Genomic DNA, 70670 nt, shown 5'->3' on the forward strand with positions numbered 1-70670 from the left:
GACATGAACACACTGATGCCAGCCACACCCACAAACAGGCATCCACATTGGAAAAAACAAGACTGCACACTTGCGAGTTTAAAACATACAGGCACTTGGAGTCAGCTGCACATTCCTGTATATATATCACAAAAACACACACACACACACACACACACACACACACACACACACACACAAAGGAGCTCATATGCGCTCAGCCTCAAGAAATTCACTGCACATCAACCGTAATGAACTAGTGCCACCTTGTGGTGAAAGACTAATTTTACTTGTACATTTCACTTTAATTCACAGCACTAATTTGTCATATGTTGAGTATGTATTAATATAATTATTTGTTATTTTATTAATTGATAATTTATTTCTACACATTCATTATTAACTTTAGTTTTCAGTTGCATAATGCAAATAATATAGATCTATATCTATCTATTCGTTCCATTTGTCCTACCCAAAATAAATATGAAGAGATGCTGACTTATGTTATGTGCTCAATGGTTCTGTGATGATTTTAATGATATTTTACTGCACACACCTGCAATTATTTAGGTTTGTTGCTATTGTGTACTGGTCGTTCCACTAAATTAGTCCCTTTTGCGTCCCTTTGATATTTTAAGTAGAAATTGTGCACCAATATTACATTTTAAAAGCCTGTTATATTAAACGAAGTATCATTTAATATAGAACACGTTTTTAATATCAACAAATACACTATGTACCAGAGGTGTGGACTCGAGTCACATGACTTGGACTCGAGTCAGACTCAAGTCACAAATATGATGACTTGCAACTCGACTTTGACACCAATGACTCGTGACTTAACTTGGACTTGAGCCTTATGACTCGACCTGACTTGATACCCTCCCCAAGCCCAAATATAAAAAATGATACTATTAAAAAAGTGCGCAGCGCATCAACTCTTCATTTAACGGATTCCAGTGTGAATCGGACAGCAGCCAATCAAATTGTGTGTGGCAGTGCAGAGGAACGCGAGCGGGTGAATTCAGATGGAGGCCTTGGAATGATGATACCCAAAATTATTATTTTCGGGTATAAAGACGACGCTGTATCAACAAAATACGGATTGCAATTTGCAAAACATGCGGGAAGAAAATTACAGACAGAGGTGCAACAATTTCCAACTTTGTTCGACATTTGTAGCTGCACAAAGAACGGTAAATCGTGGCTAATATATCCGACAGCTACCCATCACACGAGGTTGTGTGTTTTTTGCTGGCTTGTGATGTCTGGAGCCTGTATTGTTATGTGCGCTCATCACTACTTGCCTAGATTAGACTTGTTTATTGACTCGCAACCACGCTGTTTGGATCTGGAAAAGTTCAAATGAGCACATTTGTGGCAGAGTGCTTCCTAGAATGGTTGTGTACTCATCCTAACCTGCTGATTACGGCGAGTGCTTAAACTTGTGATTGTGTTAATGCTTCACACAAATCCCACCATCCCCCTCTCTGCTGTCCTCCGTAGTTTTGAGCTTTCTCCATTGATAATGAAGAACGGCGGCTTATTTCATCTGCGGCACCGCATTCAGATACGAATTTCTATCTGGAATAGTGTATTCTAAAATAGTTGAAATTGTTTTCCCCCCACATCAATCTACACACAATACCCTATTATGACAAAGCAAAAACAGGTGATTTTTTTTTGCTCATGGAAAAAAAAAAAAAAAACTGAAATATGACTTTTACATAAGTTTTCAGATCCTTTACTCGGTACTTTCTTGAAGCACCTTTGGCAGCGATTACAGTGTTGAGTCTTCTTGGCACACCTGTATTTGGGAAGTTCTCTGCAGATCCTCTCAAGCTCTGTCAGGTTGGATGGGGAGTGTCGCTCCAGGTCTCTTCAGAGATGTTCGATCGGGTTCAAGTCCGGGCTCTGGCTGGGTCACTCAAGGACATTCAGAGACTTGTCCCGAAGCCACTCTGCGTTGTCTTGGCTGTGTGCTTTGGGTGGTTGTCCTGTTGGGTTATCCTTCACCCCTGTCTGTAGTCCTGAGCACTATGGAGCAGGTTTTCATCAAGGATTTCTCTGTACTTTGCGCTGTTCATCTTTCCCTCAATCTTGACTAGTCTCCCAGTCCCTAGTGCTGAACAAAATCCCTACAGCATAATGCTACCACCACCATGCTTCACCGTAGGGAGGGTGCCAGGGTTCCTCCAAATGTGACACTTGGTGTTCAGGCCCAATAGTTATATCTTGGTTTCATCAGACCAGAGGATCTGGTTTCTCATCGTCTGAGTCTTTAGATGCCTTTTGGCAAACTCCAAGCAGGATCTCATGTGCCTTTTACTGAGGAGTGGCTTCCATCTGGCCACTCTACCACAAAGGCCTGATTGGTGGAATAATGCAGAGATGGTTGTCCTTCTGGAATTTTCTCCCATCTCCACAGAGGAACTCTAGAGCTCTGTCAGAGTGATCATCGGGTTCTTGGTCACCTCCCTGACCAAGGCCCTTCCCCCAATTGCTCAGTTTCCGGGCACCCAGCTCTAGAAAGAGTCTTGGTGGTTCCAAACTTCCATTTAAGAACAATGAAGGCCACTGTGTTCTTGGGGACCTTCAATGCTGCAGAAATGTTTTGGTACCATTCCCCAGATCTGTGCCTCGACACAATCCTGTCTCGGAGCTCTACGGACAATTCCTTTGACTTCATGGCTTGGTTTTTGCTCTGAGATGCACTGTCAACTGTGGGACCTTATATAGAGAGGTGTGTTCCTTTCCAAATCATGTCCAATCAATTGAATTTACCACAGGTGGACTCCAATCAAGTTGTAGAAACATCTCAATGATGACCAATGGATCAGCATGCACCTAAACTCAATTTTGAGTCTCATAGCAAATGGTCTGAATACTTATGTAAATCATGTTTTTTTTAAATTATTTTTTTTAATAAATTTGCAAAAATGTCTAAACCTGTTTTCGCTTTGTCATTGTGGGGTAGTGTGTGTAGATTGATTAGATTAAAAAAAAATATATATATATATATATATATATATATATATATATATGTTATATACATTTTAGAATAAGGCTGTAACATCAAAGGGTCTGAATACCTTCCGAATGCACTGTATTCAACTTCTCAGATGCATTCAGATTCAGTTTTCTAAATTCAGATTCAAAACCGGAGACATCATCCTGGGCCCTCAAACCAACAAGAGGCAAGGTACAACCAAGCCCACACACACACCAGAACAACAGTGGAGCGCACCATAGGCCTGCTGAAAGGACGTTAGCTGTGCTTGTCTGGGACAAGAGGCACACTGCAATACAAATACCAATTTCATATGCCTATGAAATGACATATCTTCAAATGACAATACAATTCCTTTTTAGGTTTTCTACATTGTCAAGGCTTGCAGTGTGCTCCACAACATTGCAATCAAAAATGTCATTCCACTGAATGACCAACTGAGACCTGTTGAGCCCATGCCTGACAGGGAGTGTTTCCCACCACCCATAGCCCTAGCACTGAGGACCAGAGTCAATATCATACACCGGGTTTAGGTATCTGTTCTTCCAAATATTGTAATCAAATCGACAAGGAAAACACATTTACATTGCGCCAGAATTTGTCTCACATGTTTGACACAATCAACAAGTTCTTTCAATGATTGATTTCTATATCAGGCCGTTGCATACATCCTCCAGCTGCTGTTTGAGTCCAATAATTGATGTGTTGATCTCTTCTTGTTTCAGGACTGCATCACAGGCTGACTACATTGCTCGTGTAGCAAAATAAATTTAGAAATCTATATTATTCAATTATTACACCCACACTGCTCGCGCGTGCCAATGAGTGTCTGCGTTGCCAAGGGCTAAAATAGAAGTCAGTTCTATTTGTGACGCAGATCGCGCTGCAAATCCTGCCTCTCCCATCTCCTCATTGGTTTATAGAAGCAGGTACCCCTGTGCCAACTCCTTATTGGTTATACCCACGTGGGGGACTGAAAGACGAACGAGGTCAGTGGCGATAATGCACCTAATTTATGAAAGTTGCCAATCACAATATAAAGTCAAGAGAAGAAAAAGGTTGGAAGGAGGAGATGACTAGAAACCGATGGCTGTTTTATGTGTGGATTAATTGTCGGAGTAGAGGACCTTGTGCATTTCAGGTAAAATAACAACTCAATGTTTATGTCCCAGGACAAATTAGCTAGCAATAGCAAGCTAGCTAAATAGGACAAATTAGCTAGCAACAGCAAGCTAGCTAAATAGCCATAAAGGTTTAATGCTTTTTGTAATGTAATTGGTTCAGAGTTTGTTTTGATATTTTAACATGCGTTTGGCGTGGGGTGAAAAAATACATTTATGCTTGATTGGCAACCGGTTTGGGTTCCATGTGAGACCTCTCCAATTATGCTGCCAATGTGCTGGTCCACAGCAGACAGTGAAGAGTCACTCTGCCCTCCTGTTTTTTTTCTTCTTTGATTTCTCCATGTTGGCGAACAGAAATTAGTGACATTTCTTGCAGCTTTAAAGGGAAGGTTTGTGACCATAAATGGTCATTTAGGGTGTTTCTTTATGTAAATGAGACTTTACGTGCACTAGCTCAGTGTTTTAGAACGTGTCTGATTTATCAAGGCAAAATACTTACAGGTGTGTAAATCAAGCATACGAGCAATTGCTAAATTTTGAAGCTTTTCTTCGCAACATCAATAAATGAGGGCCCTGGTACTTTAAGCGGTACTTGTTAACCAAGCAGGGTGCAGTCCTTTTGAACTTCCTGAATTTATCCATATAGAGTACCACAGTGTGAATCATAATACCCATTAAAAACCTAGTGGTCAAAATGGGAAAATGGTTCTTATCGTTTTCCACTGTTCATTTTCCCCATAGGGGATTTTAGAAACACTTAATGAAATAAGGTCTACGTTTTGTGTAGGCTTACCCTGTTGTGACGTTCTGATAACTGTAAATCACCATAGGACAAGGTGACTTTTATCAATACATTTGCCTGTATTTAATCCCCCAAAATGAAATACTAATGAACTACAAATGCCATGATGATCTGGATGAGACTGCATAATCGAGGCAAAGCTAAGAATCTCTAGATTAACTACCATGTAGTAATGAACAAATTGGCAAAATGTCTTTAAATGGACAATTCTGCAAACTGTCTTGTGCAAGTTTTAAATTGATGTAATACCTGTTAGCAAAGGTGTCAGATAGAGATGATGTGCAGGAGCTTGCAGGGAATTGTAGTCTTTCATGATGTCTACTTTGATGCAAATTTTTGTAATCTGAGAGTAAATGGAGACTAAAATGTTGATAAAAGTCACTTCTCCGAGAGAGATTTAAAGGGTTATCAAAACGTCACGCCAGGGTAAGCCTACACAAAACGTCACGCCATTGTAAGCCTACACAAAACGTCACGCCAGGGTAAGCCTACACAAAACGTCACGCCAGGGTAAGCCTACACAAAACGTCACGCCAGGGTAAGCCTACACAAAACGTCACGCCAGGGTAAGCCTACACAAAACGTCACACAAGGGTAAGCCTACACAAAACGTCACGCCAGGGTAAGCCTACACAAAACACAGCCCTTATTTTTAAGTGTTTCTAAAATCCCCTATGAAAAAAAATTCCCTGTTTGACTGCTAGGTTTTATGGGTATTATGACACTTCCAAATGTGGGTCTCTATAGGCTTTAGCTAAGTGTGCTAACACAGTCTTTAATCTGTCCTCCTCTACCTTTCCTGGCTGGCAAAGTAGCAGCGCTTGACTTGGGCAGGAGCGCACCAGAGCTGAGTACCAGCATTTCAAATGTTCTACTGCTTGAGCTCCTGTTACTTTAGAAAATATTAGCTCAGAAGTATTGTGGAGCTTCTGGACCTAAATATAAACAGTACCTGCACCCAAATTGAGTACTTGCACCTATTTCAGACCAAGTCGAGCACTGTAAAACACCAGGATGTTGTCTCCGGTTTTCAATCTGAATTTGAAATCTGAATGCATCTGAGAAGTTTAATATATGAATTTATATCAACTTTAAATTATAGTTTGCAAACCAGGTACACAGACAGTGAATGCAATATCTACAACATTGAAACTAAATATATAAATATTTAATTGTAATATTCAATTGAATTTTAAAACTGAATGCAATATTAATTAAATTCAGTTTGAAATCATTAAATAAGTTCAATTTATGAATAAAATTTGTGCGTTACAAAATAAAATAATATTCAATTTCAAGATACAAATAAAAAAATATGGAATTCAAATACAATTTCTGTTGCCACTGAAATGACCCATAAATAAACAAACCACTCCCCCGCGTGCGTTTGCCAAGTTGCCCCATGTCCACCAGATGCATATGCGTTTTGAAAATATTGAACGCATGGTACACAGAACACACCACCACCTAGTGCGGCATCCCTAACGTAGCGTGCGTACTGCTCCTTTGACATTGAATGACTTCAATGTCAAAGAGTTTGCGGCATCTCGTGGACATGAGGCGTTAGTTGTACAGCAGGTCATCATAAGAAATACATGTATAAAGCCAGCTATGTCTCTGATAAAAAAATATATATATATCAACCATTATCACTATCAATCCGATTGCATTTGTGTCGTTCCTTGATTTCCCTCGCTAAATCATGTACATTGTGGTGAACGAAGTTTTGTAGTATGCAAATCAATGGGGGTGTCAACAATTTAAAATATTCCATAGAGAGGTGAAAACATACTATGAAACAAACAGCCAATGCTAATGTATAATTTAATTGAACTATTAATGTAAAAGTTGTTCAAAACCTTAATCGATACATGTATTAATGAAATTTGATCCCATATTCTCCATGCGTTTCACCTATACATCAACGTAATGGTAAAGCCCAAAATGCCCGGGTTTCCGCGCGAAAAGACGGCCCCGCGCGCCTGAACTGCATATAGCTAGCCTAAATCAGATGCCACACACATTGTTTTTCAGAGAGCTCTGATTTTACCTCATAGTTTTAACGATTCTTTGTTGTCTTTCCTTGTTTTTATCTAAACGAGTTTTATATTTTAGTCTATCACGCTCACACTTGAAATGCCAGCCAATACCTCCTTGTTTCTGCCAGTGGATGTCAGGAAAAGGTAACGTTACAAGCTAGCTAGCGCAAATGTAATGTTGCAGTGCTGTCATGTTCGGCTAGCTAGCTTGCAGCACACTGCGTTCAGTTCACCCTTTGTCCTGTCAAATAAGCACACATGCATGGCATGGGGTATTCTAATTCTCACCGCATCACACGATCTACCATTCCATGCACAATACTGCGAATTAATGTTGCCACGCTGAAACGGCTCTACTAACTGGATGGATAGCTAACTAGCTAGCATCTTCCACGGTTGTCCTATGCCATGTCTAGCTATTTAACTGTACCAAAGATGCGTTGTGCTTGGGAATAGATTTGGCGCCAAATAATACATTTTGGCTCATGTCAGCTGTTGCCTCTCACTTCAATATTGAATACATGCATGTTTTTATTTCCTAGTTGGCTAACTAATGTTAACGTTCGCGTTAATTGTTAGCTTGCTAGCGATCATCGACTATTTGTGAAATGTTAGCTAGCCGTTTTGAGTTGCTATCTACATTGTTATCATGCTGTAAACAGACATTAACTAGCTGGCTTCTTGTTCGATGCTTGGTACAGTAGCTAGGATAGGAATTCAAAATCATGTCAGGTTCACAATCAAGTGTCCAGCTAGATGTCGTTAACATTTAGCGTTAGCGACCTGTCAACAAGTTGTGCCATGCTAATATACTGGATTTGACTATGTTCATGTTTAGATCATTGTAGCGAGTGGGTAACACTCTGTTTTTTTGTTTACAGGCTGGAGGTGTTGGAAAAAGATGAAGATGGGATCTCCGATGAGGTGAGTGACATGAACTACCAAGTTGGACATTTTGGTTTCGAATGCTAAAGACTTATTTACGTGTTCTGTTATTTCAAACGTTGACTAATGTCCAGAAAGCCGATCATGACTATCCCTTTGTGAAGTTGTATTAGTACGGTACTTGCAGGTTCCTTCTCGACAATAAGAAATAATATAAGCGAAAGTAAATGGCTCAGACTAAAATTAACTTTTTAACATAAGTATAATACAAGAATGCACAATCTGCAGTCTAATATTTACACCTGTTTTGGGGATTGGGGGGCAAGTGTTTACGTTGTGCATTATTTAATGTGTGGCATAAAATCGTGTGGATGAGTGCATATGTGTGGAGGGCTGCTTAGTGTTCAGCATTCTGATGGCTTGTAGCTACAAACTGTCTCGGAGCTTGTTGGTATAAGACCTCATGCTCGATTGTCTTCCTCACCGTAGGTGAGTGAACAGCTTGTGGCTAAGCACTTAAAATAACGTAGATGGGTAGCACCTTCCAAAGCATGTCTTAAACCAGTTTATTTAACTCATAGGACCGTGTCAAAGAAAAGGTCAAGTTGGTGCAGGACTTCCTGCATCCGGATGCCCAGGACCAGCTCAGCAGCCTGAAAGCCAAGATGAAGAGTTCAGAGATCTCAATGGTGAGTTGTGGCTGCATCCTGTCAATCTAATGAATCCACTCACTCTGGCCCATCTCTCACTCCATAAAAATAGTATCTTTGGGTTTGTCCAAAATGGCACCTTATTTCCTATATAGTGCTTTTGACCAGGGCCTACATGTTCCCCTCAGGATGGCTACCTCTCTAAGGTGAAGGCCCTTTTGGGACGTGAGCTGTGTGTGGAGAATGGCTCACACGGTGATGTTGTGGCGCAGAACTGCAAGAATGGCAAAACAAATGGCTCTGCAGCAAATGGTGACTCTCACAAGAAAGAGGATGAAGAAGTAATCATGGACACCAAAGAGGCTGATGCCATGAAGTCTCCTTCTGCCCCCAAAGGCAAGGGAGGACGGAAGAGCAAGTCAGACTCTGAGCCCAAGAGTGAGTAGGAGTGGCTGGGAACATCAATTTCTCCCTTGATTAATCTATACAGTATCCATTTTCTGTGATGTCTCATGCTCTGAAAGATTGGTTCTGATGTTCCATCTAATTGTTTTATCAAACAACTTGTAAAACCCAACACATCTTAGAGAACTTTACATTTTGGGAAATGACCAAGTGTTGAGGCACATGGATGCAATCGATTCCAAATCCTTAAATAATAAAACATTGTTTCTTTACTTTTGTCCAGAATCTCCTGGTTCCAGAGTCACAAGAAACTCTGTCTCCGGAAAACAACCCACCATCTTATCAATGTTCTCCAAAGTGTAAGTAGGAACTCATCTATGTTTCCCTTAACCTTTCAAGGTCTTATGCATTCTGCTCATGAATAAACTTTTCCCTTGCAGTCAGAAGCGCAAGTCTGACGAGGTGAACGGAGAGGTTACGAATGGAGAGGTTACAAATAGAGAAGTGGAAGAGAAGGAGAAAGTAGACCGGGACACAGAGGAGGTGAGGATCTCATTGTGTGGCACCTGTCACTCAGACATGTGATTTACTCTTATTAATCAATGCACCTCCTAATCAGTTCTTTCTGTTGTAGACACAAGAAGAGAAGCGTTTTAAAGTGGAGCCAGACAATAAGTAAGACCATTCACCTTTTAACCTCCCCCTTCAATTGGCCACACCCTTCCTCCAATTTGCATTGACTGTCTCCATCCTCTCTTCTCAGGCCAGTTGCAGAGGACGCCACTAGTGAGAAAATGAAGGCAGTGGCTGCAGCTAAGGTGAGGCTCATTCCTGTGCTCAAGCTGTTATATAATTTCGGAGCAGAGTTGCCATGTCAGTGTCACTGATGCTCATCTCCTGTTTCAGACTCCACCCCCTAAATGTCCAGACTGCAGGCAGTATCTGGATGACTCGGACCTCAAGTTATTTCAGGGAGATCCTGATAATGCGGTGAGAAACTCGAGGCTGTAATACTAAAGAAAATGGGATAAGGTGCCATTTTAACATGTCATTAGGGCCAACTGGATATTTGTTGAATGATGACTTGCACTAAATAGGATTTCATAGAGTAAAACAATATGGATTTATTCTAGGTATGGTTTCATTGATTGACTGGTTAAACAATGACTTTTCTTGATTATGTTTGTATACTTACAGCTGGATGAGCCAGAAATGTTAACAGACGAGCGCCTCTCTCTGTTTGACTCCAACGAAGACGGCTTTGAGAACTACGAGGAACTACCCCAGCACAAGATTACCAACTTCTGGTGAGTGGTTCCTCTATGCTGTCCCTTCAAAATTGTATACAGCATCAGCTTTTTAGTGCATGTTTTTTGCTGTCACCTTGGTGAAGGTGAACTGTTCTTTGTTGCAGTGTTTATGACAAGCGTGGCCACCTGTGTCCATTTGACTCTGGGCTCATTGAGAAGAACGTTGAGCTGTACTTCAGCTGTGCAGTCAAGCCTATCTATGATGACAACCCCTGCATGGATGGTATGGCCCTGACCTTTTTCACACTAACAATGTTTATATATATATATATATATTTGTTTTCCTCCAACCATAGTTGATTTACAATCTTTACTAAATAATTTTATGTAAGATATACTTGAGTGGTGTACCTATGGCTAACTACTGTACTGCTATTTTTCTAGGTGGGGTTCCTGCCAAAAAGCTTGGTCCCATCAACGCCTGGTGGATCACTGGTTTTGACGGAGGAGAGAAAGCCTTAATTGGATTCACTACAGGTAATCTAATCAAGAGCTTCCTTTAGGTTTATTTAAGTGGATTGAACGTTAAAACATTAGCCTAATGCCTATACTCATGGTGTGTATATAGTGACTCAGACCTCTAACCCATGACGTCTTCTCTATCTCCAGCCTTTGCTGACTACATCCTGATGGATCCCAGGGAGGAGTACGCCCCCATCTTCGCTGTGATGCAGGAGAAGATCTACATGAGCAAGATGGTGGTGGAGTTCCTGCAGAAGAACCCTGACGTCAGCTATGAGGACCTCCTCAACAAGATTGAGGTGAAATACTAAGATCGTTTGGTGTAGATGCTTGACTAGGGTCGTGTTTATTAGTGCAACATGTTCAGTGTTGCCACTACAGTTTATTATTGGATAAGTGCAGGTAGTTATTTTTCTGTTTGGTGTCTCATGAAAATGGCCCAAATCTTCACACATGGCAACATCAGCTTCAGCACTGACTTGACTCGCCAGCTCTCCTCTTTGCCCCTAAGACCACAGTGCCTCCTGCTGGGCTGAACTTCAACCGTTTCACAGAGGACACGCTGCTGCGCCACGCCCAGTTCGTGGTGGAGCAGGTGGAGAGCTACGACGAGGCCGGGGACTCTGACGAGCAGCCCATCATCGTCACCCCCTGCATGAGGGACCTGATCAAGCTGGCTGGGGTCACCCTAGGAAAGAGGTAATGATAGGACCTGGTATTGTCTGATGTTGCAACAGACTTGCCGTTTATAAGCACAACCCCCCTGTAGTGCTGTCTGCTTCTCACTAGGCTGTGTGGCTGGAAGAGAATCCAAACTCTCTTAGCATGAAGTTAAAATGTCAGACTGTCGGTCAATAGCTGGATTGAAGATGCACTTCAGTCTAATTGGCTGTGGTTTATTTTATGTTCAAACCGTAAAGTTAAAGGTCCAGCCACCAGAGCTGTGTATGTTCACATGCGGATTTGTGTTGGGGACAATAAGGGGGTTATGTTTGTCTCCCTGCTGTTTGTTCCCTCTGATCCCTGGTGTTTAACACTCCTCTTGACATTCCCTAATGCAGCATGCTGTTGTACTGGTAGGTATTCTACAGCCCTTCGGTCTGAAAATATCCTTGGCTTGTTTGGTGTGCATTGCAACAAATGTGTTGTCATAGAGCAATTTGGTGAACTGTATAGCTCATCTCAATTTGTGCTGTTTGCCATTAAAAAAATCTGCATGCCTATTAAAAGCATGGCTGCTTTGGCTGTCAAGAGCTTGAACACAGCATTACTACATTTTATACTAACATTATAATAATTGATTGCGTTGGGCCAACACCTGCTTCTTTGCCTTCATAGGAGAGCTGCTAGAAGACAGGCCATCCGCCATCCCACCAAGATTGAGAGGGACAGCAAAGGAGGGCCCACTAGAGCGACTACCACCAAGCTGGTCTACAAGATCTTTGACACTTTCTTCTCTGACCAGATTGATCAGAATGAGAAGGATGGCGGAATCAAACGCCAGCGCTGCGGTGTCTGTGAGGTAACTTACTAAGTGCCGATCTGAATGAGGTTGAGCCAAGACTTGGGGGAGCCTTATTTAATTGCACTTTGAATAAGTGCAAACCTTCTGCCAAGCAAACTAGTTAAACTCTTATGCAACTAATTGGTCTCCTGTTCATAATTGAAGCATTTATTTAACTAGGCAAGTCGGTTAAGAACAAATTATTATTTACAATGACGGCCTACTAAAAGGCCGCCTACGGGGGCTGGGATTAAAAATGAACAAAACACACATCACGACAGACAACACTACATAAAGAGACTTAAGACAACACAGCATGAAAGCAACATATGGTAGCAGCACAAAACATGGTACAAACATTGGGCACAGACAACAGCACAAAGGGCAAGAGGGTAGAGACAACAATACATCATGCAAAGCAGCCACAACTGTCAGTAAGTGTCCATATTGTCATTGAATGAAGAGATTGAGATAAATGTCCAGTTTGAGTGTTTGTTGCAGCTCGTTCCAGTCACTAGCTGCAGCGAACTGAAAAGAGGAGCGACCCAGGGATATGTGTGCTTTGGGGACCTTTAACAGAATGTGACTGGCAGAACGGGTGTTGTATGTGGAGGATGAGGGCTGCAGTAGATATCTCAGATAGGGCGGAGTGAGGCTTTAGAGGGTTTTATAAATAAATATCAACCAGTGGGTCTTGCAACAGGTATACAGAGATGAGGAGTATAGAGTGCAGTGATGTGTCCTGTAAGGAGCATTGGCGGCAAATCTGATGGCCGAATGGTAACATCTAGCCGCTCAAGAGCACCCGTACCTGCCGAGCTGTAAGTTACAACTCTGTATTCTAGCATGGGTAGGATGGTCATCTGAATCAGGGTTAGTTTGGAAGCTGGGGGTGAAAGAGGAGTGGCTATGATGTAGCTTTGGTATGCCCTAGTTTAAAACACTCATGTTCTCATTCCTCTGTCTACAGGTTTGCCTCGTTCCAGACTGTGGCAAGTGTTCAGCCTGCAAGGACATGATCAAGTTTGGCGGTAGTGGTCGCAGCAAGCAGGCTTGCCAGAAGAGGAGGTAAGTTGGCTGATCTTTAGTGCCCCTTAGTTGCGTAGATAAATGGTTCCTGCCATGGCTGTTTCTGAACACTCATAACATTTTGTTCCAGAACACTGTTCCTTCCCATGAACTCATTCTGGAAAACACTAAACAGTTCTGAGACTGTTAAAAACTGCCACTAAGTGTGAACTGAGCCATGGGGTGGAACTGGGGATGGGGCTACACTAGCCAGCTAATGAACCTCTTCAGAGCCCTTTATTTCAAATTGGGAGCTTATGTTGTAGGTATGGTGGCTTGAACTCATTGGCTAATGTGATCTGCTCTCTTATCAATGTAATTGCCCCACCAGATGCCCCAACCTGGCAGTAAAGGAAGCTGAGGATGATGAGAACATAGAGGAGGAAGAGTTATTGCCTGTAAAGGCCCCTTCAAAGAAGGTGTCCAAGGCCAAGACTAAGAAGCAGAGTAATGGCAAGCTGACCTGGGTTGGAGACTCTATCAAAGTATGTACTCTTCGTGTTGTAGGAAGTTCTTAACCTCAAACTGGTCAAAATATCCCTTAGTACACTAGACTTGTAATATCAAAAATGTGTATGTAATTTGACTGACTTGGGATAAAGGTTCTTTCCCTCCTATGTTCAGACTGAGGGGAAGAAGCAGTACTACATGAAGGCGCGTATGGACAATGAGGTGCTAGAGGTGGGAGACTGTGTTTCTGTCAGCTCTGATGACCCATCAATCCTGCTCTACCTGGCCAGGTAGGTTCTATAGCAGTTTAAGAATCTTGACTTGGCCTTTTCTATTGGTTTCTGAATGGCTCAGGGGTTGACTGTCTTGTCTTGGGTCTCCAGAATCACATCTCTGTGGGAGGATAACAATGGGAAGTGGTTCCATGCCCACTGGTTTTGCCGTGGTACAGATACTGTACTGGGGGAGTCCTCTGACCCTCTGGAGCTGTTCCTGGTTGAGGACTGTGAAGACATGCAGCTGAGCTACGTAGAGGGCAAGGTCAACGTCATGTACAAGGCCCCCTCAGACAACTGGTTCATGGAGGTAAGAATTCATTGGCTTTATCGCTCTTTAAGCGGGGTTGCCAGCCTGGTCCCAGATCTGTGCACGCTGTCTTTCCAACTACTACGGTCCTTGTCATGCCAATTGTCTATACAGCTACTACTCCATGCACCTCATCACTGATGTATTTCGTACCACTGTGTTTCCAGGGTGGCATGGTAGAGGACATCAAGGTGATTGACGATGACAATGGGAAGAATTTCTTCTACCAGCTGTGGTATGAAGGAGACTGTGCCCGCTTTGAGACCCCGCCCACCTTCACACCCCAAGAGGACTGCAAGTTCAAGTGAGTCATAATTGACATTTAAAGTGCTGATAGGGCTGTCAAGTACTTACATTTGGAGCTCTGAAAATCTAGTACTGGAATACCTTAAAGCTGACATTTCCTCCGTGTGGTTCTTGAAAAGTAATTTTGAAATTAGGTTTTTAAATAAGCTCTTCTGCTCCAATGATTTAATTTCTGAGTAGTTTGATGTGGACTTTCATTTCTTTCCTGCAGTTTCAATTAACTGGTGTTTTAAAACCATATACGGTTATTATGACATCAAATGTTGTCTTGAACTTGGCTTGCCATACAAAGGGAAATGTTGTCTCGAACTTGGCTTGCCATACAAAGGGAAATGTTGTCTCGAACTTGGCTTGCCATACAAAGGGAAATGTTGTCTTGAACTTGGCTTGCCATACATACAAAGGGACATGTTGTCTCGAACTTGGCTTGCCATACATACAAAGGGACATGTTGTCTCGAACTTGGCTTGCCATACATACAAAGGGACATGTTGTCTCGAACTTGGCTTGCCATACATACAAAGGGACATGTTGTCTCGAACTTGGCTTGCCATACATACAAAGGGACATGTTGTCTCGAACTTGGCTTGCCATACATACAAAGGGACATGTTGTCTCGAACTTGGCTTGCCATACATACAAAGGGACATGTTGTCTCGAACTTGGCTTGCCATACATACAAAGGGACATGTTGTCTTGAACTTGGCTTGCCATACATACAAAGGGACATGTTGTCTTGAACTTGGCTTGCCATACATACAAAGGGACATGTTGTCTTGAACTTGGCTTGCCATACATACAAAGGGACATGTTGTCTTGAACTTGGCTTGCCATACATACAAAGGGACATGTTGGGTGGTTGTTTTTTTTGTTTGAGAAACATGATACAATACCCTACATCTCAAATGGCAAAATGTTGAATTCCAATGCATAGTGCCTTTGGAAAGGCTTGTCAAGTGGTAATGCTGTTTTTCTTCTATACTGCAATTCATTACAAATTGAGGTCTTCAAATTACAATTCAGTGCTTGAAAGTCCTTGAATTTGACTTTGCAATGTCTGAACCTTTTAAGTGTTTGACATTTTGATAGGAGGATTAATAAGTTTGTCTTGGGTTACCGTGTCTCCTGTATTTCAGCTTCTGTGCCAGCTGTAGTAGGGCTGAGGAGAGGGAAGAACAGGAGACTCCTCGGGTGTTTGAACCCATAAAGGATGAGGACCATGACTCCAAGGCCTTATATGCTCTGGCCTGCCTGAAGGGAGAGCAGTTCAGAGTGGGAGACAGCTGCTACCTGCCCCCTGATGCATACAACTTCAGGTGAGTGGAACATCCAGGAATACTGATGCTTATACATGGCATTGTTGAATACTTGTTTCTGAATGGTATATTTGGTTTGCTAAACCAGCAAGTCTGTTTGTTTAGTCACCAAGGGAACTAATGTAGTGATCTCGTAAACTTGCTATCTACTTCAGTGGATGTTGAAAACATTTCTAGTGGCAAATGTGTTCATTTATAGCATTGGTATAACAGGCATAAATAACTCTGGACTCTGCATTCTCTGGACAATAATGCAACTCTGTGGCACTTTAGTTTGGCTCCGCTAGCACATCGTAGAACACCTTCCACGTTCATGATTTGCATAGGATGCAAAGCCCGTTGTTGATTCTCTTACATCAGTGATATTCAAAGTCGGAGTCACGGGGTAATTGTGGTGGGGTCGCGACAAAACAAATTATTGTAACAAATTAAGAGTACAGGTTATTGTATGGGACAGTAGGCAAATGTTTTTGGGAAAGATCTGTTAAGGGATAAATCTTATGAATTGAAGATCATTTGATGTAAATCTAAATGTATTGAGTTTGTCGTTTAGATTTGGAGGGGTGGGTCCCTAGAGATTCTGGTGCAAAATTGGGGTCCCTGCTGAAAGATTCAATACCACAGGCAAATCCTAGTGTTGGCAAATTCAACATCAGCTTTTGAAAAACTTTTTTATATACACATCTCCCCTTACCATAAAATGTTCTTGTGCTCAGTGTGAAGGCAGCCAGTCCAGTGAAGCGTCCTCACAGGAAGGAGGATGTGGATGAGGAGTTGTACCCAGAGTACTACAGGAAGCATTCAGACTACATCAAGGGCTCCAACCTGGATGCCCCTGAGCCCTTCAGAGTGGGACGCATCAAGGAGATCTTCTGCCACAGACGCAGCAACGGGAAGGCTGACGTTTCTGAAGTCAAACTGCGCTTGTACAAATTCTACAGGTGAGCGCCCAAGTCAAATGTCATGGTAGAACTGAAAAGGACCCCTTGGATCCATGTCAAATTTAGTGACTTTTGTACAATAAGAATTTCGGCCTAAAATGCATCTTCACTGTGAGGAGGTGAACTGGTGCCAATATATGCATGTCTATATAATTTTGTATTCTGTGGTTTTACTTTACTCTTAATGTTCACCCTCTCAGGCCTGAGAACACTCACAAGGGGGCGAAGGCAGGTTACCACACAGACATCAACCAGTTGTACTGGAGTGATGAGGAAGTGACAGTCAACATGTCGGAGGTGCTGGGCCGGTGTCGTGTGGAGTACGGAGAGGACCTGAATGAGACCGTTCAGGACTTCTCCTCAGGCGGACCTGACCGATTCTACTTCCTTGAGGTGAGGCCGGACTAGATGAGAAGCAATTGAGCAACTTTAACTTCCCATATTAATCTTGCATGCTAAGTAGCTGAGATGCTCATTTGCGGAAGTTTGCTCAAGATGGTAATATCGGTCTCCTTCTCACCCAAAGGCTTATAATGCCAAGTCGAAGAGCTTTGAGGACCCACCCAACCATGCCCGCTCTGCTGTGAACAAGGGCAAGGGGAAAGGGAAGGGCAAAGGTAACTACTCTCCTCTGGTACTTATTGCCAGTCATATAGTTCTCACCTTTTGAAATGTCCTCTTGCCTATTAGAGGTTTAGGCTTGTCATGAGGCTTCTCTGACTACTGTTGTAACTGTGGCTCCAAACCCCCTGCCCTCCAGGTAAAGGCAAAGGGAAGTCGTCTTCTGTTCAGGAGCCTCCAGACCAGGAGCCTCAGGACCCCAAGGTGCCCAAGCTGCGTACCCTGGATGTGTTCTCTGGCTGCGGTGGGCTCTCTGAAGGCTTCCACCAAGCTGGTTAGTAGTTTCTTTACTTCAACAGCTTGGGAAATGTCTAAGTTGTGTTTGTGACCACGAGGGAACTTTTTTAATATACAGGTAGAATTTGTTACAAGAGTAATGTTAAGTGTTTGTCAGGCCACATAGTGACTGCAATTTGTTGTTGGCCCCAACCTGTCAGGTATTGCCGAGACTCTGTGGGCCATTGAGATGTGGGACCCAGCAGCCCAGGCCTTCAGACTGAACAACCCGGGCACCACAGTGTTTACAGAGGACTGCAATGTGCTGCTAAAGCTGGTGATGTCTGGAGAGAAGACAAACTCCCTGGGCCAGCGGCTGCCCCAGAAGGGAGATGTGGAGATGCTGTGTGGAGGCCCTCCCTGTCAAGGCTTCAGCGGCATGAACCGCTTCAACTCCAGAACCTACTCCAAATTCAAAAACTCTCTGGTGGTGTCTTATCTCAGGTCAGTTAAATATATGTAGGAGTATATTATTGATCTGGCCAAGTACAGAAGCTCCAGTCTAAGTGGTTGCTGTGTAGTTGTATACTTTCCCCTAACGTGTATTCTCCTATAGTTACTGCGACTACTACAGACCCAAGTTCTTCCTGCTTGAGAACGTGAGGAACTTTGTCTCCTTCAAAAGCTCCATGGTCCTGAAACTGACTCTCCGCTGTCTTGTTCGCATGGGCTATCAGTGCACGTTCGGAGTCCTTCAGGTGAGTTAACTTAAGCTGACGTGTTTCTTTCTGATTGATGAATCCAATAGTCTGCAGTATTACGCAATGTTTTTAGTTATTGTGAAAGTCATTCATGGGATATGCTTAAGCTTGACCTCTGCTGTCCACTCCTCCCAAGGCTGGGCAGTACGGTGTAGCTCAGACGCGGCGCAGGGCCATCATCCTGGCGGCCGCGCCTGGGGAGAAGCTTCCTCGCTACCCAGAGCCCCTGCATGTGTTCGCTCCCCGGGCATGCTCTCTCAACGTGGTGGTGGACGACAAGAAATATTTCAGCAACGTCACACGGTAACCAGCCACCAGTCAATGTAAAAGCGTGTGGTTGTATAGCTTGTGATGTGAAGGATGAGGGTTGTCTAGTTTTCTGATTTGTTCCTTCCTGTTTCAGAGGTAATGGCGGTGTGTACAGGACCATCACAGTCAGGGACACCATGTCTGACCTGCCAGAGATCCGCAACGGAGCGTCTGCTCTGGAGATCTCCTACAACGGAGAGCCCCAGTCCTGGTTCCAGAGGCAGATCAGAGGCACGCAGTACCAGCCCATCCTCAAAGACCACATCTGCAAGGTACAGCTGCTGCCTCAGTTACAATCAACTGGTGGCTCAGCAGTAACTTGTTAGAATAGGTGTGACTCGGTCTTTGGAGTCTCTTGGATGCCTCAGTGCAGCTTAGTGAAAAGCTGTTTGGTTTTTACAGGAGCAAAGAGCACCACACCTGGGGAGCAGATTTTTTTTTTGTGTGCCTGTTATGCTTGTGACATTGGTTAAATGAGAACTGTCACGAGGATGGGTGGACGATAGCTTTCCCTGAAACCAACTAAGTCCCTCTTTGGTTCCCAGGACTTGAGTGCCCTTGTAGCGGCCCGTATGAGGCACATCCCCCTAGCACCTGGCTCTGACTGGAGGGACCTGCCCAACATGGAGGTCCGGCTGAGGGACGGGACCTCATCCAAGAAGCTCCGCTACACCCACCCTGACAAGAAGAATGGCCGCAGCAGCTCTGGAGCGCTGAGGGGTGTTTGTACTTGTTCAGGAGGTACACACTTTTATGGATATTTAGGCCATACAAATGTTATTAAATGCTTAATGATTTCATCCGTTTCCATTTTAAATACAATAGCAACCTTCAACACCTAGCAACCTAATCAGTTTAGCCTCTTTGCTAAAATAGTGGGTGCTTGGAGTGTTCATAACTCTGACAAATAGTCTTAACCTGTTCATTTTTATAGCACTTTTTCAGGTCAGATGGCCAATGTAATTTGGATGGCAAATCCAAGGGTTTGTTGTAATGATGTCTGTAGAAATGTTCTGATTGTCGTCCTGTCCTCTAGGGGTTCCCTGTGACCCTGCTGACAGGCAGTTCAACACTCTGATCCCCTGGTGTTTGCCCCACACGGGGAACCGCCACAACCACTGGGCCGGTCTCTACGGCAGGCTGGAGTGGGACGGCTTCTTCAGCACCACCGTTACCAACCCTGAGCCCATGGGCAAGCAGGTAAAATCTAATACTGTACCAGCTCTAGCAAAATTGATGAATGGCTAGGACCATTTCACAGCCATGTACAGTGGTTGTAGTTTATAAATACTAGTCTACAGAAATGTATTGGTCTCCCTCCTGCAGAGCTGTAATGTTGGGTGCTTTGGGTACTAAATGTCCTGTCATGTTTTAGGGTCGTGTCCTGCATCCAGAGCAGCACAGAGTGGTCAGTGTGAGGGAGTGTGCGCGCTCTCAGGGCTTCCCTGATACCTACCGCTTCTTTGGAAATGTTCTAGACAAACACAGACAGGTACTGGACTTGGGTCTCTGTTCTCCATCAAGAATTCAATCCCCTCCTAGAAAATGCCTTGAGTGACTGTGTCCCCCCCCCTCAGGTTGGCAATGCTGTTCCTCCACCACTCTCCAGAGCCATTGGACTAGAGATCAAGAAGTGTGTCTTAGAGCGGATCAAGGAAGAGAATGACAATACAAAAGAGAATGAGAAAGGTTAGGCCTGCTCAAAGTGCATCCTGTGGTGTTACTGCTATTTGGGCATTTTGATGAATTACTGATAGTGGCTTTAATGTGGATGGGAAGTGTGTCATCAGTATCCATACTATGAATGTCATTTTCCTCCCTCAGAGAATGGGAAGCAGGAGAAGATGGAGGTGTCGGACTAGTGCCCGGCCCTATTCCAATCCCCTTTCCACTGAGAATCAAATTCCCCGGAGACTCTGAAGCCCACCACGCCACAGGAGCTCCTCATATTTTTTAAATGAGCTGGCCAGTCTGCAGTACCATTCCATGTTTATGATTTTTAAATGTGATTTTAACCGTGTTTGGAAAGTGAATAAATTGTATGTAGTTTTTATATGTTGTAATATTTCAAATAAAGCTCTTATTAAATGGCAGTTCCTTGGCATCAGAGTTTTAAAACAGAAGAAAATCTGCATGGGACTTAAGCAATTAACTAGACTTACAGTATCTGATCAATTTAAGCATATGCTGTGTTCATGACTAGGGAAACTTTAGTGGTCCCCCCCCCAGTCATGCACAATATTATGATGGCAGTAATTACATCGAGCCTGACCTACCTACAAACAAGTGATACGCAGTCAGCATGATAAGTCTTTATTCAGAGCCACATCTTACTACATGAACAAAATCTGGCATTCCTCCTGAAATGTCATCTCAGTTGTTTGATGGTCTGCGAGGGGAGAAAAGATGCAATTTAGTGAAGCATCTAGATTTTAAACAGCCACTGATTAGGCTTTCAATGCATACGAGTACTCCATCTCCCATAAATCTAAATACTCACTTGGCCCATTCCACATTGAGGATAAGATGATCGTATCCAAATCCTGACACTCCTGCGATGGCTCTGGCTGCATCCTCCCTGCGGTGGAAACTGATGAAGGCAAAGCCCTGAAGGACAATCAGAGGCCGTTAGAAGGCAAACAATTCCAACATGACGACCAGTAAATTCTCCCACAACTTTCAATTAATCTTTTTACCCTGCACAAGCAAGTTAATGGTTATCGTGAACTTCTACTACTCACCTTGGACTGGCCTGTGTTTTTGTCCTTTGCCAGGTAGATCCTGGAGATGGAGCCGAAAGGCCTGAAGAGCTCCTGCAGATCCGTCTCGCGTGTGTCCTCAGACAGGTTGGTCACACGGATGGTGGCGTTGTCATCAGCTGTGGAAGGATAGACACACTTGGTTACAGTTTAGGTTTGTGTTATGCCTGGCTTTGTTGGAATTCCCCCAATGAAATCAAGAGGAGAAATGTCGTTTTAAATCTCTGATTGGACTGCTCCATGCTGAACCTGGACCACGAGTGTAGTCCAGACATCAAGATACTTCTCAAACAACACCATGGTGTTGAGGTCTATAGACTCGTATGCCCCTTATTATCCGGGCTGCGTCGCATCCGATAGGGCGTCATTGTAAATAAGAATTTGTTCTTGACTTGCCTAAACAAATATTTTTTTATAGAAAACAGAGAGAGTCAAATCATACGTACATGCACCACGGCGATTGGGCTGCATGGACTCTCCTCGACGTGTGCTGCCGTCCCTCAGGCTGGGGGGCACATACTTCCCTGTTTTGCTCCCTGCAGCTGGTGCGGCAGGCTCAGGCTCGTCTGAAACAAAGTTTAAAAAAAACGTTAATCATGACTGTACATTTACAGCACAATATAACTTTAAGCTATGGGCAATTATGACAATACCTCCTGCAGTCTTTGTCGGGTCTCCAGTGGACAGGCCCAGCTGCTCGGCCAGCTCCTTCTGCATGGGACCCAGAGTGTCCTTGTAGGGGCAGCGGGTGGTCCAATGGTCTCCTTTACAGATTCGACAGGACACTATCTTCTGTCCCTTCAGCTTGTTCATGGGGTCCTCTTCCACATCTTGGGCATTCAGGTCCTGAGAGAAGGATTCAGGTTATTACATATCACTGATTTATACCAGAACTAGGATCATATAAAAACAAATGAACTGGTGGATTGTTGCGACTGAAGATATGAAGAGACAATTCCTTCCCAGGAGATCTCTGATGGCTCAAAGAGAACAATAGTAGGTCAGCTTCTCCTCACCTCTTTGCTAGAGATGAACACCATGAAGACATCATCACTGACTGTGGTATCAGCAACATTGGGACCTGGTGGGTCATACTCGGAGTTGCCAAACTTCTTCCAGTTCTGATTGGCGGGGATAGAAAAGCAATGTTAAATCAAAATACCTTCACATTTTAACCCCTTACACTCGTGGGAATTGGCCTAAATTGAAATGTGAATAAGGATATGCATGACCATGGCAGCAACTGAAAGAACACTTTGGAGATGATGGGGAAATTATCAGACTAAAGGTGACAACAGTTCACCTGACACATGACTGAATCCAAACATTACACTTGATTTTATGTGCATTTGACATTTACTGTACTTTTTGACGCATTTGTTGATAACGAAATCTGGATACATTCAGTAACAAAGAATGTGTGTGAAAAACTTGGGGTACGTGCAACAAAATAACAAAAAAATGACGAGGGTTTAAGTGAGGACTAACTGGTGTTTTCAAGTGGCCACACCTCTCTAAAGTGTGAACAGTTCCCAAGCAATTTTAATGCACTTTTATGACTCAAAGATTCTTTGACTATAAGGTGCATTTTTGAGCTCTCCTATCTGTGCCATTGAGGAACTAGAGGAAGCACACTTGCAGTTACTTTGTTTGGAACACCGCCCTGCATCCCTGCCTTTACCCAATTACTGTTGACCTTTACGCAATACAAAAATGATCCATTATAAATCACAATCTGGGTCAGATGGCCATCATTTGAAATCTTGTTCTATTGCCAACATAACTAGCTAAATGATAAAATATGATCTTAATGTTAGGCTTTCACAAGGCAACTCAGAGAAGTCGATCGTAGTTTTGGTGTCATGAGTGCAATTCAGAAGCCTATTCAGCGGCAAATCATCTTCACAATACCAAACAAACAAACTCAGGTAAAGCTGTTAAGAAGCCTTTTTGACCTAGACTTGGCACTCCGGTACGACTTGGCGTGCGGTAGCAGAGAGAACAGCCTATGACTAGGGTGGTTGGAGCCCCTGGCAATTTTTGGGGCCTTCCTCTGACAAGCCCCAAAAAAATGCCAAGGGTTCCAGCCACCCTAGTCATAGCCTGTTCTCTCTGCTACCGCACGGCAAGCGTTACTGGAGCACCAAGTCTAGGTCAAAAAGGCTTCTTAACAGCTTCTACCCCCAAGCCATAAGACTCTTGAACAGTTAATCAAATGGCTACCTGGACTGTTTGCATTATCCCTACCCCACCCCAATTTAAGCTGCTGCTCTGTTTATTATACATGCATAGTCACTTTACCTACATATTACCTCTACTAACTGGTGCCCCCGTACATTGACTCTGTACCAGAACCCCCTGTATATAGCATCGCTACTGTTATTTTATTGTTGCTCCTTAATTATTTGTTTTATTTATTTTTTCCCCTTAAAACGGCACTGTTGGTTAAGGGCTTGTAAGTAAGCATTTCACTGTAAGGTCTACGGCTGTTGTATTTGGCACATGTGACAAATAAACTTTGATTTCTGTTCAGTATGGGGGGGTATAACCCCATGTCATCTTGTAACTGTACATCAAACATAGTGATCATAGATGTTGACAGTGTATATTACATGAGTCTTAGGATATGTGAAGTGCCCATTTGGACTAATGTGTGTTTGGCTTGCTTGTATGACATCAGTGGTATTTATTATAATCCTTAATGTCTCATCTTTCAAAACACAGAGCCTCGTAATTTACAGCGTTTCCTCACTCAGACAAAACAATTCTAAAGTGACCCAATAGCAGGATTGATGGGAGCAACTTCTTGTCACATGCAGTGCTCAAGTTCAGAACAGCTGTCAGTCAAAACCCATCAGGTGACCCTGAGCTCTGACGTCGTGCATAGCATGTTATTGTACAGCCACTGCCTCCAAATCTGCCATTTTTCACCCATATACAGGTACGAGTGTAAAAGGTTAATGTACAATCCTATCAAACTCAATACTGGGATGTTGTGCAACCAAAGGTTAAGATTGCGCTAAATTCCAAAAGAAAACACTGACCTTTCTCCTGGCAACAGCTTTGGAGGCCTTCCTAGTCTCAATCTTGAAGGTGCGAATAATCTATTACACAAATTACAAATGTTAATTTCTTGGTTAGTTACATCTGATTCAGACAATCAGGGTCAGTAGACTTTCTGGGAAGGAATCAAGAAACCCACTCCTATTTGGATGAGCATTATAACAAAAAGTACCTTGAACTTCTTTCCATCCTCATCGATCTTGTATTCCGTGATGGTTTTGATATTTCCTTTGACGGTTTCTTTTGGAGGGGGTAGGGTACCTGGTGGTGGGGATGACAACATACAAATGAGGCCCTGATAGTTAACAATAATATCGATGCTGTCTGTTAGTGGATTGTTAGCTGCCTACCACCAACTAAGGCAAGCCAACTACCGCATGACGAGTAGACTTTGTTTTCCTGACAGACAAACGTTATTTAGCTACCAAGGTTACTTACTAGCTAGCCAACTAACTTTACAGGGGGGGGGGGGGGGGGGTAGTCTTCTCCCTGACAAATCACAAAAAAATTCTTCCTGACTACGAAGTGTGACAGAGAAACTAACGACTATAATGGAAGTCAAAAATACACGTGGAAATCGGCCGGTTTAGCTAGCAAGTTAACGTCAATGCTAGCAAGCTAATGCTAGCCCGCTTCTTACCTTCGTCTCCCTCCTCTTCAACCTGATCCGCCCAACTGGGCTTGGAACTATAAAGAAAGATTAACACACAGTTTTTGAGAATTCAAACACATGATATATACGATAATCAGTATATATGTATTGAAGAACTCACTCGTCGTATTCAATCGACGGCATTCTGTCTATGCGCGCAGTGGCCAGAGAACAAGGAAAAATACATGAACGATACAAACTGAAAAACTTACCAAATAGGATAGCTAGAGCGCCACCAATGGGTATGGAGGCTACTTAATGCAACTTAAACGATAGGGCACAAAATCTTATTCGATGAGGATTAAAGGCGGTTGGCAACCAATTCATGTTGAATTACCGCCACCTAGTAGACTGGAGTATAACTACCTTATTTGTTTGAATTTGTTTTGGCCTATCCCTCTTAAAACTTCCGGCGCGGACAGAGATGGCCGCCTCGCTTCGCGTTCCATGTTTACATACCCTACAATACTCATCTCATATGTATATACTGTACTCTATACCATCTACTGCATGTTGCCTATGCCGTTCGGCCATCGCCCATTCATATATTTTGATGTACATATTCTTATTAATTCCTTTACACTTGTGTGTATAAGGTAGTTGTTGTGAAATTGTTATGTTATATTACTAAATGGTCGGAACTAGAAGCACAAGCATTTCGCTACACTCGCATTAACATCTGCTAACCATGTGTATGTGACCAACACAATTTGATTTTGATTTGAATTTGAAATCAACAAATACCCTACCATCTAAACCTACACTTCACAAAAAAGTATATAATAATAATAAACAATATAAAAATAAACCACCACCCTGCTCCACTTTTTAAATATATTTAGTCCTACCAACAGCCTGAAAGGATGAGACACAACCACTTAACATACTGTAACTCTTCTGACGTCAAGTCTCGCACAACAAAATAAACCTCTCTGCAGTTGCCACCACAACCTCAATTTTCTGCGATTTACATTACATCCCTGCAGTACAGTTGATAACCATTGCTATAATTGCTAAAAATACAATCTTACTGAAACATATATCACTTGTTGGCCTATCCCTCTGTACTGGTACAGATCTACTACTTACGCCACTCCTCTCAGGATCCCTCCCCCTTGACCCATTTTCCTTCACTGCCTCAGCACATAACTACTGTAACCCTGGAAACATCAACTTGCCTCTCTTGCACCAGACATTTCTGATCCCCAGCCCCATCAGCACCCCTACAATTAACATGACTTTCCCCAATGCTATACATTTCTTTGTCTAATGCCCCATTCTGCACACGTCTCACACCTAAGAACCTCCCTCCTACACACACTGGGGTCACATGCCCGTAAGCAGGGTTCATCAACTAGATCACGGGCCAATTATTTTCTGGAGAGGAAGGTCGGGGGCCAGAACATAATTACAAATAATTTGTATATATGTTTTTTTAATCCGTTATTTTACCAGGTAAGTTGACTGAGAACACGTTCTCATTTGCAGCAACAACCTGGGGAATAGTTACAGGAGGGGGATGAATGAGCCAATTGTAAACTGGGGATTATTAGGTGTCAGTGATGGTTTGAGGGCCAGATTGGGAATTAAGCCAGGACACCGGGATTAACACCCCTACTCTTACGATAAGTGCCATGGGATCTTTTAATGACCTCAGAGAGTCAGGACACCCGTTTAACATCCCATCCGAAAGACGGCACTCTACACAGGGCAATCACTGCCCTGGCGCATTGGGATATTGAAAGAGTGCCTCCTACTGGCCCTCCAACACCACATCCAGCAGCATCTGGTCTTCCATCCAGGAACTGACTAGGACCAACCCTGCTTAGCTTCAGATGCAAGCCAGCAGTGGTATGCAGGGTACTATGCTGCTGGCAAAATCGACCGCAAGATAGGGGTGGTATACAGAAGATAGCCCTATTTGGTAAAAGACCAAGCCCATATTATGGCAAGAACAGCTAAAATAAGCAAAGAGAAATGACAGTCTGTCATTACTTTAATACATGAAGGTCAGTCAATCCGGGAAATGTCAAGAACCTTTAAACTGTCTTCAAGTGCATTCGCAAAAACCAGGCCATGATGAAACTGGCTCTCATGATGACCACCACAGGAATGGAAGACCCAGAGTTACATCTGCTGTAGAGGATTAGTTCATTAAAGTTACCAGCCTCAGAAATTGCAGCCCAAATAAATGCTTCACAAAGTAACAGACATATCTCAACATCAACTGTTCAGAGGAGACTGCATGAATCAGGTCTTTATGGTCGAATTACTGCCAAGAAACCACTACTAAAGTACACCAATAAGAAGAAGAGACTTTCTTGGGCCAAGAAACACGAGCAGTGAACAAGACCGGTGGAAATCTGTCCTTTGGTCTGATGAGTCCAAATTGTAGATTTTTGGTTCCAACCGCTGTGTCTTTGTGAGACGCAAAGTAGGTGAACGGATGATCTCTGCATGTGTGGTTCCCACCGTGAAGCCTGGAGGAGGAGGTGTGATGGTGTGGGGTGCTTTGCTGGTGACACTGTCAGTGATTTATTTAGAATTCAAGGCACACTTAACCTGCATGGCTACCACAGCATTCTGCAGCGATACGCCAACCAATCTGGTATGCGCTTAGTGGGGACTATCATTTGTTTTTCAACAGGACAATGACCCCATAAAAAGCTACTTGTTTTCGTAGAAAAAAGGTTTGTACCCGTAGAAAGCAATTTCCAGAAATCGTTGGCAGCCTCTCATTCGGCCATGTTGATACCTGCCTTACAAGGCTGCAGAAATTATAGTACGTAACCACCATCGCTTTCTAGGGGTACTACAAATCGCTTTCTACACGTGAGAACTTTTAGTATTTTTCTTGTTGTCAAAACCCTGCCAAAAGTCAGGTGACCTTAGCGCTTCCAAATATGGAGTTGCAGTTTTGCCATATCTGTCAACGTTCTAATGCATTATATTGATTTACAAATACAAATCGAAAGGTGTTTGTTTGTGGATAATGAATTGTATTTGTGGAAAGGGATTTACATTTGTGGAAAGGGATTTACATTTGTGGAAAGGGATTTACATTTGTGAAAAGTGATTTACATTTGTGGATTGGTACTTATTTGTACAGATCATACAAAATGCATGCTGTGTGTTCACAATACATTTGGCATGATATTGATCCCGTACTGCTGAGTCAAGGAGACAGTGCAGCAAGCGTGCACATTATGACAACTTTTTACCAGTTGTAGGTAGGCTATTTAATATGTTTTCCATAAAACATTTTAATGCACTAGAACTGATATAACGGCGACAAAGCATCGGAAAATAACTTTATGTGCTCTAGAGCTCTTTAGATAAATTCGCCCAGAGCTGGATTAAAGTAAACTGCATTCAAATGTCAACTTTTCCTATGGATAACCGTATCAAGCGAAGGGTTTTACTCATGCTCAGTTCTAGAGTAGCCTAGAATGGCATAGAAATTAATAGCCTACTTGATGGCCAACATATGCAAATGTCACCTATCATTCTCCACATTTAATGTCAGTTTCATAGAAGACAGTTTCACCATAAATTCCATTTCAAATTTCCACTCGGGCAGCACTCTAGAGTCCAGACTCTATACCCTAGAGTCTCATAGAGTCCAGACTCTATACCCTAGAGTCTCATAGAGTCCAGACTCTATACCCTAGAGTATCATAGAGTCCACTCTATACCTGCGCGGGTGGACATTTGAAATGGATGTTATGAGGAAAAAGTCCACTATGAAACTGACATTAAATGTGGAGAATGATAGGTTACATTTGCATATGTTGGCCCTCAAGTAGGCTGTTCATTTCTATGCCATTCTAGGCTGCTGTGACCTACCATTTGACACAGTACAATAAATATTTTGAAATGCCGATATCACTGGAGTCAGTGCAAATCAATTTGTGCCACATGTGTAGCCTACCTGGAGCTGGCAAATGTATTTAATAAATATAACTGCGTTTTTTGTTGTAGCCTTGTGTTATTATGCAATTCTTAATGGCCATGTTTAGTTAACTAAATTGGAAGTTATCAATTGTGATCATGGTCACAGCTCTATCGCGTAGGTATCATTCTCCACATTTAATGTCAGTTTCATTGTGGACTTTTCCCTGAAATTAGATGTTGGCCTTTCAGGGGCCGTAGGCTACCTGCATCTAGCTCAGCAAACAATGGCAAAGTTGAATTGCAACTTTAAACCCAGATTTTAGTCAGTAGCCTATGTCTATTGAAATAACAAGTCAATCTTGCAAGTAGGCCATTTATAATAGTTTGTAGTCTTAACATCTGGCACATAAAGAAGGCACAATTCTCAGAAAATAGCCTAACATTAGTTTTTTGAAGTTCGTCCAAGTGTTTCTTGCACATATTGAGATCATCTGTCCAACTTTCATCACTCAAACTCTCCTGTCGGATATATCTATAGTTATGCACATGCACAAATGGGATTTTTTAAAGAAAATAAAGCCAGAGGGTGGTGTGGTATATGGCCAACATACCATGGCTAAGGGCTGTTCTATTGCACCACGCAATGCAGAGTGCTAGAAAACAGTCCCCGTGGTAATTAGAGCAGTACAAATAAATGTTTTGTCATACCCATGGTATACGGTCTGATATATACAGTTGAAGTCGGAAGTTTACATACACCTTAGCCAAATACATTTAAACTCAGTTTTTCACAATTCCTGACATTTAATCCTAGTAAAAATTCCCTGTTTTAGGTCAGTTAGGATCACCACTTTATTTTAAGAATGTGACATGTCAGAATAACAGTTGAGAGAATGGTTTATTTCAGCTTTTATTTCTTTCATCACATTCCCAGTGGGTCAGACGTTTACATACACTCAATTAGTATTTGGTAGCATTGCCTTTAAATTGTTTAACTTGGGTCAAACGTTCCGGGTAGCCTTCCACAAGCTTCCCACAATAAGTTGGGTGAATTTTGGCCCATTCCTCCTGACAGAGCTGGTGTAACTGAGTCAGGTTTGTAGGCCTCCTTGCTCGCACACTTTTTCAGTTCTGCCCACAACTTTTCTATAGGATTGAGGTCAGGGCTTTGTGATGGCCACTCCAATACCTTGACTTTGTTGTCCTTAAGCCATTTTGCAACAACTTTGGAAGTATGCTTGGGGTCACTGTCCATAGACTGCTGCGCCAGTAGGAGCCAATCAGCATTCAGGGCTCGACCCACCCAGTTTACAATTATTAACTTTACTAACAAAATGTTTGATTGAAATGTAAACTGATATGACACATAAATGTCAAAATAACATGCAAAACGTACATATATATATATATATATTATTTTTTTTTTTACTAAACAGGTGGGGCTACTTGTCTGAATGACAGGTCGCTACTGCACCTACGATACTTCGCTCTGATTCACGTATATTTCTCCTCCTGTCTTTGTTCCTGCATACAGCTCACTCTACCATTCTTATTTAACAAACCGTCTCCCTTTCCCCCGCCATTTTTAACCGATTCAAGCTCACTCTATTTATTTCTCTCTCTTAAGACCTCCTCTGCCTCACTTTTTCTCTCCTTATGATAATACTGCACTTCTCCTCACATACATCTTGTTCTTGCCCTCTCGAGGGATGACATTTATCCAGCTGTCACAATCTCCATACAACCAGCACGAACCCCTCGGGATGTAACGCTCAACAGTGCATCCCACTTCTAAAGCAGCTACATCGTCTTGATGTTCCTCTTTATCAATAGCTACAGCGGCTCTTTTTCATTTCTAACTAGCGCGCTTTTCCATCCACCGTCTCCTAGGGCACAAAATGGCGGTTATATTAACTTTTTCTCCTGTGCTTTTGGTGTTCACGTTTTTCTCCTGTTCTGTAAGCTCATCAGGTGAAAACTGTAAGCAATGTAGGAATGTAGCTACATTTGAAATATATATTTTTTATGTTTTCAATTTCTATTATCCAATACTGTAATAATGAATATAGAAGAGGGCATAGTTTAGACTTTATGAAAGGAAACATGACCATCAGAACATTGGAAGGAAGTGCATATAGCTGCAGTTATTTACAGATAAGTCATCAACTGTGTGTAACACTTGCTTATCAGAAACACCATAAGTGCAAGCTTCCAAGGAGCAGAGAGAGCATCGTTTAATTCATGTATTATTCATTGCCATATCTGCTGAGCTCCTTCCACAGCAGGCCACTCTGATGTTATCAAACACAGCCATGTATAGCAGTGGATGGATGCACATGTTCAGTGTAGCCAGTCCCTTGGACACTTGGTAGGCCTTGTACTCCCAGTTGCAGACCGAGCCAAGTTTGTAAACCTTCTGGTAGAAATAGTAGCACTGGAGGAGGTGATAAGGCACAAAGGAAATGGCATACAGCACAACCACTGCAAACACCATCAGGGCCACCTTCCGTTTCTCCAGGGAGGTTATATTCACATTCCTCCACACCACCCTCAACACTGCGCAGTATGATGCAAATGTGACCAGGAAGGGAATAAAACACCCAACCACAGACAGAAAGACTTTGTAAAACAAGTGAGAGTATGCAACTGCATCACTGTTGGGGCAATAGGAGTAGGATACACAACAGGTTTTGTTGCTTCCCTCTGGACATGTGGAGGCAAACTTCAACACAGGAGAGGAGATGGCTGTCACAAAGATCCAGATGGCGACACTAGCAGCCTTGGCTTTGGCGGGGTTCACATGGTTCCGGCTGAAGAAGGGATACACAATGGCCACATAGCGGTTCACACTGATACACATGATGAAGTAGATGCTAACATACAGGTTGCAGGTGAAGAGGAAGCGTTCTATCTTACAGACCGCCACCCCAAACAGCCAGTTCTTGTCCTGCATGTAGTAGACTATGAGCAGGGGCAGGGTGAGGACATAGAGCAGGTCACTGATGGCCAGGTTACAGGACAGCACCACACCAGTGTGCCAGCTGTTCCTATCCCTGGTAGACAGGAGTCTCAGGGCAAACAGGTTACCAACCAACGCCACGCAGAACTCAACACCGTACACTGAAGGCAATAAATGCACCTGGAACTTGTCACCATGACAAGAAGAGTTGTGATCCATCATGTTTGTTGTGTATTGATTTCTGTGGGAGATTAGAAAATAGGAGGGGAAAAGGCTGTGCAAACTGGCTCCCAAAAGTGGTATTTGTTCATCTCTGTGGAAGAAAAAGGATCAAGATATTCATTATATTCTGTTCTGAAGTGGAGAACCATTCTTTTACGCAGTTCATCCTGATCCCCTAAGAGGAACTTTGCATTGTGCCAGCCAATACATCAGTCACAACAGTTCATAACATCAATCAGTATCATTCTGTCGCAATACATGTAATAAATTGATAGTATTAGTAGTGGTTTAAGATACCTTCAGAGCTGTTGTCTTATCAGAAATATACATCTGTGGTCAAAAATAAATAAAAACACTGCAGTTCTCCATACTCATTTATGCAATGGATAGCAAATAATAATCTAAAGTACCATGGACCAAGGTTGTGTAAATCTTAAACCAACAGAATGTCTGTCCAAAACACCCCACGGAGCCATAAACATGTTAAATATATATTTTGTATCTTTAAGAAAATCCACAAGACCGTTTGACGTCTGTCTACTCAACAGACACAAAAACCCGAAGTATGCACCAGTACTCAAAAACAGGCAGGTCAATTATAAAAAGTCACATTCACAAAATGTACACTTTACAGATATTTAAATGTATAACGGCAATGACCTCAGAATAAAGCCAGATTAGTACTTACTCATTGACAGATAAGGCTACAGTTCCTGGGGTAGATGTTCACAGAGACCAGTAGAACTTCCTATGATTGGTTCGTTACATGTAAAGATTTAAAGCAGTCACTTCCCTTTTTGACCTTCCGCCACCCTCACAAATCAACCCCTTCGTAGGCATTTTCAAGAAGTGTGACTAACACTGCATGCCCCTTGTTCTATTTGTAGCACAGTACCAAATGAAAATGTCACAACTCAAGTCGCATGCTCACCAGCCTCGGCTCCAGTTAACGCTCACACTTTGAGGTGAAAGCCTGTGGCAGAGACGACACGAGCCAGCCCCAAGAAAAAAAGGCTACACACAATTGAGCTGTACTTTGCATCCAGCAATTTATTTGCCAACGCTTATAACATTTATATAAACATGTTCACAAGGTACAAAATTACATCATTGCATTTTCATCCAGTCCTCCAGCTGACTTGTAGCAATAATTAAGTCATATCATGAAGGAATACATTCCTGTTCATGTTGATCAGAAACTGCAGACCACAATAGTGAGTCAATACTGCCATCTGGTGTTCTACCAGGGTAGAGCGCTCAGCATGCATCAGTCCAGGCTTTCGAAGGGTTATGAAGCTCAGCTCTTCCCCTTCCTCTGTTTGAAGCCCCCCTTCGCCCCTCCCGGACCCTTCTTGAAACCACCAGGACGAGGTTTGCCCTTAAACTTAGAACCCCCATCACCCCCAAATTTCTTTCCCCGCTCAGACTTTCCTCCAAATCTTTTATCCCTATCACCAAATTTCTTCCCTCCAAACTGTTTGCCCCCATCCCCAAATTTCTTTCCTGCAAACGTCTTGCCCCCAGGTGACATCTTTCCAAAAGATTTGCCCCCACCCCCAAATTTCTTTCCCTCTTTCCTGTCCCTGTCACCCTCCATTCGGTCTCTGGGTTTCCCTCCTGGACCAGACCTATGAGGTGACTTGGAACCATATTTGTTTTTTCTGTCGTCACCAGAGAACGGTTTCCTCTTCTTGAAGGGTCCTCCTGAGGGCCTTTCAGGTCTTTGCCTCCTCTTGGCTGCAGGGAACATATCTAGATGGGGGAGGGAGAACAATATAGAATGTGCTTTTGTCGGTCAAAGTAGCACAAAAATATAGTACAACAAAACACAAACTGTAGAGACTTGGTTCAGTACTGAAAGAGTACTTACCTTCATCTGGCTCCTCCCCTACAGCCTGTCTGTAGTACTCTGCCTCGTCGTCAGATTCAACAACCGGAGGCCTGTTATCCTGGTTTCCAGGATCCTCCACTTCAGGGTCATGCTCTTCCTCCTCCTGGCGCTTCCTCTTGATGCCTGCCATGCTTCTTTTCCTGACATTACAGAAAAAAACATCACTGTTCCACTCCAACTCAGTTGGAATGAATAGCAGTTACAATGTGCTATAACGCTCACTTGTTCTCCTCCCGTAACGCTTTCTTTTGGGCAACATCCTGCTCTTGTTTTTTCTTCCGTTCCTGCTTTTCTTTCATCTGCGCCTCTTTTCGGATCAGGATCTCCTGAAGCTCTTCCTCAGTCTTGGCGACTATCAGAAAATACATTGAGGGCCTGTATCAACATTTCACCATGACCAATCAACAGAAACAACCATTCTCGGTGGATGTGTCAGTAAGCGTTTACTTTTATGTTGTTGAAATATCACAGGTAATCATTGTTATCTTTTCATCATGTACATCCCATAGACATCTAAATCAACAGGAAACTGACAGGTGTACTTACTGACTGCATGGTAGAGTATGTTCCCCTCTCCCATTCCCTCCTCGATCTTCACCAGCTGCATGGTGATGCGTGGGCCAATCTGAAGAGAAAACAAACTGACGCTGTAGAAACCTACTAGAACTGTTTACAATGTCACATCAGTAGGATCAACCGCTGAAGGCACCATGGTGATAAATGTCAGGATGTGTCAGTAAGCGTTTACTTTTGTGAAATATCACAGGTAATCATAGATATCTTTTCATCATGTACATCCCACGGACAGAAAATGACAAGACAAACTGATGCTATAAACCTAGCATTTATAGTCACTGCCAACACAGGAGTAGACAATTCTATTGAAACGCTGGTTACAATGTAATATTATTAAGATCAGCCACTAAGTCACCATGGTAATCACCTCAGTCAGTCTCACAGCGCTCTGTTGAGACGCCATGTTACCACGCCCGGAGTAGATCTGTGGCAGTTCCGTTATGTTGTGATCTCCATCTTGCTCTGCTTCACTTTCTGAAAGATTAGCACCCCTGAAAGAAAGTTAGCAGGGTAAGAGAACACATAACAGCTGGCCAAATCAGAATTACTTTGTAGGTCGCTCACGTCACAGCCAACAAAGACAAGGAAGTATCACCCAAATAACTTTATGATACAGCTCAAATTCTTCAAAGCAATACCGAGAACCCAAACAGATCAAGTACAGCAGGAGATACTCTGCAGTCTGCTAGGACTACAACAACCAGGGCTCTTACTTCATCAGCAGCTCACTGATGTCCTCAAACTTGCTCATGTTGGGGAACTTTTCCTGCATCAGCTTCTTCACTCCTCTACTCATGCCCACAGGGACTACTTTCAGGCTGCTGCAGAGGGGGACAGCGAGAAGGACATGGTTGAGTGTGATCTGAACCATTTAGTCAGCTACAGGATCCTGCATGATGGGTGCATCAGTGCGTTTACTTTGAATATACATCACTAAACAGTCAATTCACAACGTGTCATCCTCTGAGCCCAAGCAGTCCTCCTATAGAGTAACCAAGCCACCTTGAATTAAAATGAGTGCACAAAACATATTGTATACGTACTAATGGCGAAATTCAATTTCTTGAGACACTGGATCGTAGTTCACCAAAACACATCTCTTTATGGCGTTGAGGGCTACCTACAAGAAGCAAACCTGTTAAAATGCATACTAACCCAATTCTCATCAATATAATAATAAAGGATAAAAGGATTGTGGTATATCAGAAAGCGTTTACTTTTGAGTGATCGTCACAGATAATCAGAAGACTATACTATCATCATATTTCACAAATCCTCAATCCAGCAAAAAATCCAGGTATTGCTGCCTTTGACATACCTTGTGCACATTGATGGAAGGGAACATGTTTTGGAACATGGTGGCCATAAGTTTGACATGCATGCCCTCTGAGCCAAAGTTATTGAGGACCAGCAGTGCATGATGTGTGAACTGCTGTTCATGCATTCTGTGCCTCTTCAGTGACGAGACCACATCTTTAATAAGGGAGTACTGAAAATGAGAAAGACCATATTCAGGAAAAGCAATTGAAGCCCAAAACCCTATATTTGCTTGTTTCTAGTATTGGGGCTCATCAGTGCGTTTACTTTGAACATATATCACCAAACAGTCACATCAAAATCTGTCATCCTTTGAGCCCATTTCTCCCAGTAAGTCATTTGGGTTTGTGTACTCACTTTGGTCACCCGGAAATGGAGCATAGGGCCTTTGGGCAGCCGAGCAAGCCTCTGGAAGAAAGAAAAAAAATCTCAAACACTCACTCATTTACCATTAGGACCTGGGAAACAGCACAACTGTAGATATTGATGCATCAGTGATAAAACATCTTAATCATGAATTCAGATATTCTCATAACTCAATCATCTGCATCAGCAATTGGATAACCAAGGAGGTGGCTGACGCAGCATATACTCCATTGATCAATAGTGATAAATCATAAAGATATTCCCTTTGAAAGGCCAAGGGTTTACAGAGCAGCTGTAAAAATAGGGACTGTGTCTACTGTTAAAGCCCCTCATAGTACAGTAAAGCAACATGAGTGTATTCATTACGCCGATTCTGTTGCAAAATAGTTTACTCCAAACATAAAAAAATAAAAAGTACCTCAGACAAAAAAACAAGAGTTTCTACTGGACAAATTCAAGTATGTCCCTCCCAGTTTAGTTTGGTTCTTAAACAGTCAAACGGTTTCAGAGATTAATACACCCTTGGAGTTGGCAGACTTATTTACCATGTTGACACTACTGGGCGTCTTGGTGAAGATCATGAAGTGTGTCACTCCCAGTGGTCCAGCTACAGCCACAAAGTCCTTCAGCACATTCTTCTTCCTCACCTGTCAATCACACGCAGGCAAGCCATCAAATCCATTATGAGCACATGTATGTACAGGCTCAGAGCAGTGCAAGATCACAGAATTATGATTCGTTTCATAAATTCACAAAATATATTAAGTAACAACATCTGGATTGCAGTAACTTCACTCTGATTCAAGTCCGTTATAAATACTAGTTTAGCGTTTCATGACATGAACAAACGGACCTTAAGGGATTCTGCAGTGAAGGGCTCCATGACCCGCCGCATGTCCTCAACTAGCTGACCGACATTCTTGCCGACTTGGCCACGGTGAAACACGAAGGAGTGAGGGACCGCACCGAACACCTCTTCCGCCACATGGTTCGCACTCAAACGTGACTTCTTCTGGTTTTTGGTCTGAAATTGAATTAACACGTTAGTTTTGCTGGCCAATATACTTTTCTACGTTACGAGCTAACGCAGGTACTGTAGCCGTTGTGGATGTAATCAGTTACAAATATTTTAATCATTGTTCAGATATTCTCATAAAAACATCATTTTATCCACCTAGCTACACGTCCACATGCCGATGAGACGACCTCCAATATAATTACAATAATCTGAATCTTGTCAATAACTAGATACTATAGCTAACGTTAGCCAACAACTACTTAACCGCTTACCTTGGACTTCCCCATACTGGCAGTTTAAGTTTGACAAAGTACTATTATAAAACGTCGTTGATGAACCTAGCTATGTAAAAATCGAGCATTATCTGCTATGCCTCTCCGTGTCCTCCATTTCAATCAGATACTGCTTTTCAACCACGTGGATCTCACTGCGCCGGCGCGGTGTCACATTGAAAAACGTTCGTCTTATTCAAATGCCCAACCAAACTTTTGTTCTCACCTCCCAGCATGTGTATTTGGCAACCAACCTGGTGTTGCTAGAGGAATTTAAAGAACATTTGCAATATGAAGTATAAAAGGTAAAACTTAATACTAAGGGGTCCTTATTACAGTGTAATTACATGTAACAGGTGTCGTAGTTAATTATAATAACTCAGTTACATTGTAATAACATGTAACTGGTGGTAATTGCAGTCTGTAATTACAGAGGTGTAACAACAAATGCTTGTACCATGTTTGTTACAAAGGGACAAGTTTCCACTAAATGTACTAATTTAGTGTTTAAATTCACCAATTTAGTGTTTAGTTTCTTCTCAGCTGCATCTGATTCAGTAATAACTGTCACAAGATTGTAATCTCTTGTGGACAGATACACTGGGTTTCCGAGATTACAACGGTTGGAGGCTCAATAGGCTCTAACTACCAACCCTTCAATCTGGATCAGGACGGTCAGAACTGGGAAGACTAGCAAAAACTAGAGCACGGGAATATGCTGGTAGGACTTGATGGGACAAGACGAACTGACAACAGACAAACAGAAAACACAGGTATAAATACACAGAAGATAATAAGGGACAAATGGGAGACACCTGGTAGGGGGTGGAAACAAGCACAAGATAGGTGAAACAGATCAGGGTGTGACAGCTATATATAAATCAACCTCACTGAATGGGGTCTACCATACGGGTGTCGTCCCAGATTATAATACAAAAATAATATATAATTAATGTTTACGCTACCCATTATGAAAACCCGAATCTCCTTGCCATTCAAGTAAGAAGATAAACCCACAAGTACACCACAGAATAACACAATCCAATTACTAGGTGTTAGACAGTATTTAGCTAGTTGAAATTAAGTGTATCTTTAGCAGGGGTGTAAAGTACTTATGTAAAAATACTTTCAAGTGCTACTACTGGTGGTATCTGTACTTTACTTTACTATTTATATTTTTATTACTTTTACTTTACTACATTCTTAAAGAAAATAATGTACTTTTTACTCCATACATTTTCCCTGACACCCAAAAGTACTCATTACATTTTGAATGCTTAGCAGGACAGGAAAATAGTCCAATTCACACACTTGTAAAGAGAACATCCCTGGCTATCCCTACTGCCTCTGATCAGGCGGACTTACTAAACACAAAGGCTTAATTTGTAAAAAAAAGTCTGAGTGTTGGAATGTGTCCCTGGCTATCCGTACATAAAAAAAACAAGACAATGGTGCCGTGTGGTTTGCTTAATATAAGGAATTTGAAATGATTTATACTTTTACTTTTACTTTTGATACTTAAGTATATTTAAAACCAAATACTTCTAGACTTTTACTCAAGTAGTATTTTACTGGCTGACTTTCACTTTTACTTGAGTCATTTCTATTAAGATATCTTTACTTTTACTCAAGTATAACAATTGGCTACTTTTTCCACCACTGATCTTGAGGGGTACTTACTTGTAATTAATGTGTACTTATATAGTACGTTACCCATCCTGACAACCTGGCCCAATTTTAAAGCTTCTGGAAGCACCATCCAAGTGAAAAAATGAACACACTAGTACTCCACAGAGTACATGTAATATCTGTATAAGTACAATGTAATTACTATGCGTTACACAGGATTTAGCCAGTTAAAATTAAGTGTATCTTAAGGTGTACTTACTTTTAATTATGGTGTACCTACAAAGTACGTTACCCATTCTGACAATCTAATCGTTACCCAAGTGGGACAATAAACACACTAATACACCACAGAGTATAACTATATCTGTAATATCTGCATAAGTACAAGGTTGTTGCTATTTGTTACACAGGATTGAGCTTTTGAAAGTGATGTGTAACTTTATAGTCACCTATGAGCAATTTCGATATTACGTATTACTCATTACCAAGTGAAAATACCTACAAACAAAAGATGAGCTTCTACTTTGGTCAACTTTATTGCAACATGTAAAATAAACTTACATTTCTTACAAAATAATAAGGATTTCTATTGTTAGATTCATAATTTGATTAATTATATTAAACAAAGATATAGGCCTACTCAATAACGTAAAGATAACTATTCTAGTGGTGACTCAAATCACATTTTATTGGACGCATACACATACACTATACACTACCATTCAAAGTTTGGGGTCACTTAAAAATGTCCTTGTTTTTGAAAGAAAAGCACATTTTTTGTCCATTACAATAACATCAAATTTATCAGAAATACAGTGTAGACATTGTTAATGTTGTAAATGACTACTGTAGCTGGAAATGGAAGATTTTTTAATGGAATATCTACATAGGTGTACAGAGGCCCATTATCAGTAACCATCACTCCTGTGTTCCAATGGTACGTTGTGTTAGCTTCATTAAATAGTACCCGCAAAACACCAGTCTCAACGTCAACAGTGAAGAGGCAACTCCAGGATACTGGCCTTCTAGGCAGAGTTGCAAAGAAAAAGCCATATCTCAGACTGGCCAATAAAAATAAAAGATTAAGATGGGTAAAAGAACACAGACACTGGACAGAGGAACTCTGCCTAGAAGGCCAGCATCCCGGAGTCGCCTCTTCACTGTTGACGTTGAGACTGGTGTTTTGCGGGTACTATATAATGAAGTTGCCAGTTGAGGACTTGTGAGGCGTCTGTTTCTCAAACTAGACACTCTAATGTACTTGTCCTCTTGCTCAGTTGTGCACTGGGGTCTCGCACTCCTCTTTCTATTCTGGTTAAGGCCAGTTTGCGCTGTTCTGTGAAGGGAGTGGTACACAGCGTTGTACGAGATTTTCTGTTTCTTGACAATTTCATGCATGGAATAGCCTTCATTTCTCAGAACAATAATAGACTGACGAGTTTCAGAAGAAAGTTCTTTGTTTCTGGCCATTTTTAGCCTGTAATCGAACCCACAAATGCTGATGCATCAGATACTCAACAAGTCTAACATGTGGAGACCATTCGTTCACCTACTCTGCGTCTCACAAAGACACGGCGGTTGAAACCAAACATTTCCAATTTGGACTCATCAGACCAAAGGACAGATTTCCACCGGTCTAATGTCCATTGTTCGTGTTTCTTGGCCAAAGCAAGTCTCTTCTTATTATTGGTGTTTTTTAGTAGTGGTTTCTTTGCAGCAATTCGACCATGAAGACCTGATTCACGCTGTCTCCTCTGAACAGTTGATGTTGAGATGTGTCTGTTACTTGAACTCTGTGAAGCATTTATTTGGGCTGCAATTTCTGAGGCTAGTAACTCTAATGAACTTATCCTCTGTAGCTGAGGTAATTTTGGGTCTTCCTTTCCTATGGCGGTCTTCATGAGAGCCATTTTTCTTGATGATCTTCTTGGCCTTCCTGTGACACCGGGTACTGTAGATATCCTGGAGGGCAGGCAGTGTGCCCACGGTGATGCGTTGGGCATACTGCACCACCTTCTGGTGACTGGAGAGCCCTGTGGTTGCGGACGGTGGAGTTGCCATACCAGGCGGTGATATAGCCCGACAGGATGCTCTCAATGGTTCATCTGTAAAAGTTTGTGAGGGTCTTAGGGGCCAAGACACATATATTCAGCCTCCTGAGGTTGAAGATGTGCTGTTGCACCTTCTTCGCCACACTGTCTGTGTGGGTGGACCATTTCAGATTGTCAGTGATGTGTACACCGAGGAACTTGAAGCTTTTCACCTTCTCCACTGCGTCCCCGTCGATGTGGATGGGGGCGTGCTCACTCTGCTGTCTCCTGAAGTCCACGATCAGCTCCTTCATTTTGTTGACATTGTGGGAGAGGTCATTTTCCTGGCACCAATCCTCCAGGGCCCTAACCTCCTCCATGTAGGCTGTCTCGTCGTTGTTGGTAATCAGGCCTACTACTGTTGTGTAGTCTGCAAACTTGATGATTGAGTTGGAGACATGCAGGAAGGAGCTGACTCAGATTTTTCACTAGAAAATGTATGCCAAACAGAAAACATTGATTACAAGTTTAACAAACCATACAACTCTGACAACTTTGAACAGTTTCTTTGAACAAATATCTGCTCTGAAAGAAGATTCAAAGATGTCTGCAGGAAGAATGGGAGGTCAGGAAAAACAAACAGCACATCCTCATTTAAGTAGTCTTTACCAAGTCGTGTATGTTTCCTGGGGCAGGAGGTAGAGTGTGGCTTCAGCGATGGCATTCAATAGTGAGTCCGATAGTGAAAGTGCTGTAGATACTAATGGGTATGCCTATCCAAGATTGAGGATGATGGATGAAGATGTCGCGTTTGAATCTGATGACGCCGGCAACAATGGGAAAGAAGTTGATGAGAATATTGGATTGACTACTGTCGCTAAAGGTCGGATAAAGAAAGCAACATTTACAGTTAAGATGCCGTCTAGTAGGCCTACTGCTCATCCCACCACTCTCTTTATGGATATGAATATGATCATCTTCATGGTGATGTATATACAGTGGGGCTAAAAAGTATTTAGTCAGCCACCAATTGTGCAACTTCTCCCACTTAAAAAGATGAGAGAGGCCTGTAATTTTCATCATAGGTACACTTCAACTATGACAGACAAAATGAGAAAAAAAATCCAGATAATCACATTGTAGGATTTTTAATTAATTTATTTGCAAGTTATGGTGGAAAATAAGTATTTGGTCACCTACAAACAAGCAACATTTCTGGCTCTCACAGACCTGTAACTTCTTCTTTAAGAGGCTCCTCTGTCCTCCACTCGTTACCGGTATTAATGGCACCTGTTTGAACTTGTTATCAGTACAAAAGACACCTGTCCACAACCTCAAACAGTCACACTCCAAACTCCACTATGGCCAAGACCAAAGAGCTGTCAAACAAAATTGTAGACCTGCACCAGGCTGGGAAGACTGAATCTGCAATAGGTAAGCAGCTTGGTTTGAAGAAATCAACTGTGGGAGCAATTATTAGGAAATGGAAGACATACAAGACCACTGATAATCTCCCTCGATCTGGGGCTCCACGCAAGATCTCACCCCGTGGGGTCAAAATGATCACAAGAACGGTGAGCAAAATAGAGCTGGGACCAAAGTAACAAAGCCTACCATCAGCAAGGGCATTGAAGATGAAACGTGGCTGGGTCTTTCAACATGACAATGATCCCAAACACACCACCCGGGCAACGAAGGAGTGGCTTCGTAAGAAGCATTTCAAGGTCCTGGAGTGGCCAGTCTCCAGATCTCAATCCCATAGAAAATCTTTGGAGGGAGTTGAAAGTCCGTGTTGCCCAGCAACAGCCCCAAAACATCACGGCTCTAGAGGAGATCTGCATGGAGGAATGGGCCAAAATACCAGCAACAGTGTGTGAAAACCTTGTGAAGACTTACAGAAAATGTTTGACCTCTGTCATTGCCAACAAAGGGTATATAACAAAGTATTGAGATAAACTTTTGTTATTGACCAAATACTTATTTTCCACCATAATTTGCAAATAAATTCATTAAAAAATCCTACAATGTGATTTTCTGGATTTTTTTTCTCATTTTGTCTGTCATAGTTGAAGTGTACCTATGATGAAAATTGCAGGTCTCTCATATTTTTAAGTGGGAGAAGTTGCACAATTGGTGGCTGACTAAATACTTTTTTGCCCTACTGTAAATGAATAGAGGATATATCACCATAAAGGTAGAAATATTACTTTTCCTTTGTCACGTTCTGACCTTTATTTCCTTTGTTTTGTATTTATTTAGTATGGTCAGGGCGTGAGTTGGGTGGGCAGTCTGTTTGTTTTTCTAGGTTTTGGGTATTTCTATGTTTCGGCCTAGAATGGTTCTCAATCAGAGGCAGGTGTCAGTAGTTGTCTCTGATTGAGAATCATACTTAGGTAGCCTGGGTTTCACTGTGTGTTTGTGGGTGATTGTTCCTGTCTCTGTGTTTGAACCAGATAGGGCTGTTTAGGTTTTCGCACATTTATTGTTTTATTAGTTATTTCATGTATAGTGTCTTTATGAATTAAAGAACATGAATAACCACCACGCTGCTTTTTGGTCCGCCTCTACTTCACAACAAGAGAACCGTTACAGAATCACCCACCACAACAGGACCAAGTGGCGTGGTAACAGGCAACAGCAGCGAAAAGAGGAATGGACATGGGAGGATGAGTTGGATGGTAAAGGACCCTGGGCACAGCCTGGAGAATATCCCCGCCCTAAAGAAGAGCTGGAGGTGGCGAAGGCGGAGAGGCACTGGTATGAGGAGGCAGCACGGCAGCGTGGATGGAAGCCCGAGAGTCAGCCCCAAAAATGTATTGGGGGGGGCACACAGGAAGTGTGGTGAAGCCAGGTAGGAGACCTGCGCCAACTTCCTGTGCTTACCGGGGGGCTGGAGAGACCGGGCAGGCACCGTGTTATGCTGTGAAGCGCACGGTGTCCCCAGTGCGGGTGCATAGCCCGGTGCGGTATATTCCAGCTCCGCGTATCGGCCGGGCTAGAGTGGGCATCGAGCCAAGTGCCATGAAGCCGGCTCTACGCATCTGGTCTCCAGTGCGTCTCCTTGGGCCGGCTTACATGGCACCAGCCTTGCGCACGGTGTCCCCTGTTCGCCAGCCTTCCTCCTCTCCAGCGCAGCCGGAGTCTCCCGCCTGTTCGGCGCTACCAGAGCTCCCGCCCCTCAGTCCAGAGGCGCCAGAGCCTTCCTCTCCAGCGTTGCCGGAGCCTCCCGTCTGCCCAGTGCCGCCTGAGCCACCCGTCTGCCCAGTGCCGCCTGAGCCACCCGTCTGCCCAGTGCCGCCTGAGCCACCCGTCTGCCCAGTGCCGCCTGAGCCACCCGTCTGCCCAGTGCCGCCTGAGCCACCCGTCTGCCCAGTGCCGCCTGAGCCACCCGTCTGCCCAGTGCCGCCTGAGCCACCCGTCTGCCCAGTGCCGCCTGAGCCACCCGTCTGCCCAGTGCCGCCTGAGCCACCCGTCTGCCCAGTGCCGCCTGAGCCACCCGTCTGCCCAGTGCCGCCTGAGCCACCCGTCTGCCCAGTGCCGCCTGAGCCACCCGTCTGCCCAGTGCCGCCTGAGCCACCCGTCTGCCCAGTGCCGCCTGAGCCACCCGTCTGCCCAGTGCCGCCAGTGCCGCCAGTTAGCCAGGGGCCGCCGGTGCCGCCAGTTAGCCAGGGGCCGCCGGTGCCGCCAGTTAGCCAGGGGCCGCCGGTGCCGCCAGTTAGCCAGGGGCCGCCGGTGCCGCCAGTCAGCCAGGGGCCGCCGGTGCCGCCAGTCAGCCAGGGGCCGCCGGTGCCGCCAGTCAGCCAGGGGCCGCCGGTACCGCCAGTCAGCCCAGAGGCGCCGGTACCGCCAGTCAGCCCAGAGGCGCCAGAGCCCCTAGTCAGCCCAGAGGCGCCAGAGCCCCTAGTCAGCCCAGAGGCGCCAGAGCCCCTAGTCAGCCCAGAGGCGCCAGAGCCCCTAGTCAGCCCAGAGGCGCCAGAGCCCCTAGTCAGCCCAGAGGCGCCAGAGCCCCTCTGTCCCGAGCAGCCGCCCCTCTGTCCCGAGCAGCTGCACCTCTGTCCCGAGCTGCCCCTCTGTCCAGTGGGGTCATTGAGAGGGGTTGCCATGGTTAGAGAGCCACGGAGGCGGACAATGAGGCGGACTAAGACAATAGTGAAGTGGGGTCCGCGTCCTGCGCCAGAGCCGCCACCGCGGACAGACGCCCACCCAGACCCTCCCCTATAGGTCAAGGTTTTGCGGCCGGCATCATGAAGAACAAGGAACACACCAGGCAGGTCCGAGATACTGTTGTGAAGAAGTTTAAAGCCGGATTTGGATACAAAAAGATTTCCCAAGCTTTAAACATCTCAAAGGAGCACTGTGCAAGCGATAATATTGAAATGGAAGGAGTATCAGACCACTGTAAATCTACCAAGACCTGGCCGTCCCTCTAAACTTTCAGCTCATACAAGGAGAAGACTGATCAGAGATGCAGCCAAGAGGCCCATGATCACTCTGGATGAACTGCAGAGATCTACAGCTGAGGTGGGAGACTCTGTCCATAGGACAACAATCAGTCGTATATTGCACAAATCTGGCCTTTATGGAAGAGTGGCAAGAAGAAAGCCATTTCTTAAAGATATCCATAAAAAGTGTAGTTTAAAGTTTGCCACAAGCCACCTGGGAGACACACCAAACATGTGGAAGAAGGTGCTCTGGTCAGATGAAACCAAAATGTAACTTTTTGGCAACAATGCAAAACGTTATGTTTGGCGTAAAAGCAACACAGCTGAACACACCATCCCCACTGTCAAACATGGTGGTGGCAGCATCATGGTTTGGGCCTGCTTTTCTTCAGCAGGGACAGGGAAGATGGTTAAAATTGATGGGAAGATGGATGGAGCCAAATACAGGACCATTCTGGAAGAAAACCTGATGGAGTCTGCAAAAGACCTGAGACTGGGACGGAGATTTGTCTTCCAACAAGACAATGATCCAAAACATAAAGCAAAATCTACAATGGAATGGTTCAAAAATGAACATATCCAGGTGTTAGAATGGCCAAGTCAAAGTCCAGATCTGAATCAAATCGAGAATCTGTGGAAAGAACTGAAAACTGCTGTTCACAAATGCTCTCCATCCAACCTCACTGAACTCGAGCTGTTTTGCAAGGAGGAATGGGAAAAAATGTCAGTCTCTCGATGTGCAAAACTGATAGAGACATACCCCAAGCGACTTACAGCTGTAATCGCAGCAAAAGGTGGCGCTACAAAGTATTAACTTAAGGGGGCTGAATAATTTTGCACGCCCAATTTTTCAGTTTTTGATTTGTTAAAAAAGTTTGAAATATCCAATAAATGTCGTTCCACTTCATGATTGTGTCCCACTTGTTGTTGATTCTTCACAAAAAAATACAGTTTTATATCTTTATGTTTGAAGCCTGAAATGTGGCAAAAGGTCGCAAAGTTCAAGGGGGCCGAATACTTTCGCAAGGCACTGTATATTTTTATTACTTTTACTTTACTACATTCTTAAAGAAAATAATGTACTTTTTACTCCATACATTTTCCCTGACACCCAAAAATACTCATTACATTTTGAATGCTTAGCAGGACAGGAAAATAGTCCAATTCACACACTTGTAAAGAGAACATCCCTGGCTATCCCTACTGCCTCTGATCAGGCGGACTTACTAAACACAAATGCTTAATTTGTAAAAAAATCCGTACATAAAAAAACAAGACAATGGTGCCGTGTGGTTTGCTTAATATAAGGAATTTGAAATTATTCATACTTTTACTTTTACTTTTGATACTTAAGTATATTTAAAACCAAATACTTCTAGACTTTTACTCAAGTAGTATTTTACTGGCTGACTTTCACTTTTACTTGAGTCATTTCTATTAAGATATCTTTACTTTTACTCAAGTATAACAATTGGCTACTTTTTCCACCACTGATCTTGAGGGGTACTTACTTGTAATTAATGTGTACTTATATAGTACGTTACCCATCCTGACAACCTGGCCCAATTTTAAAGCTTCTGGAAGCACCATCCAAGTGAAAAAATGAACACACTAGTACTCCACAGAGTACATGTAATATCTGTATAAGTACAATGTAATTACTATGCGTTACACAGGATTTAGCCAGTTAAAATTAAGTGTATCTTAAGGTGTACTTACTTTTAATTATGGTGTACCTACAAAGTACGTTACCCATTCTGACAATCTAATCGTTACCCAAGTGGGACAATAAACACACTAATACACCACAGAGTATAACTATATCTGTAATATCTGCATAAGTACAAGGTTGTTGCTATTTGTTACACAGGATTGAGCTTTTGAAAGTGATGTGTAACTTTATAGTCACCTATGAGCAATTTCGATATTACGTATTACTCATTACCAAGTGAAAATACCTACAAACAAAAGATGAGCTTCTACTTTGGTCAACTTTATTGCAACATGTAAAATAAACTTACATTTCTTACAAAATAATAAGGATTTCTATTGTTAGATTCATAATTTGATTAATTATATTAAACAAAGATATAGGCCTACTCAATAACGTAAAGATAACTATTCTAGTGGTGACTCAAATCACATTTTATTGGACGCATACACATACACTATACACTACCATTCAAAGTTTGGGGTCACTTAAAAATGTCCTTGTTTTTGAAAGAAAAGCACATTTTTTGTCCATTACAATAACATCAAATTGATCAGAAATACAGTGTAGACATTGTTAATGTTGTAAATGACTACTGTAGCTGGAAATGGAAGATTTTTTAATGGAATATCTACATAGGTGTACAGAGGCCCATTATCAGTAACCATCACTCCTGTGTTCCAATGGTACGTTGTGTTAGCTTCATTAAATAGTACCCGCAAAACACCAGTCTCAACGTCAACAGTGAAGAGGCAACTCCAGGATACTGGCCTTCTAGGCAGAGTTGCAAAGAAAAAGCCATATCTCAGACTGGCCAATAAAAATAAAAGATTAAGATGGGTAAAAGAACACAGACACTGGACAGAGGAACTCTGCCTAGAAGGCCAGCATCCCGGAGTCGCCTCTTCACTGTTGACGTTGAGACTGGTGTTTTGCGGGTACTATATAATGAAGTTGCCAGTTGAGGACTTGTGAGGCGTCTGTTTCTCAAACTAGACACTCTAATGTACTTGTCCTCTTGCTCAGTTGTGCACTGGGGTCTCGCACTCCTCTTTCTATTCTGGTTAAGGCCAGTTTGCGCTGTTCTGTGAAGGGAGTGGTACACAGCGTTGTACGAGATTTTCTGTTTCTTGACAATTTCATGCATGGAATAGCCTTCATTTCTCAGAACAATAATAGACTGACGAGTTTCAGAAGAAAGTTCTTTGTTTCTGGCCATTTTTAGCCTGTAATCGAACCCACAAATGCTGATGCATCAGATACTCAACAAGTCTAACATGTGGAGACCATTCGTTCACCTACTCTGCGTCTCACAAAGACACGGCGGTTGAAACCAAACATTTCCAATTTGGACTCATCAGACCAAAGGACAGATTTCCACCGGTCTAATGTCCATTGTTCGTGTTTCTTGGCCAAAGCAAGTCTCTTCTTATTATTGGTGTTTTTTAGTAGTGGTTTCTTTGCAGCAATTCGACCATGAAGACCTGATTCACGCTGTCTCCTCTGAACAGTTGATGTTGAGATGTGTCTGTTACTTGAACTCTGTGAAGCATTTATTTGGGCTGCAATTTCTGAGGCTAGTAACTCTAATGAACTTATCCTCTGTAGCTGAGGTAATTTTGGGTCTTCCTTTCCTATGGCGGTCTTCATGAGAGCCATTTTTCTTGATGATCTTCTTGGCCTTCCTGTGACACCGGGTACTGTAGATATCCTGGAGGGCAGGCAGTGTGCCCACGGTGATGCGTTGGGCATACTGCACCACCTTCTGGTGACTGGAGAGCCCTGTGGTTGCGGACGGTGGAGTTGCCATACCAGGCGGTGATATAGCCCGACAGGATGCTCTCAATGGTTCATCTGTAAAAGTTTGTGAGGGTCTTAGGGGCCAAGACACATATATTCAGCCTCCTGAGGTTGAAGATGTGCTGTTGCACCTTCTTCGCCACACTGTCTGTGTGGGTGGACCATTTCAGATTGTCAGTGATGTGTACACCGAGGAACTTGAAGCTTTTCACCTTCTCCACTGCGTCCCCGTCGATGTGGATGGGGGCGTGCTCACTCTGCTGTCTCCTGAAGTCCACGATCAGCTCCTTCATTTTGTTGACATTGTGGGAGAGGTCATTTTCCTGGCACCAATCCTCCAGGGCCCTAACCTCCTCCATGTAGGCTGTCTCGTCGTTGTTGGTAATCAGGCCTACTACTGTTGTGTAGTCTGCAAACTTGATGATTGAGTTGGAGACATGCAGGAAGGAGCTGACTCAGATTTTTCACTAGAAAATGTATGCCAAACAGAAAACATTGATTACAAGTTTAACAAACCATACAACTCTGACAACTTTGAACAGTTTCTTTGAACAAATATCTGCTCTGAAAGAAGATTCAAAGATGTCTGCAGGAAGAATGGGAGGTCAGGAAAAACAAACAGCACATCCTCATTTAAGTAGTCTTTACCAAGTCGTGTATGTTTCCTGGGGCAGGAGGTAGAGTGTGGCTTCAGCGATGGCATTCAATAGTGAGTCCGATAGTGAAAGTGCTGTAGATACTAATGGGTATGCCTATCCAAGATTGAGGATGATGGATGAAGATGTCGCGTTTGAATCTGATGACGCCGGCAACAATGGGAAAGAAGTTGATGAGAATATTGGATTGACTACTGTCGCTAAAGGTCGGATAAAGAAAGCAACATTTACAGTTAAGATGCCGTCTAGTAGGCCTACTGCTCATCCCACCACTCTCTTTATGGATATGAATATGATCATCTTCATGGTGATGTATATACAGTGGGGCTAAAAAGTATTTAGTCAGCCACCAATTGTGCAACTTCTCCCACTTAAAAAGATGAGAGAGGCCTGTAATTTTCATCATAGGTACACTTCAACTATGACAGACAAAATGAGAAAAAAAATCCAGATAATCACATTGTAGGATTTTTAATTAATTTATTTGCAAGTTATGGTGGAAAATAAGTATTTGGTCACCTACAAACAAGCAACATTTCTGGCTCTCACAGACCTGTAACTTCTTCTTTAAGAGGCTCCTCTGTCCTCCACTCGTTACCGGTATTAATGGCACCTGTTTGAACTTGTTATCAGTACAAAAGACACCTGTCCACAACCTCAAACAGTCACACTCCAAACTCCACTATGGCCAAGACCAAAGAGCTGTCAAACAAAATTGTAGACCTGCACCAGGCTGGGAAGACTGAATCTGCAATAGGTAAGCAGCTTGGTTTGAAGAAATCAACTGTGGGAGCAATTATTAGGAAATGGAAGACATACAAGACCACTGATAATCTCCCTCGATCTGGGGCTCCACGCAAGATCTCACCCCGTGGGGTCAAAATGATCACAAGAACGGTGAGCAAAATAGAGCTGGGACCAAAGTAACAAAGCCTACCATCAGCAAGGGCATTGAAGATGAAACGTGGCTGGGTCTTTCAACATGACAATGATCCCAAACACACCACCCGGGCAACGAAGGAGTGGCTTCGTAAGAAGCATTTCAAGGTCCTGGAGTGGCCAGTCTCCAGATCTCAATCCCATAGAAAATCTTTGGAGGGAGTTGAAAGTCCGTGTTGCCCAGCAACAGCCCCAAAACATCACGGCTCTAGAGGAGATCTGCATGGAGGAATGGGCCAAAATACCAGCAACAGTGTGTGAAAACCTTGTGAAGACTTACAGAAAATGTTTGACCTCTGTCATTGCCAACAAAGGGTATATAACAAAGTATTGAGATAAACTTTTGTTATTGACCAAATACTTATTTTCCACCATAATTTGCAAATAAATTCATTAAAAAATCCTACAATGTGATTTTCTGGATTTTTTTTCTCATTTTGTCTGTCATAGTTGAAGTGTACCTATGATGAAAATTGCAGGTCTCTCATATTTTTAAGTGGGAGAAGTTGCACAATTGGTGGCTGACTAAATACTTTTTTGCCCTACTGTAAATGAATAGAGGATATATCACCATAAAGGTAGAAATATTACTTTTCCTTTGTCACGTTCTGACCTTTATTTCCTTTGTTTTGTATTTATTTAGTATGGTCAGGGCGTGAGTTGGGTGGGCAGTCTGTTTGTTTTTCTAGGTTTTGGGTATTTCTATGTTTCGGCCTAGAATGGTTCTCAATCAGAGGCAGGTGTCAGTAGTTGTCTCTGATTGAGAATCATACTTAGGTAGCCTGGGTTTCACTGTGTGTTTGTGGGTGATTGTTCCTGTCTCTGTGTTTGAACCAGATAGGGCTGTTTAGGTTTTCGCACATTTATTGTTTTATTAGTTATTTCATGTATAGTGTCTTTATGAATTAAAGAACATGAATAACCACCACGCTGCTTTTTGGTCCGCCTCTACTTCACAACAAGAGAACCGTTACAGAATCACCCACCACAACAGGACCAAGTGGCGTGGTAACAGGCAACAGCAGCGAAAAGAGGAATGGACATGGGAGGATGAGTTGGATGGTAAAGGACCCTGGGCACAGCCTGGAGAATATCCCCGCCCTAAAGAAGAGCTGGAGGTGGCGAAGGCGGAGAGGCACTGGTATGAGGAGGCAGCACGGCAGCGTGGATGGAAGCCCGAGAGTCAGCCCCAAAAATGTATTGGGGGGGGCACACAGGAAGTGTGGTGAAGCCAGGTAGGAGACCTGCGCCAACTTCCTGTGCTTACCGGGGGGCTGGAGAGACCGGGCAGGCACCGTGTTATGCTGTGAAGCGCACGGTGTCCCCAGTGCGGGTGCATAGCCCGGTGCGGTATATTCCAGCTCCGCGTATCGGCCGGGCTAGAGTGGGCATCGAGCCAAGTGCCATGAAGCCGGCTCTACGCATCTGGTCTCCAGTGCGTCTCCTTGGGCCGGCTTACATGGCACCAGCCTTGCGCACGGTGTCCCCTGTTCGCCAGCCTTCCTCCTCTCCAGCGCAGCCGGAGTCTCCCGCCTGTTCGGCGCTACCAGAGCTCCCGCCCCTCAGTCCAGAGGCGCCAGAGCCTTCCTCTCCAGCGTTGCCGGAGCCTCCCGTCTGCCCAGTGCCGCCTGAGCCACCCGTCTGCCCAGTGCCGCCTGAGCCACCCGTCTGCCCAGTGCCGCCTGAGCCACCCGTCTGCCCAGTGCCGCCTGAGCCACCCGTCTGCCCAGTGCCGCCTGAGCCACCCGTCTGCCCAGTGCCGCCTGAGCCACCCGTCTGCCCAGTGCCGCCTGAGCCACCCGTCTGCCCAGTGCCGCCTGAGCCACCCGTCTGCCCAGTGCCGCCTGAGCCACCCGTCTGCCCAGTGCCGCCTGAGCCACCCGTCTGCCCAGTGCCGCCTGAGCCACCCGTCTGCCCAGTGCCGCCAGTGCCGCCAGTTAGCCAGGGGCCGCCGGTGCCGCCAGTTAGCCAGGGGCCGCCGGTGCCGCCAGTTAGCCAGGGGCCGCCGGTGCCGCCAGTCAGCCAGGGGCCGCCGGTGCCGCCAGTCAGCCAGGGGCCGCCGGTGCCGCCAGTCAGCCAGGGGCCGCCGGTACCGCCAGTCAGCCCAGAGGCGCCGGTACCGCCAGTCAGCCCAGAGGCGCCAGAGCCCCTAGTCAGCCCAGAGGCGCCAGAGCCCCTAGTCAGCCCAGAGGCGCCAGAGCCCCTAGTCAGCCCAGAGGCGCCAGAGCCCCTAGTCAGCCCAGAGGCGCCAGAGCCCCTAGTCAGCCCAGAGGCGCCAGAGCCCCTCTGTCCCGAGCAGCCGCCCCTCTGTCCCGAGCAGCTGCACCTCTGTCCCGAGCTGCCCCTCTGTCCAGTGGGGTCATTGAGAGGGGTTGCCATGGTTAGAGAGCCACGGAGGCGGACAATGAGGCGGACTAAGACAATAGTGAAGTGGGGTCCGCGTCCTGCGCCAGAGCCGCCACCGCGGACAGACGCCCACCCAGACCCTCCCCTATAGGTCAAGGTTTTGCGGCCGGCATCATGAAGAACAAGGAACACACCAGGCAGGTCCGAGATACTGTTGTGAAGAAGTTTAAAGCCGGATTTGGATACAAAAAGATTTCCCAAGCTTTAAACATCTCAAAGGAGCACTGTGCAAGCGATAATATTGAAATGGAAGGAGTATCAGACCACTGTAAATCTACCAAGACCTGGCCGTCCCTCTAAACTTTCAGCTCATACAAGGAGAAGACTGATCAGAGATGCAGCCAAGAGGCCCATGATCACTCTGGATGAACTGCAGAGATCTACAGCTGAGGTGGGAGACTCTGTCCATAGGACAACAATCAGTCGTATATTGCACAAATCTGGCCTTTATGGAAGAGTGGCAAGAAGAAAGCCATTTCTTAAAGATATCCATAAAAAGTGTAGTTTAAAGTTTGCCACAAGCCACCTGGGAGACACACCAAACATGTGGAAGAAGGTGCTCTGGTCAGATGAAACCAAAATGTAACTTTTTGGCAACAATGCAAAACGTTATGTTTGGCGTAAAAGCAACACAGCTGAACACACCATCCCCACTGTCAAACATGGTGGTGGCAGCATCATGGTTTGGGCCTGCTTTTCTTCAGCAGGGACAGGGAAGATGGTTAAAATTGATGGGAAGATGGATGGAGCCAAATACAGGACCATTCTGGAAGAAAACCTGATGGAGTCTGCAAAAGACCTGAGACTGGGACGGAGATTTGTCTTCCAACAAGACAATGATCCAAAACATAAAGCAAAATCTACAATGGAATGGTTCAAAAATGAACATATCCAGGTGTTAGAATGGCCAAGTCAAAGTCCAGATCTGAATCAAATCGAGAATCTGTGGAAAGAACTGAAAACTGCTGTTCACAAATGCTCTCCATCCAACCTCACTGAACTCGAGCTGTTTTGCAAGGAGGAATGGGAAAAAATGTCAGTCTCTCGATGTGCAAAACTGATAGAGACATACCCCAAGCGACTTACAGCTGTAATCGCAGCAAAAGGTGGCGCTACAAAGTATTAACTTAAGGGGGCTGAATAATTTTGCACGCCCAATTTTTCAGTTTTTGATTTGTTAAAAAAGTTTGAAATATCCAATAAATGTCGTTCCACTTCATGATTGTGTCCCACTTGTTGTTGATTCTTCACAAAAAAATACAGTTTTATATCTTTATGTTTGAAGCCTGAAATGTGGCAAAAGGTCGCAAAGTTCAAGGGGGCCGAATACTTTCGCAAGGCACTGTATATTTTTATTACTTTTACTTTACTACATTCTTAAAGAAAATAATGTACTTTTTACTCCATACATTTTCCCTGACACCCAAAAATACTCATTACATTTTGAATGCTTAGCAGGACAGGAAAATAGTCCAATTCACACACTTGTAAAGAGAACATCCCTGGCTATCCCTACTGCCTCTGATCAGGCGGACTTACTAAACACAAATGCTTAATTTGTAAAAAAATCCGTACATAAAAAAACAAGACAATGGTGCCGTGTGGTTTGCTTAATATAAGGAATTTGAAATTATTCATACTTTTACTTTTACTTTTGATACTTAAGTATATTTAAAACCAAATACTTCTAGACTTTTACTCAAGTAGTATTTTACTGGCTGACTTTCACTTTTACTTGAGTCATTTCTATTAAGATATCTTTACTTTTACTCAAGTATAACAATTGGCTACTTTTTCCACCACTGATCTTGAGGGGTACTTACTTGTAATTAATGTGTACTTATATAGTACGTTACCCATCCTGACAACCTGGCCCAATTTTAAAGCTTCTGGAAGCACCATCCAAGTGAAAAAATGAACACACTAGTACTCCACAGAGTACATGTAATATCTGTATAAGTACAATGTAATTACTATGCGTTACACAGGATTTAGCCAGTTAAAATTAAGTGTATCTTAAGGTGTACTTACTTTTAATTATGGTGTACCTACAAAGTACGTTACCCATTCTGACAATCTAATCGTTACCCAAGTGGGACAATAAACACACTAATACACCACAGAGTATAACTATATCTGTAATATCTGCATAAGTACAAGGTTGTTGCTATTTGTTACACAGGATTGAGCTTTTGAAAGTGATGTGTAACTTTATAGTCACCTATGAGCAATTTCGATATTACGTATTACTCATTACCAAGTGAAAATACCTACAAACAAAAGATGAGCTTCTACTTTGGTCAACTTTATTGCAACATGTAAAATAAACTTACATTTCTTACAAAATAATAAGGATTTCTATTGTTAGATTCATAATTGGATTAATTATATTAAACAAAGATATAGGCCTACTCAATAACGTAAAGATAACTATTCTAGTGGTGACTCAAATCACATTTTATTGGACGCATACACATACACTATACACTACCATTCAAAGTTTGGGGTCACTTAAAAATGTCCTTGTTTTTGAAAGAAAAGCACATTTTTTGTCCATTACAATAACATCAAATTTATCAGAAATACAGTGTAGACATTGTTAATGTTGTAAATGACTACTGTAGCTGGAAATGGAAGATTTTTTAATGGAATATCTACATAGGTGTACAGAGGCCCATTATCAGTAACCATCACTCCTGTGTTCCAATGGTACGTTGTGTTAGCTTCATTAAATAGTACCCGCAAAACACCAGTCTCAACGTCAACAGTGAAGAGGCAACTCCAGGATACTGGCCTTCTAGGCAGAGTTGCAAAGAAAAAGCCATATCTCAGACTGGCCAATAAAAATAAAAGATTAAGATGGGTAAAAGAACACAGACACTGGACAGAGGAACTCTGCCTAGAAGGCCAGCATCCCGGAGTCGCCTCTTCACTGTTGACGTTGAGACTGGTGTTTTGCGGGTACTATATAATGAAGTTGCCAGTTGAGGACTTGTGAGGCGTCTGTTTCTCAAACTAGACACTCTAATGTACTTGTCCTCTTGCTCAGTTGTGCACTGGGGTCTCGCACTCCTCTTTCTATTCTGGTTAAGGCCAGTTTGCGCTGTTCTGTGAAGGGAGTGGTACACAGCGTTGTACGAGATTTTCTGTTTCTTGACAATTTCATGCATGGAATAGCCTTCATTTCTCAGAACAATAATAGACTGACGAGTTTCAGAAGAAAGTTCTTTGTTTCTGGCCATTTTTAGCCTGTAATCGAACCCACAAATGCTGATGCATCAGATACTCAACAAGTCTAACATGTGGAGACCATTCGTTCACCTACTCTGCGTCTCACAAAGACACGGCGGTTGAAACCAAACATTTCCAATTTGGACTCATCAGACCAAAGGACAGATTTCCACCGGTCTAATGTCCATTGTTCGTGTTTCTTGGCCAAAGCAAGTCTCTTCTTATTATTGGTGTTTTTTAGTAGTGGTTTCTTTGCAGCAATTCGACCATGAAGACCTGATTCACGCTGTCTCCTCTGAACAGTTGATGTTGAGATGTGTCTGTTACTTGAACTCTGTGAAGCATTTATTTGGGCTGCAATTTCTGAGGCTAGTAACTCTAATGAACTTATCCTCTGTAGCTGAGGTAATTTTGGGTCTTCCTTTCCTATGGCGGTCTTCATGAGAGCCATTTTTCTTGATGATCTTCTTGGCCTTCCTGTGACACCGGGTACTGTAGATATCCTGGAGGGCAGGCAGTGTGCCCACGGTGATGCGTTGGGCATACTGCACCACCTTCTGGTGACTGGAGAGCCCTGTGGTTGCGGACGGTGGAGTTGCCATACCAGGCGGTGATATAGCCCGACAGGATGCTCTCAATGGTTCATCTGTAAAAGTTTGTGAGGGTCTTAGGGGCCAAGACACATATATTCAGCCTCCTGAGGTTGAAGATGTGCTGTTGCACCTTCTTCGCCACACTGTCTGTGTGGGTGGACCATTTCAGATTGTCAGTGATGTGTACACCGAGGAACTTGAAGCTTTTCACCTTCTCCACTGCGTCCCCGTCGATGTGGATGGGGGCGTGCTCACTCTGCTGTCTCCTGAAGTCCACGATCAGCTCCTTCATTTTGTTGACATTGTGGGAGAGGTCATTTTCCTGGCACCAATCCTCCAGGGCCCTAACCTCCTCCATGTAGGCTGTCTCGTCGTTGTTGGTAATCAGGCCTACTACTGTTGTGTAGTCTGCAAACTTGATGATTGAGTTGGAGACATGCAGGAAGGAGCTGACTCAGATTTTTCACTAGAAAATGTATGCCAAACAGAAAACATTGATTACAAGTTTAACAAACCATACAACTCTGACAACTTTGAACAGTTTCTTTGAACAAATATCTGCTCTGAAAGAAGATTCAAAGATGTCTGCAGGAAGAATGGGAGGTCAGGAAAAACAAACAGCACATCCTCATTTAAGTAGTCTTTACCAAGTCGTGTATGTTTCCTGGGGCAGGAGGTAGAGTGTGGCTTCAGCGATGGCATTCAATAGTGAGTCCGATAGTGAAAGTGCTGTAGATACTAATGGGTATGCCTATCCAAGATTGAGGATGATGGATGAAGATGTCGCGTTTGAATCTGATGACGCCGGCAACAATGGGAAAGAAGTTGATGAGAATATTGGATTGACTACTGTCGCTAAAGGTCGGATAAAGAAAGCAACATTTACAGTTAAGATGCCGTCTAGTAGGCCTACTGCTCATCCCACCACTCTCTTTATGGATATGAATATGATCATCTTCATGGTGATGTATATACAGTGGGGCTAAAAAGTATTTAGTCAGCCACCAATTGTGCAACTTCTCCCACTTAAAAAGATGAGAGAGGCCTGTAATTTTCATCATAGGTACACTTCAACTATGACAGACAAAATGAGAAAAAAAATCCAGATAATCACATTGTAGGATTTTTAATTAATTTATTTGCAAGTTATGGTGGAAAATAAGTATTTGGTCACCTACAAACAAGCAACATTTCTGGCTCTCACAGACCTGTAACTTCTTCTTTAAGAGGCTCCTCTGTCCTCCACTCGTTACCGGTATTAATGGCACCTGTTTGAACTTGTTATCAGTACAAAAGACACCTGTCCACAACCTCAAACAGTCACACTCCAAACTCCACTATGGCCAAGACCAAAGAGCTGTCAAACAAAATTGTAGACCTGCACCAGGCTGGGAAGACTGAATCTGCAATAGGTAAGCAGCTTGGTTTGAAGAAATCAACTGTGGGAGCAATTATTAGGAAATGGAAGACATACAAGACCACTGATAATCTCCCTCGATCTGGGGCTCCACGCAAGATCTCACCCCGTGGGGTCAAAATGATCACAAGAACGGTGAGCAAAATAGAGCTGGGACCAAAGTAACAAAGCCTACCATCAGCAAGGGCATTGAAGATGAAACGTGGCTGGGTCTTTCAACATGACAATGATCCCAAACACACCACCCGGGCAACGAAGGAGTGGCTTCGTAAGAAGCATTTCAAGGTCCTGGAGTGGCCAGTCTCCAGATCTCAATCCCATAGAAAATCTTTGGAGGGAGTTGAAAGTCCGTGTTGCCCAGCAACAGCCCCAAAACATCACGGCTCTAGAGGAGATCTGCATGGAGGAATGGGCCAAAATACCAGCAACAGTGTGTGAAAACCTTGTGAAGACTTACAGAAAATGTTTGACCTCTGTCATTGCCAACAAAGGGTATATAACAAAGTATTGAGATAAACTTTTGTTATTGACCAAATACTTATTTTCCACCATAATTTGCAAATAAATTCATTAAAAAATCCTACAATGTGATTTTCTGGATTTTTTTTCTCATTTTGTCTGTCATAGTTGAAGTGTACCTATGATGAAAATTGCAGGTCTCTCATATTTTTAAGTGGGAGAAGTTGCACAATTGGTGGCTGACTAAATACTTTTTTGCCCTACTGTAAATGAATAGAGGATATATCACCATAAAGGTAGAAATATTACTTTTCCTTTGTCACGTTCTGACCTTTATTTCCTTTGTTTTGTATTTATTTAGTATGGTCAGGGCGTGAGTTGGGTGGGCAGTCTGTTTGTTTTTCTAGGTTTTGGGTATTTCTATGTTTCGGCCTAGAATGGTTCTCAATCAGAGGCAGGTGTCAGTAGTTGTCTCTGATTGAGAATCATACTTAGGTAGCCTGGGTTTCACTGTGTGTTTGTGGGTGATTGTTCCTGTCTCTGTGTTTGAACCAGATAGGGCTGTTTAGGTTTTCGCACATTTATTGTTTTATTAGTTATTTCATGTATAGTGTCTTTATGAATTAAAGAACATGAATAACCACCACGCTGCTTTTTGGTCCGCCTCTACTTCACAACAAGAGAACCGTTACAGAATCACCCACCACAACAGGACCAAGTGGCGTGGTAACAGGCAACAGCAGCGAAAAGAGGAATGGACATGGGAGGATGAGTTGGATGGTAAAGGACCCTGGGCACAGCCTGGAGAATATCCCCGCCCTAAAGAAGAGCTGGAGGTGGCGAAGGCGGAGAGGCACTGGTATGAGGAGGCAGCACGGCAGCGTGGATGGAAGCCCGAGAGTCAGCCCCAAAAATGTATTGGGGGGGGCACACAGGAAGTGTGGTGAAGCCAGGTAGGAGACCTGCGCCAACTTCCTGTGCTTACCGGGGGGCTGGAGAGACCGGGCAGGCACCGTGTTATGCTGTGAAGCGCACGGTGTCCCCAGTGCGGGTGCATAGCCCGGTGCGGTATATTCCAGCTCCGCGTATCGGCCGGGCTAGAGTGGGCATCGAGCCAAGTGCCATGAAGCCGGCTCTACGCATCTGGTCTCCAGTGCGTCTCCTTGGGCCGGCTTACATGGCACCAGCCTTGCGCACGGTGTCCCCTGTTCGCCAGCCTTCCTCCTCTCCAGCGCAGCCGGAGTCTCCCGCCTGTTCGGCGCTACCAGAGCTCCCGCCCCTCAGTCCAGAGGCGCCAGAGCCTTCCTCTCCAGCGTTGCCGGAGCCTCCCGTCTGCCCAGTGCCGCCTGAGCCACCCGTCTGCCCAGTGCCGCCTGAGCCACCCGTCTGCCCAGTGCCGCCTGAGCCACCCGTCTGCCCAGTGCCGCCTGAGCCACCCGTCTGCCCAGTGCCGCCTGAGCCACCCGTCTGCCCAGTGCCGCCTGAGCCACCCGTCTGCCCAGTGCCGCCTGAGCCACCCGTCTGCCCAGTGCCGCCTGAGCCACCCGTCTGCCCAGTGCCGCCTGAGCCACCCGTCTGCCCAGTGCCGCCTGAGCCACCCGTCTGCCCAGTGCCGCCTGAGCCACCCGTCTGCCCAGTGCCGCCTGAGCCACCCGTCTGCCCAGTGCCGCCTGAGCCACCCGTCTGCCCAGTGCCGCCAGTGCCGCCAGTTAGCCAGGGGCCGCCGGTGCCGCCAGTTAGCCAGGGGCCGCCGGTGCCGCCAGTTAGCCAGGGGCCGCCGGTGCCGCCAGTCAGCCAGGGGCCGCCGGTGCCGCCAGTCAGCCAGGGGCCGCCGGTGCCGCCAGTCAGCCAGGGGCCGCCGGTACCGCCAGTCAGCCCAGAGGCGCCGGTACCGCCAGTCAGCCCAGAGGCGCCAGAGCCCCTAGTCAGCCCAGAGGCGCCAGAGCCCCTAGTCAGCCCAGAGGCGCCAGAGCCCCTAGTCAGCCCAGAGGCGCCAGAGCCCCTAGTCAGCCCAGAGGCGCCAGAGCCCCTAGTCAGCCCAGAGGCGCCAGAGCCCCTCTGTCCCGAGCAGCCGCCCCTCTGTCCCGAGCAGCTGCACCTCTGTCCCGAGCTGCCCCTCTGTCCAGTGGGGTCATTGAGAGGGGTTGCCATGGTTAGAGAGCCACGGAGGCGGACAATGAGGCGGACTAAGACAATAGTGAAGTGGGGTCCGCGTCCTGCGCCAGAGCCGCCACCGCGGACAGACGCCCACCCAGACCCTCCCCTATAGGTCAAGGTTTTGCGGCCGGCATCATGAAGAACAAGGAACACACCAGGCAGGTCCGAGATACTGTTGTGAAGAAGTTTAAAGCCGGATTTGGATACAAAAAGATTTCCCAAGCTTTAAACATCTCAAAGGAGCACTGTGCAAGCGATAATATTGAAATGGAAGGAGTATCAGACCACTGTAAATCTACCAAGACCTGGCCGTCCCTCTAAACTTTCAGCTCATACAAGGAGAAGACTGATCAGAGATGCAGCCAAGAGGCCCATGATCACTCTGGATGAACTGCAGAGATCTACAGCTGAGGTGGGAGACTCTGTCCATAGGACAACAATCAGTCGTATATTGCACAAATCTGGCCTTTATGGAAGAGTGGCAAGAAGAAAGCCATTTCTTAAAGATATCCATAAAAAGTGTAGTTTAAAGTTTGCCACAAGCCACCTGGGAGACACACCAAACATGTGGAAGAAGGTGCTCTGGTCAGATGAAACCAAAATGTAACTTTTTGGCAACAATGCAAAACGTTATGTTTGGCGTAAAAGCAACACAGCTGAACACACCATCCCCACTGTCAAACATGGTGGTGGCAGCATCATGGTTTGGGCCTGCTTTTCTTCAGCAGGGACAGGGAAGATGGTTAAAATTGATGGGAAGATGGATGGAGCCAAATACAGGACCATTCTGGAAGAAAACCTGATGGAGTCTGCAAAAGACCTGAGACTGGGACGGAGATTTGTCTTCCAACAAGACAATGATCCAAAACATAAAGCAAAATCTACAATGGAATGGTTCAAAAATGAACATATCCAGGTGTTAGAATGGCCAAGTCAAAGTCCAGATCTGAATCAAATCGAGAATCTGTGGAAAGAACTGAAAACTGCTGTTCACAAATGCTCTCCATCCAACCTCACTGAACTCGAGCTGTTTTGCAAGGAGGAATGGGAAAAAATGTCAGTCTCTCGATGTGCAAAACTGATAGAGACATACCCCAAGCGACTTACAGCTGTAATCGCAGCAAAAGGTGGCGCTACAAAGTATTAACTTAAGGGGGCTGAATAATTTTGCACGCCCAATTTTTCAGTTTTTGATTTGTTAAAAAAGTTTGAAATATCCAATAAATGTCGTTCCACTTCATGATTGTGTCCCACTTGTTGTTGATTCTTCACAAAAAAATACAGTTTTATATCTTTATGTTTGAAGCCTGAAATGTGGCAAAAGGTCGCAAAGTTCAAGGGGGCCGAATACTTTCGCAAGGCACTGTATATTTTTATTACTTTTACTTTACTACATTCTTAAAGAAAATAATGTACTTTTTACTCCATACATTTTCCCTGACACCCAAAAATACTCATTACATTTTGAATGCTTAGCAGGACAGGAAAATAGTCCAATTCACACACTTGTAAAGAGAACATCCCTGGCTATCCCTACTGCCTCTGATCAGGCGGACTTACTAAACACAAATGCTTAATTTGTAAAAAAATCCGTACATAAAAAAACAAGACAATGGTGCCGTGTGGTTTGCTTAATATAAGGAATTTGAAATTATTCATACTTTTACTTTTACTTTTGATACTTAAGTATATTTAAAACCAAATACTTCTAGACTTTTACTCAAGTAGTATTTTACTGGCTGACTTTCACTTTTACTTGAGTCATTTCTATTAAGATATCTTTACTTTTACTCAAGTATAACAATTGGCTACTTTTTCCACCACTGATCTTGAGGGGTACTTACTTGTAATTAATGTGTACTTATATAGTACGTTACCCATCCTGACAACCTGGCCCAATTTTAAAGCTTCTGGAAGCACCATCCAAGTGAAAAAATGAACACACTAGTACTCCACAGAGTACATGTAATATCTGTATAAGTACAATGTAATTACTATGCGTTACACAGGATTTAGCCAGTTAAAATTAAGTGTATCTTAAGGTGTACTTACTTTTAATTATGGTGTACCTACAAAGTACGTTACCCATTCTGACAATCTAATCGTTACCCAAGTGGGACAATAAACACACTAATACACCACAGAGTATAACTATATCTGTAATATCTGCATAAGTACAAGGTTGTTGCTATTTGTTACACAGGATTGAGCTTTTGAAAGTGATGTGTAACTTTATAGTCACCTATGAGCAATTTCGATATTACGTATTACTCATTACCAAGTGAAAATACCTACAAACAAAAGATGAGCTTCTACTTTGGTCAACTTTATTGCAACATGTAAAATAAACTTACATTTCTTACAAAATAATAAGGATTTCTATTGTTAGATTCATAATTGGATTAATTATATTAAACAAAGATATAGGCCTACTCAATAACGTAAAGATAACTATTCTAGTGGTGACTCAAATCACATTTTATTGGACGCATACACATACACTATACACTACCATTCAAAGTTTGGGGTCACTTAAAAATGTCCTTGTTTTTGAAAGAAAAGCACATTTTTTGTCCATTACAATAACATCAAATTTATCAGAAATACAGTGTAGACATTGTTAATGTTGTAAATGACTACTGTAGCTGGAAATGGAAGATTTTTTAATGGAATATCTACATAGGTGTACAGAGGCCCATTATCAGTAACCATCACTCCTGTGTTCCAATGGTACGTTGTGTTAGCTTCATTAAATAGTACCCGCAAAACACCAGTCTCAACGTCAACAGTGAAGAGGCAACTCCAGGATACTGGCCTTCTAGGCAGAGTTGCAAAGAAAAAGCCATATCTCAGACTGGCCAATAAAAATAAAAGATTAAGATGGGTAAAAGAACACAGACACTGGACAGAGGAACTCTGCCTAGAAGGCCAGCATCCCGGAGTCGCCTCTTCACTGTTGACGTTGAGACTGGTGTTTTGCGGGTACTATATAATGAAGTTGCCAGTTGAGGACTTGTGAGGCGTCTGTTTCTCAAACTAGACACTCTAATGTACTTGTCCTCTTGCTCAGTTGTGCACTGGGGTCTCGCACTCCTCTTTCTATTCTGGTTAAGGCCAGTTTGCGCTGTTCTGTGAAGGGAGTGGTACACAGCGTTGTACGAGATTTTCTGTTTCTTGACAATTTCATGCATGGAATAGCCTTCATTTCTCAGAACAATAATAGACTGACGAGTTTCAGAAGAAAGTTCTTTGTTTCTGGCCATTTTTAGCCTGTAATCGAACCCACAAATGCTGATGCATCAGATACTCAACAAGTCTAACATGTGGAGACCATTCGTTCACCTACTCTGCGTCTCACAAAGACACGGCGGTTGAAACCAAACATTTCCAATTTGGACTCATCAGACCAAAGGACAGATTTCCACCGGTCTAATGTCCATTGTTCGTGTTTCTTGGCCAAAGCAAGTCTCTTCTTATTATTGGTGTTTTTTAGTAGTGGTTTCTTTGCAGCAATTCGACCATGAAGACCTGATTCACGCTGTCTCCTCTGAACAGTTGATGTTGAGATGTGTCTGTTACTTGAACTCTGTGAAGCATTTATTTGGGCTGCAATTTCTGAGGCTAGTAACTCTAATGAACTTATCCTCTGTAGCTGAGGTAATTTTGGGTCTTCCTTTCCTATGGCGGTCTTCATGAGAGCCATTTTTCTTGATGATCTTCTTGGCCTTCCTGTGACACCGGGTACTGTAGATATCCTGGAGGGCAGGCAGTGTGCCCACGGTGATGCGTTGGGCATACTGCACCACCTTCTGGTGACTGGAGAGCCCTGTGGTTGCGGACGGTGGAGTTGCCATACCAGGCGGTGATATAGCCCGACAGGATGCTCTCAATGGTTCATCTGTAAAAGTTTGTGAGGGTCTTAGGGGCCAAGACACATATATTCAGCCTCCTGAGGTTGAAGATGTGCTGTTGCACCTTCTTCGCCACACTGTCTGTGTGGGTGGACCATTTCAGATTGTCAGTGATGTGTACACCGAGGAACTTGAAGCTTTTCACCTTCTCCACTGCGTCCCCGTCGATGTGGATGGGGGCGTGCTCACTCTGCTGTCTCCTGAAGTCCACGATCAGCTCCTTCATTTTGTTGACATTGTGGGAGAGGTCATTTTCCTGGCACCAATCCTCCAGGGCCCTAACCTCCTCCATGTAGGCTGTCTCGTCGTTGTTGGTAATCAGGCCTACTACTGTTGTGTAGTCTGCAAACTTGATGATTGAGTTGGAGACATGCAGGAAGGAGCTGACTCAGATTTTTCACTAGAAAATGTATGCCAAACAGAAAACATTGATTACAAGTTTAACAAACCATACAACTCTGACAACTTTGAACAGTTTCTTTGAACAAATATCTGCTCTGAAAGAAGATTCAAAGATGTCTGCAGGAAGAATGGGAGGTCAGGAAAAACAAACAGCACATCCTCATTTAAGTAGTCTTTACCAAGTCGTGTATGTTTCCTGGGGCAGGAGGTAGAGTGTGGCTTCAGCGATGGCATTCAATAGTGAGTCCGATAGTGAAAGTGCTGTAGATACTAATGGGTATGCCTATCCAAGATTGAGGATGATGGATGAAGATGTCGCGTTTGAATCTGATGACGCCGGCAACAATGGGAAAGAAGTTGATGAGAATATTGGATTGACTACTGTCGCTAAAGGTCGGATAAAGAAAGCAACATTTACAGTTAAGATGCCGTCTAGTAGGCCTACTGCTCATCCCACCACTCTCTTTATGGATATGAATATGATCATCTTCATGGTGATGTATATACAGTGGGGCTAAAAAGTATTTAGTCAGCCACCAATTGTGCAACTTCTCCCACTTAAAAAGATGAGAGAGGCCTGTAATTTTCATCATAGGTACACTTCAACTATGACAGACAAAATGAGAAAAAAAATCCAGATAATCACATTGTAGGATTTTTAATTAATTTATTTGCAAGTTATGGTGGAAAATAAGTATTTGGTCACCTACAAACAAGCAACATTTCTGGCTCTCACAGACCTGTAACTTCTTCTTTAAGAGGCTCCTCTGTCCTCCACTCGTTACCGGTATTAATGGCACCTGTTTGAACTTGTTATCAGTACAAAAGACACCTGTCCACAACCTCAAACAGTCACACTCCAAACTCCACTATGGCCAAGACCAAAGAGCTGTCAAACAAAATTGTAGACCTGCACCAGGCTGGGAAGACTGAATCTGCAATAGGTAAGCAGCTTGGTTTGAAGAAATCAACTGTGGGAGCAATTATTAGGAAATGGAAGACATACAAGACCACTGATAATCTCCCTCGATCTGGGGCTCCACGCAAGATCTCACCCCGTGGGGTCAAAATGATCACAAGAACGGTGAGCAAAATAGAGCTGGGACCAAAGTAACAAAGCCTACCATCAGCAAGGGCATTGAAGATGAAACGTGGCTGGGTCTTTCAACATGACAATGATCCCAAACACACCACCCGGGCAACGAAGGAGTGGCTTCGTAAGAAGCATTTCAAGGTCCTGGAGTGGCCAGTCTCCAGATCTCAATCCCATAGAAAATCTTTGGAGGGAGTTGAAAGTCCGTGTTGCCCAGCAACAGCCCCAAAACATCACGGCTCTAGAGGAGATCTGCATGGAGGAATGGGCCAAAATACCAGCAACAGTGTGTGAAAACCTTGTGAAGACTTACAGAAAATGTTTGACCTCTGTCATTGCCAACAAAGGGTATATAACAAAGTATTGAGATAAACTTTTGTTATTGACCAAATACTTATTTTCCACCATAATTTGCAAATAAATTCATTAAAAAATCCTACAATGTGATTTTCTGGATTTTTTTTCTCATTTTGTCTGTCATAGTTGAAGTGTACCTATGATGAAAATTGCAGGTCTCTCATATTTTTAAGTGGGAGAAGTTGCACAATTGGTGGCTGACTAAATACTTTTTTGCCCTACTGTAAATGAATAGAGGATATATCACCATAAAGGTAGAAATATTACTTTTCCTTTGTCACGTTCTGACCTTTATTTCCTTTGTTTTGTATTTATTTAGTATGGTCAGGGCGTGAGTTGGGTGGGCAGTCTGTTTGTTTTTCTAGGTTTTGGGTATTTCTATGTTTCGGCCTAGAATGGTTCTCAATCAGAGGCAGGTGTCAGTAGTTGTCTCTGATTGAGAATCATACTTAGGTAGCCTGGGTTTCACTGTGTGTTTGTGGGTGATTGTTCCTGTCTCTGTGTTTGAACCAGATAGGGCTGTTTAGGTTTTCGCACATTTATTGTTTTATTAGTTATTTCATGTATAGTGTCTTTATGAATTAAAGAACATGAATAACCACCACGCTGCTTTTTGGTCCGCCTCTACTTCACAACAAGAGAACCGTTACAGAATCACCCACCACAACAGGACCAAGTGGCGTGGTAACAGGCAACAGCAGCGAAAAGAGGAATGGACATGGGAGGATGAGTTGGATGGTAAAGGACCCTGGGCACAGCCTGGAGAATATCCCCGCCCTAAAGAAGAGCTGGAGGTGGCGAAGGCGGAGAGGCACTGGTATGAGGAGGCAGCACGGCAGCGTGGATGGAAGCCCGAGAGTCAGCCCCAAAAATGTATTGGGGGGGGCACACAGGAAGTGTGGTGAAGCCAGGTAGGAGACCTGCGCCAACTTCCTGTGCTTACCGGGGGGCTGGAGAGACCGGGCAGGCACCGTGTTATGCTGTGAAGCGCACGGTGTCCCCAGTGCGGGTGCATAGCCCGGTGCGGTATATTCCAGCTCCGCGTATCGGCCGGGCTAGAGTGGGCATCGAGCCAAGTGCCATGAAGCCGGCTCTACGCATCTGGTCTCCAGTGCGTCTCCTTGGGCCGGCTTACATGGCACCAGCCTTGCGCACGGTGTCCCCTGTTCGCCAGCCTTCCTCCTCTCCAGCGCAGCCGGAGTCTCCCGCCTGTTCGGCGCTACCAGAGCTCCCGCCCCTCAGTCCAGAGGCGCCAGAGCCTTCCTCTCCAGCGTTGCCGGAGCCTCCCGTCTGCCCAGTGCCGCCTGAGCCACCCGTCTGCCCAGTGCCGCCTGAGCCACCCGTCTGCCCAGTGCCGCCTGAGCCACCCGTCTGCCCAGTGCCGCCTGAGCCACCCGTCTGCCCAGTGCCGCCTGAGCCACCCGTCTGCCCAGTGCCGCCTGAGCCACCCGTCTGCCCAGTGCCGCCTGAGCCACCCGTCTGCCCAGTGCCGCCTGAGCCACCCGTCTGCCCAGTGCCGCCTGAGCCACCCGTCTGCCCAGTGCCGCCTGAGCCACCCGTCTGCCCAGTGCCGCCTGAGCCACCCGTCTGCCCAGTGCCGCCTGAGCCACCCGTCTGCCCAGTGCCGCCTGAGCCACCCGTCTGCCCAGTGCCGCCAGTGCCGCCAGTTAGCCAGGGGCCGCCGGTGCCGCCAGTTAGCCAGGGGCCGCCGGTGCCGCCAGTTAGCCAGGGGCCGCCGGTGCCGCCAGTCAGCCAGGGGCCGCCGGTGCCGCCAGTCAGCCAGGGGCCGCCGGTGCCGCCAGTCAGCCAGGGGCCGCCGGTACCGCCAGTCAGCCCAGAGGCGCCGGTACCGCCAGTCAGCCCAGAGGCGCCAGAGCCCCTAGTCAGCCCAGAGGCGCCAGAGCCCCTAGTCAGCCCAGAGGCGCCAGAGCCCCTAGTCAGCCCAGAGGCGCCAGAGCCCCTAGTCAGCCCAGAGGCGCCAGAGCCCCTAGTCAGCCCAGAGGCGCCAGAGCCCCTCTGTCCCGAGCAGCCGCCCCTCTGTCCCGAGCAGCTGCACCTCTGTCCCGAGCTGCCCCTCTGTCCAGTGGGGTCATTGAGAGGGGTTGCCATGGTTAGAGAGCCACGGAGGCGGACAATGAGGCGGACTAAGACAATAGTGAAGTGGGGTCCGCGTCCTGCGCCAGAGCCGCCACCGCGGACAGACGCCCACCCAGACCCTCCCCTATAGGTCAAGGTTTTGCGGCCGGCATCATGAAGAACAAGGAACACACCAGGCAGGTCCGAGATACTGTTGTGAAGAAGTTTAAAGCCGGATTTGGATACAAAAAGATTTCCCAAGCTTTAAACATCTCAAAGGAGCACTGTGCAAGCGATAATATTGAAATGGAAGGAGTATCAGACCACTGTAAATCTACCAAGACCTGGCCGTCCCTCTAAACTTTCAGCTCATACAAGGAGAAGACTGATCAGAGATGCAGCCAAGAGGCCCATGATCACTCTGGATGAACTGCAGAGATCTACAGCTGAGGTGGGAGACTCTGTCCATAGGACAACAATCAGTCGTATATTGCACAAATCTGGCCTTTATGGAAGAGTGGCAAGAAGAAAGCCATTTCTTAAAGATATCCATAAAAAGTGTAGTTTAAAGTTTGCCACAAGCCACCTGGGAGACACACCAAACATGTGGAAGAAGGTGCTCTGGTCAGATGAAACCAAAATGTAACTTTTTGGCAACAATGCAAAACGTTATGTTTGGCGTAAAAGCAACACAGCTGAACACACCATCCCCACTGTCAAACATGGTGGTGGCAGCATCATGGTTTGGGCCTGCTTTTCTTCAGCAGGGACAGGGAAGATGGTTAAAATTGATGGGAAGATGGATGGAGCCAAATACAGGACCATTCTGGAAGAAAACCTGATGGAGTCTGCAAAAGACCTGAGACTGGGACGGAGATTTGTCTTCCAACAAGACAATGATCCAAAACATAAAGCAAAATCTACAATGGAATGGTTCAAAAATGAACATATCCAGGTGTTAGAATGGCCAAGTCAAAGTCCAGATCTGAATCAAATCGAGAATCTGTGGAAAGAACTGAAAACTGCTGTTCACAAATGCTCTCCATCCAACCTCACTGAACTCGAGCTGTTTTGCAAGGAGGAATGGGAAAAAATGTCAGTCTCTCGATGTGCAAAACTGATAGAGACATACCCCAAGCGACTTACAGCTGTAATCGCAGCAAAAGGTGGCGCTACAAAGTATTAACTTAAGGGGGCTGAATAATTTTGCACGCCCAATTTTTCAGTTTTTGATTTGTTAAAAAAGTTTGAAATATCCAATAAATGTCGTTCCACTTCATGATTGTGTCCCACTTGTTGTTGATTCTTCACAAAAAAATACAGTTTTATATCTTTATGTTTGAAGCCTGAAATGTGGCAAAAGGTCGCAAAGTTCAAGGGGGCCGAATACTTTCGCAAGGCACTGTATATTTTTATTACTTTTACTTTACTACATTCTTAAAGAAAATAATGTACTTTTTACTCCATACATTTTCCCTGACACCCAAAAATACTCATTACATTTTGAATGCTTAGCAGGACAGGAAAATAGTCCAATTCACACACTTGTAAAGAGAACATCCCTGGCTATCCCTACTGCCTCTGATCAGGCGGACTTACTAAACACAAATGCTTAATTTGTAAAAAAAT

General features: G+C 44.2%; 4 protein-coding genes across 7 annotated transcripts; 1 reads left to right on the forward strand and 3 right to left on the reverse strand.

Annotated features, from left to right (window-relative positions):
- The first annotated feature begins 6908 nt into the window (after positions 1-6908).
- Positions 6909-20836, forward strand: LOC110486372 (DNA (cytosine-5)-methyltransferase 1). Of its 3 annotated transcripts, none has more exons than XM_021557909.2 (35): positions 6909-7098; positions 7836-7878; positions 8421-8528; positions 8678-8927; positions 9178-9253; positions 9335-9437; positions 9529-9569; positions 9658-9712; positions 9801-9884; positions 10092-10201; positions 10309-10427; positions 10589-10681; positions 10814-10965; positions 11178-11365; positions 11728-11742; positions 12005-12188; positions 13141-13238; positions 13570-13723; positions 13863-13978; positions 14072-14273; positions 14441-14577; positions 15716-15895; positions 16612-16836; positions 17037-17229; positions 17363-17453; positions 17597-17731; positions 17895-18177; positions 18290-18431; positions 18571-18737; positions 18838-19015; positions 19289-19484; positions 19780-19943; positions 20119-20235; positions 20321-20432; positions 20568-20836. In XM_021557909.2, exons 1-35 carry the CDS (start codon positions 7052-7054, stop codon positions 20603-20605), a joined length of 4596 nt encoding a protein of 1531 aa, XP_021413584.1. In that variant the 5' UTR covers positions 6909-7051; the 3' UTR covers positions 20606-20836. The 3 variants fall into 3 exon arrangements, with proteins under 3 accessions (XP_021413584.1, XP_021413585.1, XP_021413586.1); XM_021557910.2 differs by having other exon boundaries at positions 9335-9434; XM_021557911.2 differs by lacking the exon at positions 11728-11742 and having other exon boundaries at positions 6910-7098.
- Positions 20837-21040: 204 nt separating this feature from the next.
- eif3g (eukaryotic translation initiation factor 3, subunit G) lies at positions 21041-25447 on the reverse strand. Its single transcript, XM_021557912.2, has 10 exons — positions 25339-25447; positions 25206-25252; positions 24738-24826; positions 24547-24606; positions 22519-22623; positions 22156-22348; positions 21949-22068; positions 21485-21621; positions 21244-21350; positions 21041-21132 (listed from the first exon to the last, which is right to left on the reverse strand). Exons 1-10 carry the CDS (start codon positions 25359-25361, stop codon positions 21117-21119), a joined length of 897 nt encoding a protein of 298 aa, XP_021413587.1. The 5' UTR covers positions 25362-25447; the 3' UTR covers positions 21041-21116.
- Positions 25448-31323: 5876 nt separating this feature from the next.
- p2ry11 (purinergic receptor P2Y11) lies at positions 31324-33275 on the reverse strand. 2 transcript variants are annotated; one of them, XM_036941093.1, is made up of 3 exons: positions 32981-33275; positions 32590-32622; positions 31324-32383 (listed from the first exon to the last, which is right to left on the reverse strand). In XM_036941093.1, exon 3 carries the CDS (start codon positions 32290-32292, stop codon positions 31351-31353), a length of 942 nt encoding a protein of 313 aa, XP_036796988.1. In that variant the 5' UTR covers positions 32293-32383; positions 32590-32622; positions 32981-33275; the 3' UTR covers positions 31324-31350. The 2 variants fall into 2 exon arrangements, with proteins under 2 accessions (XP_036796988.1, XP_036796987.1); XM_036941092.1 differs by lacking the exon at positions 32590-32622 and having other exon boundaries at positions 32981-33257.
- A 41-nt stretch (positions 33276-33316) lies between these two features.
- Positions 33317-37905, reverse strand: ppan (peter pan homolog). The gene is made up of 12 exons (XM_021556239.2): positions 37733-37905; positions 37296-37466; positions 36988-37089; positions 36434-36484; positions 36078-36248; positions 35803-35879; positions 35473-35580; positions 35127-35250; positions 34730-34808; positions 34406-34535; positions 34163-34323; positions 33317-34044 (listed from the first exon to the last, which is right to left on the reverse strand). The coding sequence occupies exons 1-12, from the start codon at positions 37745-37747 to the stop codon at positions 33590-33592; spliced, it is 1644 nt and encodes a 547-aa protein (XP_021411914.2). The 5' UTR covers positions 37748-37905; the 3' UTR covers positions 33317-33589.
- Positions 37906-70670: the final 32765 nt, after the last annotated feature.

This window comes from Oncorhynchus mykiss, chromosome 13 (assembly GCF_013265735.2).
Source record: "Oncorhynchus mykiss isolate Arlee chromosome 13, USDA_OmykA_1.1, whole genome shotgun sequence".
NCBI classification, from domain to species: Eukaryota; Metazoa; Chordata; class Actinopteri; order Salmoniformes; family Salmonidae; genus Oncorhynchus; species Oncorhynchus mykiss.

Coding starts and splice junctions, on each gene's coding strand:
- p2ry11 (XM_036941093.1), bottom strand. CDS start 32,292: ATGATGGATCACAACTCTTCTTGTCATGGTGACAAGTTCCAGGTGCAT.
- LOC110486372 (XM_021557909.2), top strand. CDS start 7,052: ATGCCAGCCAATACCTCCTTGTTTCTGCCAGTGGATGTCAGGAAAAG. Junction 7,879..8,420: donor AAGATGGGATCTCCGATGAG/GTGAGTGACATG, acceptor TTTAACTCATAG/GACCGTGTCAAAGAAAAGGT. Junction 8,928..9,177: donor GTCAGACTCTGAGCCCAAGA/GTGAGTAGGAGT, acceptor ACTTTTGTCCAG/AATCTCCTGGTTCCAGAGTC.
- eif3g (XM_021557912.2), bottom strand. CDS start 25,361: ATGCCGTCGATTGAATACGACGA. Junction 24,827..25,205: donor TGAAGAGGAGGGAGACGAAG/GTAAGAAGCGGG, acceptor CCCCACCACCAG/GTACCCTACCCCCTCCAAAA. Junction 22,349..22,518: donor TGTTCATCTCTAGCAAAGAG/GTGAGGAGAAGC, acceptor TCCTTCTCTCAG/GACCTGAATGCCCAAGATGT.
- ppan (XM_021556239.2), bottom strand. Junction 36,485..36,987: donor CGCCCAGTAGTGTCAACATG/GTAAATAAGTCT, acceptor TCTTTCTTCCAG/AGGCTTGCTCGGCTGCCCAA. Junction 34,045..34,162: donor AGGGGAGGAGCCAGATGAAG/GTAAGTACTCTT, acceptor TCCCCCATCTAG/ATATGTTCCCTGCAGCCAAG.